The sequence below is a fragment of the Lytechinus variegatus genome, chromosome 3, assembly GCF_018143015.1.
Source record: "Lytechinus variegatus isolate NC3 chromosome 3, Lvar_3.0, whole genome shotgun sequence".
NCBI classification, from domain to species: Eukaryota; Metazoa; Echinodermata; class Echinoidea; order Temnopleuroida; family Toxopneustidae; genus Lytechinus; species Lytechinus variegatus.
Window position 1 is genome coordinate 27855282 of NC_054742.1, and position 72089 is coordinate 27927370.

General features: G+C 36.0%; 2 protein-coding genes across 5 annotated transcripts in view; both read left to right on the top strand.

Moving 5' to 3' along the window:
• Window positions 1–15524: 15524 nt before the first annotated feature.
• LOC121410680 lies at window positions 15525–57064 on the top strand. 4 transcript variants are annotated; one of them, XM_041602922.1, is made up of 53 exons: window positions 15525–15740; window positions 26425–26856; window positions 27661–28083; window positions 28566–28991; window positions 29322–29759; window positions 30132–30977; window positions 31248–32090; window positions 32418–32840; window positions 33025–33453; window positions 33775–34206; window positions 34429–34836; window positions 35023–35457; window positions 35723–36148; window positions 36314–36745; window positions 37063–37482; window positions 37906–37919; window positions 38211–38276; window positions 38537–38584; window positions 38803–38856; window positions 39129–39287; window positions 39818–39862; window positions 40270–40323; window positions 40697–40750; window positions 40963–41016; window positions 41366–41419; window positions 41943–42041; window positions 42362–42514; window positions 42872–42970; window positions 43320–43418; window positions 43807–43905; window positions 44425–44478; window positions 44938–44991; window positions 45353–45919; window positions 46159–46257; window positions 46576–46629; window positions 47004–47057; window positions 47575–47628; window positions 47996–48049; window positions 48582–48635; window positions 49046–49099; window positions 49281–49388; window positions 49651–49758; window positions 49977–50138; window positions 50614–50721; window positions 50987–51094; window positions 51532–51639; window positions 52132–52239; window positions 52730–52891; window positions 53295–53528; window positions 54293–54467; window positions 54604–54707; window positions 55367–55627; window positions 55902–57064. In XM_041602922.1, exons 1-53 carry the CDS (start codon window positions 15644–15646, stop codon window positions 56043–56045), a joined length of 11049 nt encoding a protein of 3682 aa, XP_041458856.1. In that variant the 5' UTR covers window positions 15525–15643; the 3' UTR covers window positions 56046–57064. The 4 variants fall into 4 exon arrangements, with proteins under 4 accessions (XP_041458856.1, XP_041458858.1, XP_041458855.1 ...); XM_041602921.1 differs by lacking the exon at window positions 15525–15740 and adding an exon at window positions 24841–25075; XM_041602924.1 differs by lacking the exon at window positions 26425–26856.
• Window positions 57065–71197: 14133 nt separating this feature from the next.
• Window positions 71198–72089, top strand: part of LOC121410681 — an 81481-nt gene continuing 80589 nt past the window's right edge. The window contains 1 exon segment of the mRNA XM_041602926.1: window positions 71198–71403. Coding sequence (XP_041458860.1) covers window positions 71307–71403 — 97 coding nt within the window. The 5' untranslated portion in view covers window positions 71198–71306.

The window sequence follows — 72089 nt, forward strand, 5'->3', positions numbered from 1 at the left end:
AAACATCGGGATTTTCATAAAAATCAAATCAAATGAACTGTGCAAGGAGTTGTGTGACAGATATCCATAGTTACAAATTGCAGTTTTTCCACTAACGTAAAAAAGAGCTAATCACATTCCACAAGTTCATTCAAGCGTAAATGTTTAATTTAACACCTTTGAATCATTGAAGCATGTTAATTGGTCATGAATATAACAAAAAAAGTTGAGAAAAGATCATTTTCAGTTAGAAAAATGAAGCAATACTTGCCTACGATATTTGAAAATCGCATTTTTTGTTTCCAATAAATGTTCATTGAACCGTGAAACGGTGAATATTGTTGGAGATAGTCTTCCCCAAAATAACTGTCATCATATTCTAGCATTTTTTATTGAAAGAAATGTGTAAAAATCCAATTATAGCAAATTTGGACTTGAGTTTATTCAACCGTGAAATTTAGCTCAAAAAGTTGTATCGTCTTTTAGAAAGTACCCTTTCCAAGCCTTCTGACTAGTTTTCATGATGAGAATGTGGAATTAGTTCCAATACAATGGAATCAAAGTCGTGATATTTTGCTTGTGACTTTTGAAAAGTGACATTTTTGCCTTCTGACGGTGCTCACTGAAGCATGACGTAAGATACATCCACAACATTTACTCATAGGGTAGCTTATAAAATTACCTACATGCTCATGTAAAAATTTATCAAAAACTCACATTGGTTCGGAAATTATTGATGTTTGTTTAGGGGGGGACTTACTTTTTTTGTTGTGTATATATATCAACTCCAAACAATGTGCAAGGGAGAAATTTACAGGTGCTATGAAAGGCTACATTTTCCATTCATAAGTTGCTGACGGTACATATGGTTTAGATTACTCAGCATAAACCTCCATCTAAATTGAATCAGACAAGTGGTAGAAAGTCCAAAGAGTTTCCACCAGTAGGCGGTTTCAAACTGCCTCGATCACAAGAATCCCCGTTAAATTACGAGAACTTTTTAAGGCTAAAAAATACCCGTTAATTATTCCTGCATTCACACCGCCCCGAAACACATCCTTCGGGATAAGTTCCCGAAGTTACGAGCATGCGCAGTGTGGTCTGATAAGCAGGCAAGGCGGGAGATTCAAAATCTCTAGCCCAGCAGCCACCCACGCCGCCGCGCCCAACGACACGCTGGGATAAAAGTTCCCGTAATTTGCTTTCACATCGCCAAAATACTTGCGACCTTGGAAAAATCCCCACAAAAGTTCTCGTAATTTCGCCAAGTACCTACTATTTAGCGGGTATTTTCTTTCGGGGAGATTACGCGTAGTTTGCTTTCACATTACCAAAATACCTGGTATTTTCTGATCGGGGTAAATTTCCCGATCAGAGAATACCTGGAACTGGCGAACTTCGAGGCGGTCTGAAACCACCTAGTGGCACATGTTTAGTAAACAGGATGATGAATGCCATGAATGCTGGCTTTGAAGGATATGGTGGGGTGGAAGATGTGCCCAGAAGGTGGTTTCAGACCGCCTCGAAGTTCGCCAGTTCCAGGTATTCTCTGATCGGGAAATTTACCCCGATCAGAAAATACCAGGTATTTTGGTAATGTGAAAGCAAACTACGCGTAATTTCCCCGAAAGAAAATACCCGCTAAATAGTAGGTACTTGGCGAAATTACGAGAACTTTCGTGGGGATTTTTCCAAGGTCGTAGGTATTTTGGCGATGTGAAAGCAAATTACGGGAACTTTTAGCCCAGCGTGTCGTTGGGCGCGGCGGCGTGGGTGGCTGCTGGGCTAATGATTTTGAATCTCCCGCCTTGCCTGCTTATCAGACCACACTGCGCATGCTCGTAACTTCGGGAACTTATCCCGAAGGATGTGTTTTGGGGCGGTCTGAATGCAGGAATAATTAACGGGTATTTTTTAGCCTTAAAAAGTTCTCGTAATTTAACGGGGATTCTTGTGATCGAGGCGGTTTGAAACCGCCTAGAGAAACACCATTATGATCTAAAATTGTTTTTAAAAATTGTTTTAACGAGGCAAAGCGATCTTGAAAACTACATTTGCATGGTGGTTTTCTGAACGGGTTTTCAAGAGCGCTATCGTTCTCATTAGCCTACACCTTAAACCTTAAACTCCTTTTCACTATTCTGTTTTCCAATAAACTAGTTTTAGGACGGTAATGAGAATGGGGTCTTAGTAGACCTGAAATCAAGGACCAGATAGAATCCTTACACTGAAAGATGTTTCATGATTATGAGTGATGCGAATGGTTACAACATAGGCCCATTATTTACAACTTTCCACAAAATATATAATTATTTTACTACACTTGTATTATTGCAGACTTATATTCTCCAGTAAAATTATATTCTGTCCTTGAGATGAAGCAGTAAGGCCTACTCTCTATACAAGGCCAGCATTCCTGATGATATTCCTTTTCATTAAAAGCAAATATTCCAGACATTCCAGACAGGGGGGAGGCACAATTAAAATTTGTATTGTAAAGATGCCATTAAAACAGAAGTGTGCCCCCCCCCTTTTAAAGTGAAGACCTTAGAGTACAATTCACAGAGCAAAAAAGCTGAAAATTTAATCAAAGTCTGATAAAAACTGACCATCAAAGTTTAGTAATATTGTGAAAACAGTTATAGGGCCTATGCATCTCGTCATGAGTAGTCAATAAGTGGGCTCATGATTCATGTCCTAAATTTCCTTTTTCTATGTTATCACATGAAATCATAATTATTCCAAATTTTCATACATGGGTGTATGATGTGTTTCCCTTGTAATGAAATAAGTTGCAGCAATGAACATTTTACAAATTAAATCAATTATGGATCCATCTTTTTTATTCAAGGAGGACAAAATTGCATAAATATAATTTCATACAATAAGATACAAAAGAAAATGTGTGGATAATAGCTAGCTTGTTGCATATTAATGAAGACGTACACAAAATTGTTTTTTCCTTCTGATTTTACCTTTAATCTTTCCAATCATTTTACATTCCACCCGGAGTAATATATTGATATTTTCCACAATTATTTTTGAAATAAGTAGCAAATGCTCTATCTTACACATAGACACCCACACATAAAACACACACTTTTGAAAATGTGTAAACCAAAAATGATTAAAGAAATGCACCAGAAATTTGGAGAGAAAATCACAAATATTTTTATGATAAAAATTTTCACTATTTTCTTTAAATGACATAAAGAATAATTGTGATGTCTAATCCCGGGGGGCCACTTACATTGACGAGTGGATACCATGCGCGACCAAAAAACACGTAAAAAGGATGTCTTTTTCAAGATAGGGCACGTTACATACATAACGTGATAAGGGAGTAAAAAACACAAAAATAATGAAAAAATGGGATCTATTTCGCTAGGAAAGATACTTGTGTAGGGTCAACTTTGAGGGGATGATAAAACAAAATAAAAATGTTTTATAAAGGATGTCCTTTTTGCCCCAACACTACGTGTTTAGCACTTATACTTGTTAAGGGTAGGGTTTCACATGCCAATACTTGTTAAGGGGTGCATTTTCAGAATATGGAAAATACGTGTTTAGGGTGCTTTTCGAGACCCGATGGTCGCGCATGGTATCCACTCGTCAATGGAAGTGGCCCCCTGGGTATCTAATTGAGCGCACACAACGTCCAGAGACGCTCATGGCACTAGCCCAGCAACAGTTCCTTTGGATAAATATATATATATATATATATATATATATATATATATATATATATATAAAATAATAACAAATGGTTTAGAAAATGATTTTAAAGGGAGCATAGCTCTCAAAAATAAAAGGTAAAGTCACACTCTTCGTCAGTGCCCATGATGTGACAAAAAAGAAAATTCAAAATCCGTTTCTGCATGAATATGCCAATACTTATATATATATATATATATATATATATATATATAGACAAACAACATCAACAAATACTACCAGGTACATAATTTCAAAAGTTAAAAAGTTTTGCATCACTAGAAATTCCTAGCTACATTCTGGTGGGGGCTGGTGCCCTCTTGCTGCTCCATTCGCCAACAAGCCCGGTCAGCTCAGTACCTCAGCAGCTCCAGCATAAAAGGGCACCAGCCCCCACAGGAAGCCCCACTCAGACCAGTAAGTAATGTCAAAACAAAATTTAGAGTGTACATGTATTTAAAATAAATTTCTAATGTGTATTAAGTTGTTGAGGCATTAAAGGTTGAACAAATAGTTCTTAAGATGCACTTTAATGCAGTGGAGTTACTGAGAAAGTTGATTCCACGACTTAGCTGCAAAAGGACCTATCCCCCAATAGAGTATTTCTTAAAGACGTTTGTATGCAAAATAATGGTTCCTACATCTTTATATTTAATTTTTTTTATAGAAAAGTTGTCAAAGCTGTGATTTCTTATCTGAATTAGCAAAAATAATGTTATGAAGAAATATCTGAATAAATCAGCCAGAGACATATTAATTACATCATTCTATGGACAAATGTGATTAAGAGGATCCATGCTGAGATTTTAGAAGGACCTAAAAGCCCTTCTTTTTATGTTACTAAAACAACTGTTTTAATTTTTACATAAAAAATAAATTGTCAAACCTTTATGAAATCTCTGTACAGGGCAAAATGAGGGAGACTTTTAACATACAGTACATCACAGAGCTGCAAAATTGTTTATTGTTTAGTGCAGCAACCTAACAAATTTCATAATTCTGATCAATATTTCAATTGACTTTTTACCCCTTATGAAAACAATTTTAAAGGACAAGTCCACCCCAACAAAAACTTGATTTGAATAAAAAGAGAAAAATTCAACAAGCATAACACTGAAAATTTCACCAAAATCGGATGTAAAATAAGAAAGTTATGGCATTTTAAAGTTTCGCTTCATTTCACAAAACAGTTATATGCACATCTCGGTCAGTATGCAAATGGGGAACTGATGACATCACTCCCTCACTATTTCTTTTACATTTTATTTCATGAATATGAAATATTTTTTTTTTCTCGTCATTGTAATGTGAAATGAAGTTTCATTCCTCCCTGAACACGTGGAATTCCATTATTTTAACATTTTGTGCTTCAGGCAAGGAGGTCCCAATCGTCAAATTCGTAAAAATTAAAATATTGTATAATTCAAACAATAAAATACAAAAGAAATTGTGAGTGAGTGACATCATCGACTCTCTCATTTGGATGTAACTGGCTCGTTCATATAACTATTTGGTTGAAAATATGCAAAAATTTGAAATGTCATAACTTTCCTATTTTACATCCGATTTTGATGAAATTTTCAGCATTGTGCTTGTCTGATTTTTCTCTATTGATTCAAATCAACATTTTTCTGAAGTGGACTTGAAGAGAAATTCCAGTAGTTGCAGTAAACACTGATTTTATGAGAAAGTTTGTAAAACAAGGCTTAATTGTCAGTATATCATTGAGGATCTAGATCTGGTACAGTTACAAAAACTGAACTTTGTGAAATCTTGAAATCTACGCGGAAAATGTTCAGACTGAAGACACCCAACACAGATAAGCGCACATGGGACAGTGTATTATTATTGCTTCGAATGTTGGGCCTGACGCTCTACCCGAATCCTGTGCTTATTTGCTGATTTCTCAGCAATTTCTTCCAGAATCCTTTGGCACATACATTTTATTTATACAAACAGACACTTTGGTGGAAATTTCATTGGATTCTGTATGAACTCATTTTGATATGGTTACCAAAACTAGCATTTACCTTTGACCTTTAACATCAAGGTCAATTTCTACTTTAAATGTGTGCTTTGGAATTGTATTCAAAGTGTATATAATGCATGAGTAAGCAGGAAATATGAAGTATTTTGAGGGTTTGTCATGCACTTAGGAGAAAGAAAGGTATATATATATATATATATATATATATATATATATATATATATATATATATATATATATACATACATATATAATATATACATAATTAGCTAAATTTATAGTGCTCAAAGTTGATCTTATACTATGTTTACATGATTCCTATATGAATAAGGATTTGTGAGAAATGTGAAAATGTTTCTACCGAAAAAAAAGAAAATCAGAAAAATTATGTAAATTATACATTGTATTTTCATAAAGTTGTTTTATACAAAATGTTTTTCTTTTTTCTCTCGTAATTCCTTTCTCTATTTGACCATATCTCAAATTTTTGCTCCGGCCTTCTGTTTGTTTAAAAATGGCCTATAGGTTTGCTTGAACTAATTTACCTTTGTGTAAATAATGCCAGATAGGTTTGATTAATCTTTCATTTCATTTCTTCTATCTGGCACTTGGTCTAATTACCTTTTAATTTTATTCAAAGTAAAAAATAATCTCAGTATGTTACACTATGCTGTAGTATTAACCAGACTGGATGGAAATAAACATGGACATTTCATTGATTTGTGAATGCACCCTTAGAAAGAGACTTTCCAACACATCCAATATTATGATTTACGTGGCCTAAAAAGATTTAGAACTAGTACATTGTGAAAAATTTGTCAAAGAGAATTGTTTCTATTTTTGGAGAGAGTTTGTCGTAATAATGTAACATAAGTGCAATATTCTCCAAATAAGAAAAATGTCTTGCTCCTAATTCATTCCAAATCAAAAGTTATCTTTATCATTAAACCTCTTTGTTTTTCAGCTTGAAAGATAACTTTGCCATCAAGGTTTGATATTCCTTTAGTTGTTTGCTAAAAATAAAAAATAGATATCTTATAAAATACCTGATGTTTTATTTAACATGTATGCTGAGATGGAATAAAGCCCAAGTCCATTTTTTTTTCGAAGTTATGTTTTAGTTAAGTCACATGTACAAATTCAATTTGATACTCTTACCTCTCTTGGCAATATAACTGTTCAAAAATGGGAAGGGGTAGACTTGATCTTGCATGTTTTATCAGACTCGGGATGTTTTTTTTTTTTTAATTCCAATTAGCTGAATTATATTTGATAATTCTTAATGATAGCAGGCATCTGAATGAAGTTTGCTATTTATCAAACTTTAATCATGGATATGTACATGTAAATTCAGTTCTACTCTGTTGAAACGCTTTACAAGTTTTCATAACCACAAGATCAAATTACCGCTCATACATTACTTCTGAAAAGCTTCATGCAACACCCCCACTCTGTCAACATTGGGAGAACACATTATAATATACCAACAACATGTTAAATGTACATGTAGCTGTGTATTGGCACTTTGACAGCAACATTATTTGATCCTTGGCAAGATTCATCTAATCATCACTTGCTGTCTTCAGTAGATAACCAAAACTCAAAGAGATAAAGATCTACCAGTTGTTCCACTAAGTCCAGATATTTGTGTTTTCTTTCAGCAATGTAACTAAAGATAGACAGCCTGTCACTAGACAATGTCAATCAGTAAGAGGTAATGAGATTAGGAGAGTGTCTAGACCACAAGGGTATACAATCAAGGTAAGTATTGTTTACATTTTCTGCTTCACTGATCATAGGAGTACAACCTTAAAATAACAGAATAGTCTTTCTGAAGACTCATCTCATTTTTCTTTTGGCATATGACAACATTTTTATTCCAATTTGAAGCCCTGGTTTTACTTTTTTTCAAATCCTAAAACCATTAGTTTTCTTCTATGTCCTTCCTCTCTGTATATCTTTGGAAATATAAAGCATTTCATTGCTGTTGTTAAAGAATACAATTGAAAACAAATTTTGAAATGGAGAAAGATCATATTATGTTATGCATTTTTGGCTGTTTTCTTCACATGGTTTTTACACTATAAACATTTAGTATTTTTAGCCTTTGGTATCTTACAGAGAAATCATATGTTTGTACCTTTTTAAGGAATAATTACTTTATTAATTTTGAAAAATGCTGACCCATCACTGCTTTTTAATAATAATTGGCATTAATAATCTACGACTGTTCAAAGCACTTCACAATTATTATTACCCGGTCACTGGATTCATAGCATTCCAAGCAGCCTGTTAGGCCCAAACTTGCTAAACCAGTACCCAATTAGCACCTGGGTGAGAGTGGCAAAGTGTGGATTGACGCCTTGCCAAAGGGCGCTAGGCCATGGTGGGATTCGAACACACGACCCTCTGATTAGAACCGCAACACCATGGCACTTTTTACATGTTTTCGTGTAATAATATCAATATTTAACTTAAATTGCCCTGTCCTGAATACAAATGTCAATAATGTACAAGATCATCTGGTATTTTATTCCCCCCCCCCCCCACTTTACGATGGGATAGTTTTCCAAATTATATGAAAATGATACAGATTTGAAACAACTTTAAAACTTGACATTTATATTTTTTGTTATATGTTCCAATTATTCTGTCTGATTGTCAGATCCTTTGGACGGTGTTATCATGTCTTGGCCTCCATGGTTTGATGTAAAGGTTTGATTTAGGTCTCCCACTAGAGGATGTACTGGCATTGCTAAGGAGGGCACATTTCCCACAGTCAATGCCAGAAAACATGAAATGGGAAAGGAGAGAGAGGGAAATCCACAATGAAATGAAATAATTATACGAATTATGTTTTATGATAAATCAAAAAACATGTAGCTAGAGAGTGATTAGAATGTGCTTTTAAAGCACCCTTCATAGTTATACCCTGAGCATGAGATTGTTGCTTACGACATTGATGAAGAAACACCCATATGCGATGCATCTGACTTTAAGAATTCGTAATTGAAAATATAAATCTGTGAAACTCTAGAAATTGATATTTTTAGCATCATCTTAAATCAGACTCTACTCAAATAGTTACCGTTCTATTCATTTTTGTCTCACCTGCATAGCAGAGTGAGACTATAGGCGCCGCTTTTCCGACAGCGGCAGCGGCGTCAACATCAAATCTTAACCTAAGGTTAAGTTTTTGAAATGACATCATAACTTAGAAAGTATATGGACCTAGTTCATAAAACTTGGCCATAAGGTTAATCAAGTATTACTGAACATCCTAATAGAGTTTCATATCACATGACCATGGTTCAAAGGTCATGTAGGGTCAATGAGCTTAGACCATGTTGGAGGAATCAACATCAATATCTTAACCTGAGGTTAAGTTTTTGAAATGTCATCATAACTTAGAAAATATATAGACCTAGTTCATGAAACTTGGACATCAGGTTAATCAAGTATCACTGAACATCCTGCATGAGTTTTATGTCACATGACCAAGGTCAAAGGTCATTTAGGGTCAATGAACTTTGGCCGAATTGGAGGTATCTGTTGAATTCCCATCATAACTTTGAAAGTTTATGGATCTGATTAATGAAACTTGGACATAATAGTAATCAAGCATCACTGAACATTTTGTGCAAGTTTCAGGTCTCATGATTAAGGTCAAAGGTCATTTAGGGTCAATGAACTTTGGCCGAATTGGGGGTATCTGTTGAATTACCATCTTAACTTTGAAAGTTTATTGGTCTAGTTCGTTAAACTTGGACATTAGAGTAATCAAGTATCACTGAACATCCTGTGCGCATTTCAGGTCACATGATTAAGGTCAAAGGTCAATGAACTTTTGCCGCATTGGGTGTATCTGTTGAATTACCATCATAACTTTGAAAGTTTATGGATCTGATTCATGAAACTTGGACATAAGAGTAATCAAGTATCACTGAACATCCTGCGTGAGTTTCATGTCCATGATTAAGGTCAAAGGTCATGTGAGGTCAATGAACTTTGGCCATGTTGGGTTTTTTTGTTGAATAACCATCATATCTCTGTAAGTTTATTGGTCTAGTTCATAAAAAGTGGACATAAGAGTAACCATGTATCACTGAACATTTTGTGCGAGTTAGAGTAGTTTTCAAAGTCAGCACTGCTGCTATATTGAACCTTTTGATGCAGGTGAGATGGCCAGAGGCATTCCACTTTGTTTTTTTCTAAAATGCCCCTGCAGAAAACTTCTGGAGGGGCATGGCGTGTTGGAGATATCAGTCTATCCACCCCATAATTGTGACTTTCGTGTGATTAAATGATTGACAGATTTAATATTTTCTATGTTTCTTCTTTACAATGATAACAAAATCATGAAATTCTATAGATACTTAGAGCAGCAGTGACTGTATTAAAAGAGGTGCTTTGGTCTGCACCGAGCTCATTAAATATGCGAACCCTCTCTAGTCATGAATATCACATGGATGAATGAGGCTACTTTTTGAGGACTAGACTACTGACTGATAATGAGGAGGAATAGTTTTAAGTATTTCTCATTCCTTATTGACATGTGTCATAGTTCAATCCATGGTTACATTGTTTCTCAATTCTCTATATGTCATTTTTAAACTCACAAAAATTTACTTTACCAAAGAAAACATCTGATACAATGACTGATAAATCATGACTCATTTGAATGAATATTACATAATGCACTAAATGATTAAAGAGGCAATGAAGACAAACAATATTGTGGCTTTTCTTAATTTGTTAAATGAATCTAGTGGACTGAGAAAATCTCAGCCACATGCAAATTCTTCAATTTCACTATTAGATACATCTCTAGATATCTGGCTTAAAGTGTGAAGATAGATTCCTTTCCTGAAAAAAATTGAATTTCTAAAAAGTTAAAGGTCATTGAATGCTAACAAATAGTTTTTAATGATATGCATGTTTTTTTATACATTATAAAAGTACACTACAAACAAATGTTAAGATGAAAATATTGTTTAATTCAATTTGAATTTATTTGCCCACAAAATCCATAAAAAAAATTATGTACTAAGGGTTATATTCACAAAGAAGAAAAAAAGTTATCCACATTGGAGTGTATATGAGTAGGACAGCAACAACAAGCCTTGTGATTAGCTGACCCTATATCAGAATAATTAGACAGACTTCATAACAATAATAAAAACAAAATAACTAAATTACAATATATAGGGGAGGGGTGGTTTCTATAATTAATGCCTGAATAAAATTTAAACAAACTTGATGAATAAATAAATGTTTTAAATGAATTTCCAATATTATGACTTAAAACTGATTGCTTGATATCTACAGAAAGAAAATTCGGTAGGTGAGGTCCTTGAAATCAAAATGAGTTTTTAAAAGATGGGAGTCTTGGCTTGGTAGATGAAAATCTTTTTTTAAGGACACATAATTCTTATTGCACAAAATATTTGATCTATTGATGTGAATGCTACTTGCACATCCTTTATACCTGATAATAAAACATTTCAATTTATACACTACGGCAAAATGGCAAATTGCATAGAGATGTTAGGAATTAATTGAATATTATAAAGTTGTCTATAAAAACAGCAATATGAAAGTTTCCCAGGTCAATTACATTTACTATTTTCATTTCATCAATAAAGGCAAGGAATGGGCATAATAATGTGAATGATTAATATATTGCCTTCTTTTGAAGTCTAAATAATCTGTCTCTATCTCTTTGTCTCAAATTTACTATGCAATAATACAATGATTAAAATGCCATGTTATTAGAGTATGATATAATTCATATTTTGACATATTGTCAGCCTTCATATAAACCTTCTAATTAGTCTGCCTTGGGTTGAATTATAAAATTTAAAGTTTTTTGCAGAGAATTAAAGTGAAGGTCATATGGGGTTATCATTTTTAAATATGATGTAATTTATTATTATGTTTGTTGTTATAGTATGCAGAACCCCCTTGGAGAACAGTTTATGTGACCTAAAGTGGCTGCATTCGGTAAATAAATCAATATTATATATTCTAATGATTGCAGACGATATATCACCATTTACCATTTTTATTTTTAATGTCTGAGTGCTTTGGTAAAATTTTATGGGTTTCTTGGTTTAGGTTCACTATGCATTTGGGTCAATCTACAAATCTCATATTCAGCAAAATGATCTTTAAAGTGTAATCATATAGCCTAGATTTTGTATCATGCACCATTTTGTAAAGAATGTGTCAACATTCATTCCCATATTCAGTTTTGAATTTTCCCTAGGTAAGTAAATGTGCATTGCTGCCATCTGTTGATAAGAAGGAGATATGGCAAAAAGATCTTTATTGCTGAGTACAAGAAAGAACCCAAACCTTTGAGTACTGAAACATAAAATAGATAATCAAGTTGATAATCATGATAACTTAATACTCATACAATCATTGAATTGTAGGTCTGTGAATGCTTTGATTATTCATTAGGTTAAATTGTTCTTTTTTTTTCCACTTCTAGTAAAGGTGGCATTTGGTGCACATGCCCCTTGCCCACTTGATATGCTACTGTAATACAAAAGGCTGGTAAAAGGTTTGTTGCTTTAATAAAGTTATTTACATAATGCTGTGCAGGTCTTCTTGAACTCCTCCCCTCCCCCAGGTAGTTAGTAATTACTTTCTGTTCATGATAAAATAATTGTACCACACTACAAAGACTTTATTAAAGTGTTAAATCATTATGCATTTTACAAATAAATATGTCATTTTTGGTGGGTGTGATTGAACGAAATCAGACCCTCAGTGTATTTGTCTCATAAATTAGGTCATTTATCAATTGTAGGCCAAATATGGTCTGTAAAGTAAGAAAGGTATGGCATTTTAAAGTTTTGGTAATATTGTGGTAAAACTTTGGTTTAAATGTATATTCACAAACAGTGATGTATAAACACCGGTCATTATGTAAATGAGGGAGCTGATGATGTCACAATCATTTCCTTTGTATTTTGTTATATGAAATACATAAACTCATTATTCATTTTTCCTCATTTTAATGTAAACAATGTTTTAATTTTCAAAACAAAAAATGAAAATGAGATATTGTATATAAGAACATGGGGAGTGCAACATCTCTTATACCCCTTTCATATTGCGCTTTTCACCGGCGAACTTCACCGGCGAAGTTCGCCAGCGAAGGGGAAAGTGTCCAGTATGAAAGGTACACAGGAGAACTTCACCGGTGAAGTTCGCCGGTGAAACAGCCAGTATGAAAGCAAACCGGAGAACTTCTCCTCTTTAATGACGTCAGAGGTCAATTTTTTTTCTCTCCCAAAGACCCCTGTACGCTGTACCGAGATTCCGCGTGCAATAAGTTGCAAGCGCAGCTGAATGCTATGGCCAAGAATACCCTCGAAAATATTTTTTTTTACTAACAATATTTATTTAAAAGCACTTTTTACATGTATAAAATGCGCTAAAATATAAAAACAAGGTGATATTGTTTGTTTTTCTCGTAATACTTCCAAAATATGTTGTAATTAACTTTTTGATACCTTTTTGTCAAGGGTAAGAAGTAATGTTTACAATTTTCTTTCGTTTTGTCTGCAATCGCCCGTTGACTTTCGCCGGAGAAGAAATGTCAGTGCGAAAGGGTACATTTTTTTCTTCGCCGGTGAAGTGAGGAATGCGAGGTGGAGAAGTTCACTGGCGAAGTTCGCCGGTGAAAAATGAAAAGGGCAATATGAAAGGGGCATCAATTTGCTTAACCTCTGTTGTGCATAACCCAGTGCTTTGTGAAAATAGGTGAAACTTTGAAAAGTCATAATTTTCTATTTTACATCCTGTTTTACATCCAGCTTTTTTCTCAAAAAATACAGTAATTTTCTTATTTTTCTCTAGTTTCATAGAAATCAACTTGTTTTGGGTGACTTGACCAGTACTTACCTTTTCAAATTCGAATGAGACCAGCATGTTTTTTTTTAAATAGTTAAACGTGGTGTAAAGATACTTAAAGGGTTGGTTTAGCCCACCCCAACTTTGATTGGAATCAATAAAGAAAAATCAAACAAGCACAATACTTCAAATTTCATCAAAATTGGATGTAAAATATAAAAGTTATGACATTGAATGATGCCACTTACTAACGATTTTCCAAGCTTTGAAGATTTTACAAAAGGTGAGCTCTTCATAAAATCTCATTAGATTTTAAAACAAAATGCAATTACACATGATCAGGGGAGAAGTTATATCGTTTTCACTTTATTTTGAGTTAAAAATTTCATATTTCATATTAAAATATGCAAAAAAGGAACAGTGAGTGTGTGACATTGTTTTTCTGTTGGCATAATGACCAGAATGTTGATATAGGCCTTAATTGTTTTCTAAAACTAAGTGAAACTTTGGAATTTCATTTTTTAGTAAGTTTTTCTATGCTTATTCAACTTAAAACTGTGTTATGGTGGACTCAGCCTTTTGGATGTGCTGTTGAATTTGCTACAATCATGACAGGAGTTGATCCTATTTTGAAGCCTCTGTACAGGTAAAGTCTGGATTGACCGATTGACCTGTTTGTGTCGTTCCTCAAATTTTGCCTCCAAATTTATAAATCAAAAGGTAATAGGGCCTATATGGATTTTTCATATTATTGGTTGATAGGTAGAACCCTCCTATATAAACACACCAAGGTAGAATTTTGAGACCATATTTATATGATTATGAATATGAAATTTTTATTGTGAAATTTCACTATTGATAAGTAATAATTATAAAACCTTGATATCGTCAAGTAAAATTTGATGAAAATTTAAAATGAGCTTGAATGTTTCAAGTTGTTTATAGCAATCCTTGATATATTCAAGGTTGAATTAAGTCTCAATAGTTTTTATGTTGACTATAATGAAAATACAGCAATATGGCTATCTTTGAAAAGTCTTGAAAATATTTTCTAGTATTATGTTTCAGTGGAATTGAGCTCAGATCATCTGTTTTACACTTTGGCAGACTTCATAATGTTATTTTATCTTTTATTCTACCACAAATTTTTTTAAATTTCTTTAAAAAAACAGTAATGATAATCTGATTGAAAAAAATATATAAAAAGAAATGAGTGATATTTCCCTATTCTGTGTATATGGGCCTTAGACTTCACAACACACAACCTAACAGATTTTTCAAGAAAGAATTTTGTTTAGGTTATACTGCTGAATATAAGATGCTCCTGATTGTAATAGGTCTACTTTTAAAAAACAATTTTTGATTAGGCTGTAGGCCTACTACCTAAAGTTTCAATATTAAGAACTAGCAGTTATTAATTAAGTAATTGTTAAAGTTAATTTTAATAAATTATGTTTTCTTGTAATCAATCAATTTATTATCATAATTAGGCAATACGTATATGTTTGTAAATGTCATCAAGTTGTTTAGTTATAAAGTATTTTGACCATTCTTTCTTGAGGTAGGGTGAAAGAATTGGAACAATTCTTGTTTTCTTACAACTTGCTGAGTAAGAAAAGTTGAAAAGGTTAATTCATGTGCACAGATTTTGTTTGTCCAATATATCATTGGAGCTTACAAATTTCTGCAACAATAAGCATAGAAACTCAACAACTTTATGTGCACAAGCAGTTTTTTTTCTCTGACTGATAAATCAGCTGAGAAAAGAATAAAAAAGTTTGATAAAAACTCCTTGATATAGCAGAAATGTTATCTCAACATATACTGTGTATGCATTGAGGTGTCTGATTTCTTGGTTGGAGTCTGTAGTAGTAGGAGAGAAACACATGGGCTAGCTGCCTCAACCAGCTGGACTGCTCAACTTCCACTGTGATTGGCTGAATGAGTGACCCTGTGTCATATATCCCATAATAAGGGGATATAAGGCTCTCCTGCCATTCAGTGCAAAGTGAGAACCCTGAGCCAGGAAAAGTTAGTTTGGCAGTAGTCTCCACTTTACTAGTACTGAATTTGGGGTCCCACAAAGATTGTACCACAATGTATAGCTTTGTGGACCTCGCTATCTGCCACAGGCGGAGAATCCTTCTGACGTTATTTGTATTATTTGCTGTACAGTCATTTTCAAATGGACAAGGTAAGTAGGGAATACATTTCCTACTGCTAGTTTTTGAATGTTTTCTTTTTTTAATTTGCTCACCTTGTTTTTTACTTCTCATTCTTTAAAAAAAAGTGATATGTTTTTTGTGTTTACATGTCTTGTACAGTGAAGTGGGACCACTCATGCATGATGGTCTTGCAGGCTTGCTTGTGTTTTAAAACATTGACCGTCTTCTTCTCTCATCTCATAATACCTGAGAAAGAAGCTTCTCCATAAGCTTTTTCTATCTAAATTTGTAGGAAGGATGTTTCTTTTAATGAATTATTTGAGCTCTATTACTGGCTCTGTTCTCAGTCAATATTTATCTTTAGACTTTTTAAAATAGTTATGGTGCTGTCCAGCATTGCACCACTACCCTCAGGCCTCAATGATAATAAATATTATTTTATTACTATATTTTTTGTCTTTCCAGTTGAGAAGTTGTATGTTAGTTTAGTCAGCCTTGGCAAAGCTATCTTTGAATTTGATCAGTTGAATTGAGCCCCCTAAATTAGAAATACTTTGTTTATCAATGGGTATGAGTTTACACAACAACTGTTTTATTTATATTGCTTCTTTTGGTTCCTTTTGTTTTAAGTTTTATATGTTTATATTCCAACAATCAACAACATTAGGTTTGGGATAAATCCATTAGTCTCAAATAGTTCCAGACAACAATTTTCAAATGTTTTACCTTGGAATTTGACAGGGGTGAACATATTACGAGTGGATACTGATACCCCAGGATAGCTAGCTCTGATATGTTTGTATTCAATGCCAGTGTGTCCCATTTGGCATCCTACTCCTTGCTGCGTCTAGGCTGGGCTGTGACCCTTTCCTAGCGTTGTATATCACGTATTCCATGATAATGGATGAATCAATCTACAATCCAGACGTTGCTGACAGTCATGACATTTTTGGAAAAAAAAATATCACACCCCCTAAACCTGATTGTGCTGGTTGTAATTAAATGTGTCTCTCCATTGTTTAAGGTTTTTCTTGGTGTTTTTAAAGAAACTAACTTAATTTTCGAAAGGAAGTTGCATTATGTTCTCCGACTTCTCTTGTTCCATGCATCTAAAAATTTTAGATGATAAATTCTTCATTTGATGGTCTGCATCATGTGAATCTATAAGAATTTTATTCTCCATATTTGCAGGGATTGTCAAATTACTGTGGATGATGCATCACTTCATCTGTACATAATTATTAAGGCCTATGTCCAAATAAAAGGATATTATAAACACAATATCATGCTGAGCTTACCAACCAGACATATTTTGTATGGGGAAATTTTTCTTCTGATAAAAAACAATGAAATTGGTCCAGACAATAATTTGATAAGTTATGATCCATATCAGGTAGCTTCCTGAAATCGGTATAAAATTGTACATTCACAATTATTCATATTCTTTGAAGTATGACAAGAAAAAAGTGAACACCTGTATAAAAGAGATATTGATTACTAGTACTAATTACCCGCAGGATACAGTAAACTTATCTACTTCCTTTTGGTATAAATTTATCAGTTCAGTGAGTAATATACTTCCTGAGTAGGACCTGTGCTAGGAAAAAAATGATTGGAAAGTTTTGTAAAGCTTGATTTCAAACATCACAATGAAAATCAAAATGACATTAGAATGATGGGGAAGTATAAAATTGTCAAAACATCTTTAACTTAAGGATAGGCCTATGAGATGATTCTTTTGAAAGGTTGGATTCTTCCCAAAATTAAGTCTGTCCTTTAATCACAAATTTACATTCAGCAACATTAGTAGTCTACAGGATAAGATTCAGGAAATGGTCACCTGATAAAATTTGTGCCTGCGTGTGTCTTTTGTCTTTTATCTCGTTATGCCTAGACCAGCAATATTTCCACCTCCACAAAAAAGTAATCCCTTCAGCTTTTCAGCCCTTGGGAGCCACTGGGTCATACATATTGCTGCAGTTGCAGTTTCGTGGAGGAGGGGCGGTCCTATTCTCTCTCATTTCCTGCCTGTATCACTGGCCATGTCTATGCCCTTGGCGCAGCCAGACAATCGGCCTCATAGGGAAATGATATCTGCACATGTGCAGTTTGTGTATTCTCACCATCAACAGTTTTCTATCCTCCCCTTTTTTTATGCTAAGGTAGGCTAGTTCATATTGTTGCATCTTTCAACCCAGCACAAACTCAGCATCATCGTGGTGCACCCCAACCGATTTGCTGACTGAGTTATTTCTCAGTGGTGGGATGCAGGGCTGTGGTTGGTCGATTGCTAACCCACTTTTATTGTCAGCCGACTGTATCTGACCTTGCCTTGAATTCTCAACTTGATTTCCGCGAGGAGGCATAATTTTTACTTTCTCACTGAAATATTATTTTAGTGTCCTTTATATCATTGAGTGTTTCAGATATATGGGATGCTATCCGTGATTTCATTGACAACTAGATACAATTTTTTTTAAGTTATTGATTTAGACAAAGAAAAATCATTTGGGCTATTTTTTTGCTTATAGTTGCCATTATCATAGACCTTCATTGATTTTTTGAAACTTGAATGGAAGCAAATATTTCCTCAACAATCATTCGCACCTGTTATTTTTTGGAATCATAAAAGCTCCCTTGATACAAGAATTTTATTCTTTACTTGGCTAATCCTGACATAAATCAAAATATTTTAGCATCAAAGCAGAAATGCATGTAGGGCCTATATGAACTTACTCTCAAAATAGTAAACAGTGGAGACAAGTACAGGTGGGTCAAATACTATTCAATCCCTGTATGAGATAAATAATCCCATTTGATTATTTGAATGGGCACTCATAATAAAAGCATTAACACTTTTTCAGCATGAAGTTAGTAGCCCCATGATTTCAGGTAGGCCTACGCACTTAGCAGATACATGATCTATCTTGTCTACATTTTTACACTTTGGAAGAATGCCTCATTCCACCACCCCCCTCACTATTCTGCATGTAGGCCTGGGTCAAATTTAACTTCCTCTTGAGTTGTAGATTCAGATGGTTGTAATTAGTTCATGTGTCATATAGCGGTTCTTACCTGTTTTCCGTGCCACTAGTTGTAGGTGCAATATGTCACTGTAACTTTGCAATTTAGAAACATCAGTATCTCTTCAAAGAAGTTAGTCTGAATTATTATTACATTTCCCCATTTGCGATACTTCGAGTCAATTTTTTTTATCAGTATATTTCAGTTTGAATGAAGATTTTATAGATAAGCTCTCAAGGAAATTATGTTATGTCCATCAGTTTCTTTTAAGATATAATTTCTGTAGTGGAAAACCCAGGGTCATTAGGCATGTACAACACGAAAGTGCTACGGATACCTATTCAGGGGGTTCTCACTGTCTGGCGATTGCTTGTGTTAATGTAGGAAATTTGATTTCACCAAGAGGCCACAGAAGTATAGACAAAGTTGCACAAAATTGTTTTGAAGAAATATTGGGTATGTGAAAAATCTTTCTTCAACAGAGAATTCTACATAATCATTAAATTACAATACATGCCATTATTTTCATACTGATTGGCCAATTCAGTGGTTGTTTTGTAGAGATAGCTAGCCCCCTCCCCAAGAAAATTATACGCCCTATATGATTTAATTCTGAGCAGATAACATTTTTGATATGCCTCTGTCCATATTAGACATCAATTTGGAATACTATTTTCTCTAACATACTTCTGTCATTATACAACAGGCATTTACTTACTGTAGAAAGACCTTTTATGTCTAGAAAAGCTGTTTTATCCCTAAATTTGCCTTAATTTTTTTTATTAGATTTTATGCAGAAATGATAAGTATATTGGGCAATACATGTGATAAATATTGTTCCAAAGCATCTTATTGTGATATTATGAAAATATAGGAAGTAAAATCCTTAATTTTGATAGATATTTTTTTTGTTTAATACTCTGAGTGACATTTACATAGACCGTGTGTAAGAAATCCATGCAAGTCTGCAGAAAAAGGATTTTGAATTAATCATTGCTGTAGAGTGAAAAGAATAATTATATTCCCCAAAACATACTTTCCATAATGGCTGATTTTGCCAAATATATATAATAGATAACACTGTTTAAATGACAGAAACATTGAAATCAAAACATATCTTCCCTATGGTGATGTTAAAAAATGTAAGAAATAAAAATGTAGGTCTACCTGTTCGTTATTGTGTTTTTGGTGGCTAAGTTATTACACTGACATGCCATGAGGAATATATGTCTTAATAACAGGATGAATGTTTTTATAAGATCATTTTGCCCAGCAAAGGGGTGTAGTCTTAATTTGTAAATTCAATAACACAATTGGTTTTGACTTTCTTAATTGCCATCATTTTCACTAATACAGATAACTTTACTTTGTTTACTTGTTTGGCATTGAGAATTTCATCTTTTGGAAGATCCAAATCAAATCAAAAGTTTTATCAAATTAAAGCCATTGTGTACTCCATGAATTTGAGGAACTTCTTACTTAAAACAACATCATTATCCTAAACATTACTGATCAGATATTGCTGGTTGAGGCAGCTAGTCCATGTGCTTCCTCCTCAATATTTTACTAGCTCTCGATATTTTATTTCAACCATATCTTTTTAAATTTCTTAATTCCTTCCCTGCTTGCCAAGGCTGAATTAGTTGAGTTATAAAATATTTTTTTATTCATTATATTGCCTGATGAGTATGATAAAAAAATATGAATTATTACTCCCATGCAAGCTTGCATTCTTTTTCCATCAAAATTTTGTTTGATGTATTTTTTCATATGCCTTAAGAGATATAGATATGTAGTCCATGCATGATATCGCATGATTGAATTATGTCTCTGGAATCCAGTCATTCAGTATTAGTATTTATTCAATTCATCTGCAATTGCTTTATCCATCATGCATGAGTGGTCCCAATATTTTTGGAGTGGAGATTTCCCTCAAATAAATGTGTTGAATTATTTTTTGGGCATGACTGTATTCATGACGAATGTTATTTTATTTTGCACGAGGTAAATTTCACTGAGAAATAATTTTGCATGTATTATTTATGGATGAGCATGTTATTATGTTACATTTTTTAATGTGATATGTTTTCTTCCTTTGCATGAATGATTTTATTATAGCATGATTATCATCATGTAGGAACTAAGGTTCAAAATATTTATGAATGAAACTAATGACTGTGAAATGAATTCAGCAAGAAAAGGCCCTCAAAATCAGTGATTATTTTGTCTTTCCAAATAATTCAACAAATCTATTTGATTTGGTCATTATCATTTGAATTCTAGGCCCTATTATTCATGTGCTGAATTCAATTTTATTCAGTCTGATAAAGTAATAGTTTGCTTGTTAAATTTGTGTGCATGTTATGGAATGTGCTCTTGCTACTAATGCATTGTATTAATCTTTTTCACTCCTTGATTATTTTTTTTTCATTTCCCTGTTATGTTATTCCCCAATATTATTTCCCCTTGCCATACAAAAATATAGTCCGAATTCCAAATTCGATCAATGAAACTATTTTTTTTTCTTGTGAAGTAATTCTCAAGGATTTATTATTTAAGGAGTATTTCCATAGTGCGTCCAAAGTATTTAGGGGATGGTTTTTACAAAAAGATATTGGTATCTTCCCATTTCCTTTAAACAAGCTTCTATGAGCCAATTGAGCCAGCTGTGTTAATCTTACTTTTCCTCACACACTAATAAAATTGAAAACACAGGACATTTGATTTTTTCCATTAGATTTTGCACCTTAATTCTTTGACAAAGACACACACTCATGAAACAGTAAGAATGTCTAATATTTAGTGCATGAAAATTAGATTTGATAATATATAGTGAAAATAGTGATCTAGATCTTGAAGTAACTCGTAGATGCATGGAGTAGGATCTTCAATACACTGATTGAAATGCTGATCTTTCAAGGTGTCAGCATTTCTCAATAGCAAACCTAAATTATGGGTGAAATATATTTTTTGAAACCTAACTGATTAGATCAGCATATATTAATGAATGTTGATCCTATTGGGGGTGGGGAAGTTTTATTTTCTGCAATTTCCAAAATGAACTTGTAAAAAAAACGAGAGGAGATATTTGATCATTATAATTCCCAATTTTTAACTTGATTTTTCAATGAGTTTTTTTTTTGGTAAATCAATATCTTTTAAGAATCAACTTTCTGAATTGATTTTTGTTTATACACCAATCTCTGAAATCTATTTATTCTTTGATATATCTAAAGAAGGGATTTGAAATGACTGAAACAAGTATGCCCTCCAGTTTATTACAAAATCATGAAATGGTTTTTTGCTTTGATTTGTATTAAACATACTGTGATACATCCTTTTTTTTTAATCTTGGAAAACATTTTCAAAGTGGAAACCCTGAGTAAGAGGCTCATATATACTCTTGTATATGCCTTTGAATTCCATTTTTTGTGTGGGAGTAGAAAGGTGGAGGGCTTAGTTTTTAAAAGTAAAAACTAACCATTTAGATGTTGCTTGTTTGCATAAAGGTGTTTCTTGTCTTTGTGTGTTGTTTTGTGATGTTGTACCGTAATGTAGTTTAGAGTTGTAGCATGTATATGTCAGTATAACTCCTACACTGTAGGAATATAGGATTCAAAGAGCTAATAAACTAATTAAGGCCTTGTAGGCCCAGGAATGAGAATGCTCTGTGGCTCACAGAGATGGAGGGAGTTCTTCTCAGTAGAGTCTGCATGAAGTTTATCAATAGTGAATGTTGAACTGCATGTCAACCACAAAACAAAGATGCCAGGAATGCTAACTTGCATGGAGAGAGTGCATGCAGATGAAGTAGATGGACTTCACAAAAAGTTGTATATGTGTATGACATTTGTTTTTGAAAAGTAGTTAAAAGTGATATATTGGCTTAATTTGTTCTCGATATTACCTGTTTGCCTCAAATATTTCTTTCTCCATCGAAGTTATGCATTGAACAGTGTTCTTTACATGAAAAAATGTTTTAAAAGCAATGATTTGAATCAAGATATTTGATACTTTTGAACCTGATAAAATATGGCACTTTTTCCCTTCTCATTCGCACCCATCATGATGACATTTTCTCTCATGACCCTTAGATGTGCTTCACATTCAGAAACAAGTATGAGTGTTATTGCGTGCGTACATTTCTTTTCACTCGTCAACATTTTTACCACTTTTTACTTGATGTTTTTGTTTGGATTTTCATTCATTTCTAATTATCTTTCTGATTTCATTTTGTTTAATATTTTTTAGTTACAGTTTGTAATATGATTTCTTTTGTTTTCATTATCTGTGTAAATCAATGTTGTGTAAACTTCACTCATAAGCACCTTCAGTAATTCTACATGAATTTCATAGCACCTTCTTTTTCAAATTCAATTTCTTATCTGACTCGATTTTGAGGAGTTGGTTATGTGAGATACTTGCCATTCTGCAACCATTTCACTGACCACCACTCCATCATGATATCGCCATTCCAATTTGAATCCAACACACCTAACACATGCAGGCTTGCTTGGCCTTTTCTCCACCCCACAGTTCACTGTCATTCATGTGTGCTGTCATAGTTTGAATGAGAGAAATTTAATAACTTGAAAAATTAAACCGTTTGTTATCTTGTGTCTTCACTTTTTGAAACCATGGAAATTGTTGACAATGTTTCTTAGAGTTGGAATCTTTTTATCAGCTGGGTTATGAACGCCCTTTGAGAATCATGCATTTTGTAACATTGAGGTGAGTACCTGATTGAATTACCATGTGTTATTTTGTATGTTCTGCATCTAGGTATTTTTCTGCATGATGCACTTATGTCATGTTATATGAGCATCCAATTCTTTCCCTTGGAATATCAATTATTTAAACTGTCAAAAAAAGTAACCAATACCATAATAATGAAAATTAATGTTATATTTTACCATCTCATGTTTATTTTAAAAAGGGTTGTGGTTCTAGTATGTGATTACAGATTTTGGGGAAAAACTAAGATCATCTAGTCACTGAAGATTAATGTGCTTCAAATTTTCAATATTGAAAGAATTGGATGCTCAATCATTATTTCTCTAAATTATAAGTCTGTTGTTTGTCAATGAAGTGACAAAGAAAATTACTTTGCCCCAAAAGTGATATCTGAAAATCACATTTAGTAAAAAGAAACGCAATTATTTAAGCTTGAACAAATCTGTTTTTCATGCCATCTGGAGAATTTTGAAGGTCTTGAACCTTTAACACGAGTTCCATTTAAAATTTCAGTTCATTAATAAATATGAAGAACTAAGGAAATTGATATTTATTGATTTCTCATATGAAAAGAATTCCTTGCAACCAAAAAGTTAATTCACAGAAGCCAATAGCTCAAATAAAACTCTTTGGTTAGTCAGCTCTGCTGTACTATTTATTGATTTGAACTTAAGTATTTCCAGAGTCAAAGTGCATTTCTGAACCATCTTGGCAAATACAGACTGATCTTTAATGCTTTATTATCTCTGCATAATTTTCTCTTTATTCCTCAGGCAACCCTTCTGATGTTGAAATATATGCAACTTGTTAATCTAAGCTTTTAACAGAAGTTGATAGTAAACTTAATCTAATGAGTTGATTTATACAGACTTAATGAAAGTAATAGCAGAGTAAAAATTGTCTAAACATTTATGCGAATTTGAATAAATGTTTTGTTAACTTAAATTAAGAAGAAAAAAGTAATTTTTCATCTGATATGATGTTGGGTTAATCAACATTTAGTCAACAATCATCATTAATTGCTGATAAGAAGAGTCAATAGAATGTTAAGTATTCAAATAACATTAATTTGATTTAATAGGGATAAAATATTTACTGAATGTTAACCTGCTTTACTAAAGATATACCTGCATCTCTGTCCTTTTCCTGAGCAACTTCTTGTTGCGACCCCTCCTTTATCCTCTTAATCTCCCTTTTAAGGAATCAATAAAAGTGAATGGTTTGTGATTAATATTCATATTATAAGATAGTACTGTGTTTTGATATGACATACTGCATGACTCTATTCTCTCAATGATATTCAATGCTCTTGACCTCTGCTTGATGTTCCCCTCCCCCTACCCTCTGGATGCATGAATTTGTGCATGGGCACCAACCCTGACAGGCATGCTCAATGTTGATGATTTCAACAACGCCCAGGCCGACAACCTACCCTGTGTGTACCGTGGTTTGTTGCAACCCCATGGCAAAAAGTGGAAGGCTAATGAATGCACCACTTGCACTTGCAACAATGCAACCACCACATGCCAGATTGACACATGTAAAGTGCCCAAATGCCCCAACCCTAAAGTTGTTCCTGGAGAGTGTTGCCCCCGCTGCCCGATTGGTGAGTCTGGATCGGATTGAGATCCTTGCCTGATAGAAGTAGCCAGAACCCTTCATCACCTGTGACCAGCCTTGGACCTCTCATTGTCCCTCCTTCATCTTAATTCCATCCCATTTTCTAGCCCACTGGACCTTCCTGTCCATTCATATTCTCTGATCTCCCTGTAGAATGGAGTTGTAGTAACCAGATGATCCTTCAATCAGCCCATCATCACCCCTCACACCTTTCATTTTCTTCCCCTGGCTTTCACTCCTGATGTACAGTAGGTCTATTGGTTTCTTTTAAGAACCTGACATATTGCTTTGTCTCAGAACTTACTCATGAATCTTTTCTTTTTCTTTCACCATACTACAATTTTTCGATCATTTGTATGCTTTAAGCACTATTCTCTCTATTTTTGTGAACTTTCTTCATATCTTTTCCTTTTACCAATTCCTCTCATATTTATATCCGCCCTTATTATTTCAGTTTATTTTATATTACCTGCCCTACAACTTCAACATTCCTTTCTTCTTTTCTTCATAAATAGTTGATAGGCATCCACATTTCTTCTACCAACCTTTTCTCTCCTGCTTATAGATGTAGCGAGGTGTAGCCTTGTTTCAGGAGCTCCACCTTTGAAGACAGCCATTCCTTTGTCTATCATTTTGGTTGCTTCTTTGATTTTGCTCTTTATATCCTTCATTTATACAAAGAATCTGGATATATTTCTCGGCCTTTTACCGTATGGTATTTATTGTATCATTTCTCCAGACTCTTGTTAAATCATATACGCCACTAGATAGTTGAGGCTTTAGAAGTTTCTCATCTATTTTCCATCTTCAATGCCTATCCCGACATATTCACCTCCTATTCCCTTCTCCCTTTCCACTTCCCGATCCCCCACTTCCTTCCCTTAATTAAACTAATTTGGTTTTGCATGCTAATTGCATTTGTAAGTTAGTATGGCGATAAGTTGGCAGGTTACAGAGTAAGTTATTGTTGAGCTTGGGCTCCAAATGCAATTTTCTTAGTTCTTGTTAGGGTAGTTGAATTTTATATTTTGATTCCTGTAATTGGGTGGGTTCATCATACTGTTGCGGGTTGTCAGTTTTCAGTAGGCAAAGAAATGCAAATGAAACTTATATGCTTATTATTATTCTTCTTATAAATCTAATGTATCCATATGTGGATCATATGCTCGTTTTTGTAGGTTACTTAATGGTAGAGTGAAAGGGGAGTATAATGGAAAGGGTGTAGCATAGGAGAGTAAGGTGGTGTAGAGTAGTGACATGTAGGTAGTTTGGTAGGTAGGGAAAAGCACTTGGGTTTGGATGTTGACTGAATGGACATACCTATTTATCTCACAGCTGTGACCATAACAAATGTGGATGTGATGCTGAGCAATCCAGCTCCAATATCGGAGGGCATGGTCAACAGAGTGCCCATCGATGTGAACATAGACTTGAATAACAGAAAGACTCAAGATGTGTCTGGCACGGGGCTGTGGAAGCTCAATGTATGGGGATCACTACGTGCCGATGGTGCCGGGAACCAGATCTCCTTCTCAGAGCAGGCCCTCTCATTGAACCAACAAAATTCACCCGTTGAGCGGGGGGCACCATTCTTCTTTCGCAATGTCCCGTATAACCTGGACATGAGGGGGGTCAGTTGCTCTGAGATCAATTACGTTTGTGCACGCATTAGAAAGGGGAACGATCCGGATCCACAGTTCACCTTCAAAGGGAAGCCCAACCAAGCTGCTACATTTGCAGACTGTGCACCTATCACTGAATGTTCAGGTGAGAAACTAAGTAGATTAAGCTTTTTTTCAAGGAATATGTATAAATGGTTTTTTTTAACATTGTGTGGATGAGAGTTGTGGTGTTTTCTTTCATTGATATCATTCCAGGCTCATTTCACAATGTAAGCAATGCTGTAAATCAGGTCATGTCTGATTTTTAACTCAAATTCATTTCCAGAGAGTTCACCAAGTATATTTCATAAGGACATCTCCATGCACACGAAAAAGGGGCACATTAACATGTATCACTGAACATGCTCATGTCATGAGGGAAATTGTAACCCATTGATTCAGCGTTCATTTGCTTCAGAGAGGATCCCTAAATACCCCAATAAAGAATGGATGTTAAAGTTCTTTAAATAGGATAATACTGTTATATTTGCTGTCTTGTGATTCAAATAAAAAAAAGGTTTTGACAAAATTTTGTATGCCAAGAACAAGTATATGTACCTATTCTTCATGGAATAGTGTCTGGTGATGTGTTGTACAGATTTCATTTTCCTACTGTCAAATATCAAGGAAAACTTGTCTGATCAAGACAGCCTCCATCAACCTCGGCCCTGTCCTTTGAAAGAGGAAGTAGTTCATAACCTGCTTCAGAGTGCTCATTCATATAGCAGTTGAATTATTCATCCATGTATTATGATTCTGGTTTCCTAGCAGTCTGCGCAATTTTGTTTGTGGTCAATCTTAAGTAGCTTAAAAATACATTTCTTCACCTCTGGTTCAGGCATCATCCTGAATAATACTCTTGTGGTCTTGCCAAAGTTAACCTGATTGATTGCTGATATTGGTGTTACAGGTGTTCAATTGCGAGGACTTACCTGGTGGGTCCAAGCCAGCAATGTGATCGCTGGCATTCCCAATCCTCTCAACATCACCGCAGAGGTGAATTTTGTGGAAGGCGCTGGTGATGTTTCTGGAGAGAATCTCTGGCGGCTTGGAATGTTTGGAAGCCGCAACTCAGATGGATCGGGACCCAGGTTCAATTATGTGAGACAGACTCTGAATGAGTTTGAAGCCTCCTATCCATTGACGAACTCAAGGGATATTAATTTCCAGTTTGCTAGGGCCAACTTTGACATTGCTGCCATAGGATGTACTGAGTATGAATACATTTGTGGAGAGTTCACCAAATCAGATAATCCCAATCCAGACTTCAGCTTCTCTGTCTACCCACGAGGAGATACCAAGATAACCTGTGAAAGGTGGCCTTGTAGAGCTGGTGAGAAACAACTTTTTTCTGTATTTTGATTGGAGTTTAAGCCGATAAAGTGTCAATAAATGTGTAATATACTCTCTATATATTCTAACTTTACAATGTTAAGGAAGTGAAATGGCTGTTGAATCTTTGTTCACTTTGTGTGAAAACAAAATTTAAACTTTTTTTGCAATACCCTTGTTCAGCACTAGTTTTGTTTTCAAAGTACCTTTTAAACACTTCTCTTACAAATTTAGTGATTGGGTATACAAAATCTAGACTAAGATAACATCCTGAATTTCATTCCCTAGTTGATGTGTTTTTATAAAAAATACACATGTATTTTATTTGGTCTAGCTCGATCTTTATCAACTAAACCTTCTTTTAAAATTGTAAAATATACCCATTAAATTTAGTAGATTCGATGTCTTTGCTGATGGATATGTTGTTTCTTAACCTTCTAAATACTGCCTATATATTCAACTGTGTTTTTCTGTTCTTTTCAGTTACAAACATTGAGGCTGTTAGTGCCATCCCAGTACGAGGCAGCCTGGTAGCTGGTCGAGCAGACAATCCTATTGAGATGTATGTCAAAGTGAATGCATCTGAAGCTGGTAGTGTAGGTGTAGCAGGAGAGGGCCTGTGGACACTCTCATCTTTTGGAAGTCAGAATAGCAGAGGAACGGGCCAGAAATACTCTCAGACCAGACAGATCCTTACCCAAGATCAACAGAATACCATGCTTGTTCTGGGTTCCCCAATGGAGCTTGGTAGGGTGTCCATGAACATTGATATGACTAACTATGACTGCAGTCAGATTACCCATGTCTGTTTAACCCTCAGTAAAGGGCAATCTCCAACCACTGTCTTCACGCTTGTTCCTGTTCCCAACTCAAATGTTCTCACCAAGTGCATCCCATACCAATGTGCAGGTAGGTGTTCAAAGAACTTTATTCCATTTTGTTGGCAACTAGAAAAGCTTAAACCTTCAGTGAAGTATATGACTAATTCCACATTTACTTAGAGAGATGAAGCATTCATTAAAATAAATGGCTTGATTGGAGGAGCATGTTTAAACATTATTTTAGCTGTGCTTTGTAAAAAACAAAATCTTTACATGATAACCTTGTAAATAATGAAATCCAGTGTTCATCTACTCACAATTGGAGAATTAAGATATTGTATTTTAAGTATAAAATATTTGATATGTTTAAAATACTTCATGGAATTTTAAATGTCTTGTGCCTCTCATTTGTTTGCAGTGGCAACTGCCAGATCACTATCTTGGGAATACAATGCCCCCTCAGTAGTGATAGGTCAGCAGAGTGAGCTGACCATTGACACCGAGGTATCATTTGTGGACAACGAGGCTTCTGTGGTTGGATCAAATCTCTGGCAGTTGGGAATATTTGGTAGTCGAAACCCGAACGGCAGAGGACAAAGAATTGGAGAAAGGAGACAGATTCTCAGATCAACAGAAGCATCTACATCCCTTGATCCTAGTACAGCAGATGGCTTACATCGACTCAACATCAACAACATAAGAACAATGTTTGACATGAGTTCTATTGGATGTGGTAATTTCCCATACCTTTGTTTGGAATTTGGACAAGCTGATAGGCCAAGACCTCCATTTGAGTTTGCTACTGAAGATGGGACAGACACAGTCGTCAACTGTAAACTGCTGCAATGCGAAAATGGTAAGTAGATTACTGGAACACCTAATTTATCTGATTAGCCCGAGGGGGGGATGTTTCACAATGAGTTGAATGCACAATATTATTGATTAATACGCAGTAGCATGTATCCTATAAGCATGAATTGACCAATGCGCTGATGCCTTTTATTCAGCAAGCAACCGGACTTCTCAGGGCAACTCGATATAAAGTCATACTACACTCGTTGTGAAACACCCCCTGGTATTGCATTTATTTTCACGAAAGCATTTATTTATTGCATAAAAGTGTTTATTTAGATGGCTTTCCTTACAGTATGTAGTAGAAAACAGTATAGATTGTAGATGCTACCCTGTTTATTCATTATACCTTTGCTCTGTGTTTTCTTATTTATAGATGTTATGCTGAATGAATTACATTTGACACTGGAGGATGGTAGAATTCTTGATGCAAGACCAGAGAATCCGCTCATATTTTCTTTGGAGGGAGTACTAACAGGTCCAGGTGTGCAAGGAAGGGACTTGTGGACAGTCTCATTGTTTGGAAGTGGTGAACCTGATGGACTTGGACCTCGTTTTGGCCAAATGGACCAAATCCTTGATACCCGTCAGAGGAACAAGCCCTACGTGCCAAATGAAAATTTAGACTTTGGAAATATTGACCTTAATTTTGACATGAGTTCTTATGAATGTGCCAGGATCAAATACATGTGTGTTGAATTTTCGAAAAATGATCAAACGTCGGTGTCATTCACACTGACCGCAATTAGTGGAGATACATGGATATCTTGTGTTCCCATGCCATGTGAAGGAGTCATAGCCTCAGAACTGAGATGGAATTACCAAGCGCCCGAAGGTATCACCCTTGGTGCTCCCATTCCTATCTTACTGGATGCTGAAGTTGACTTTAGTTCAGTATCAGCTGATGTTACTGGAAGGAACTTATGGGCTTTGACACTCTACGGTAATACCCTGGAGAGTGGACGAGGAGATATTATTGGTATCTTGGAAGGCAACATCCTAAGCAATAAGGCAGCTAGCCGTAACCTTCTTGTTGGAGATGACAGTTTGACATTTAGTAATGTAAGAAGCGAGAAAGATCTTAGCAGAATTGGATGTCTGCATGAAGGATACCTGTGCCTCACCTTTGGACGAGGAGCAAATCCCAAGCCACCCTTCAAGCTACTTACAACAAGTGGAGATGATGATATAGTTAGCTGCAAGAAGGTACCTTGCCCAAGAAGTAAGTAGTCTTAAATCACTTAAAAAGTGTGCCTGCCAGAAAAAAAAATCATAACAAGTCTGTATTAGCTTCTAAGACATTTCATATTTAAAAAACTATTTCATTATGATTTTATATCAAGCATTTCATTTAACCTCCAAACAGACTAATTGAGAGGAATTAGATTCAATTCTTTTTACCATGTTATCGAACTAAATACAGTTCAAAAGCATTTCGGACTAAGTATAGCAAGACATGAATTCCTTTTTTCATCTCTTTTTATGTTTACAGATGTTGAACTGACAAATATTGATACTGCCTTTGTGAGTGGTTCTTTGATAGAGGGCACTCCTAGCAATGAAATTGTTCTTTCAATGACTGCAAGCAGCGCACCAAACTCCAATGGCATCAATGGGATCAGTCTTTGGTCAGTGAATGCCTGGGGCAGCCAAAATGCTGATGGAAGTGGGAAGCGCATCAACCCAGTGGAAGGGGAGGTCCTGAGTGGTGCACAAACCAGCATCAACCTGACTCCTGGAGGCATGATTGACTTCAGAGATGTTGCCATTGACTATAGCATGGAAGATGTTACATGCAGGGATATAAGTTATATATGTGTAGAGTTGGATAAAAACTCTGGTGCCAACGTGGAGTTTACTCTTGTTGCAGAGAGAGAAAACATGAGGAGATGTGAACCAGTCTCCTGCTCTGGTGTTCTTGCAAGATCTTTGAGTTGGGATTTCCGGGCTGACGAAGTGCTGCCCAATCAGCGCAGCCCGATCACCGTCCAAGCAAGTGTTCGCTTTGATGAAAACAGCTCTCCTCTTACTGGAAGCCGTCTCTGGAGGATGTCCCTCTTTGGGAGTGACAGTCCTGAAGGTGATGGCAGAATCTTTGATCCAATTCATCAGGTCCTTGATGCTCAAAATCAACGCAAGCCTCTCAACCCACAGTTTCCCCTTACATTCAACACCGTACCCACCGAGTACAACATTGGTGCAATTGGTTGCGGTGAATACCAATTTTTCTGTATGGAGTTTACAAGGGCAGATAATTCTGATCCAGCTTTTGTGTTTGACGTTGTTGGTGGAGGAAACAGACTTGTGAACTGCAAGCAGCTGCTTTGCAATGCAGGTGAATTGATTAGTTACATACTTAAGTACTTTTCCAACAGTACTGATTCATGAGAGGAATAGTACTGGAGGTTCAGAGTAGACAATACTGTCTTAAACTGATTTTGGTGTGTGTTTAGAACAGTGCTGAATTAATTCATATCTCATGACATATGTATACTATGATTGACTACTGTATTTCAAATAAATAATTGCCAGCTCCCATGTGCAAACATATCTGAATTGAATCTGACATTTGTCTTCAGTATTGTTCTATCATTGTTTATGTCTTAAGCTATGCAGTGCTTTGTTAATGTTTACATTTTTCATTTTCTATAAATTTTCACAGATGTTATACTTCAGGGTATGACCACCAATATTGTTGGGAGCCCTGTAGTCACTGAAGGAGTAAGAAATACTGTTGACATCGACACCTCTGTCTTCTCTAGCCCTGAATCTCGTCCCCTAGACAATAGTCCCGGCTTGTGGCGGTTGTCTGCCTACCTGACACCCACTCCTGACTCTCCTCTGCAGTATAACATCCAGAGCCAGGTACTGTCAAGGCAACAGGCCAGTAGTGCACTCAACCCTGGAAGCCCCATTGACTTTGGTCCTGTCTCTGTGGATGTGGACCTTAGCCAGACCACTTGTGAGCAGGCTGGTTACATTTGCACAAGACTCAGCAAAGGTCCATCTCCTAGAGTGGATTTCAATCTGCAGGTGGTACCAGACCAAAGTGCTGTGAAGTCATGTGAAAGAATTGAATGCAATGGTTAGTATTGTTTTCTTATGAAGAAAAACTTGGATGAAACTTCAGTATAAGAGCTCAATGATTTTTTTTTTCAAAATCAGAATTTTTAAAGTTGAGATATCTATTTTTACCTAATATGCTTTGATTCTCTTTTCTGAATTTAATTTGTCATTACATTTGTTTTTTTTTTTTGCTTCATTTGCAGGGGTTCATCTTCAAAACAACATTGACTGGACATTCAATGCTGAAGACTCTATACCAGGAAGGCAGACACCCTTGTCCATTACAACCAACCTCATGCCATTCCCAAACAGTCGTGATATTACTGGTGACAACCTGTGGGAAATGGGTCTGTATGGCAGCAAGAACCCAGATGGTTCAGGAGAAAAGTTCAACTATGATAACCAGATTCTCAGTCCAGAACAGGCAGGCACATCTCTTGATGGTGACAGCCCATTCTTCCTTGACAATATTGACACTACCTTTGATGTTGGTTCTGTGGGATGCACAGACTTCAGATACCTGTGTATTGATTTCAGAAGGGGCAGGAACCCATCCACTGACTTCACGTTCCAGATAGGAGACACAGGAGATGACACTATCACATCCTGTAAACGAATGGCTTGTGACTCAAGTAAGTAAATAATTTCAACTAGTTTCAGTTTCTGTTTGTAAAGATTTGTAGGGAGTTGGAAGAAAATATTCTCTTGGTTTGGTTTTGCCTTGATGATTTGTTAAGGCTACTAGTTCTTGTTTAACGGTGTTTTTAGTCCTTCACTTCATGCATGCTCTCAATGATTTGTATTACATGCCAAATTGGATAAATTTGTCAACCCTCTGTGTGAATTATGCTGATTAAATCACATGTGTGTGAATTATTCTGATTAAATCACATTTTGTACATCATGGAGGTGAAAGTTAATTTATCTTTGTTGTGATTTTCATTTTTTTACAGATGCAATTGTGTCTGACCTAGTACCAACTCTTGGTAGTGATGTTGTTTTGATTGAGGGTAACCCACGCAATGGTCTTGCTGTTGATTTGCGTGCTGTCACTAGTCCAGAATCCACACCAATCCTGGGAGACCGTCTCTGGCAGGTTGATTCTTTCCTGAGCCGAAATCCAGATGGTTCTGGTCCAGAAGAGGCACTGAACACAAATATCCTCAATCCATTGCAGAGTGCTTGGCCTTTGAGACCAGGTATAGACATTGATTATGGCCAAGTGTTTGTGGACGTGAACATGCAGGATGTGTCCTGTGCTGAGGCACGCTACTTGTGCTTCAGAATGCACAGGAATGCAGATGCAACAGTCAGCTTTAACCTCCAGGGCAGTCCAGATGATTCAGTGCTTACCAGCTGTCAGGACATGACACAGCAATGCCAAGGTATGTCACTTTCCTTTCAGTGTTGTTCTGATGTTAATCATTTTGTAGAAATCTAAAACTGAAATAGGAGACAGAATTAAATGCATCCAAATGAAAAGCATCACATTCTTTCTGTAAATATAAATATTGTGAAAACTCATTTTCCTTTTCTTGTAAATTGAATGACCACTGTACATCATCCTTAATTTTGCCATAACAAACAGATTGTTATTTTCATTTCAGGTGTGATTCTCACTGGTATTGATTGGAGCTATGATGAGTCTGTGCCAAGGAGACTCTCTATTGCAGCTTCTGCAGATGTGACATTGAACAGCAGAAACCTTGATGGGTCAGGCTTGTGGAAAATGGGCATATTTGGTAGTACCAATGCACGAGGACTTGGAAACCGCTTGGGCCACCAGGAGCAGATCTTGAATTTATACAATCAGGGGCGAACTGTGAGGCCACCCAGTGCTATCACTTTTAGGAATATTGAAAGCAGGTTCAATATTGACCAGTTGGGTTGTAACAGCGAATATCAGTTCCTCTGTCTTGAGCTCTCTAGAGGTGATGACCCAAATCCAGATTTCTCTTTCCGAACCATAGATGGTGACGATTCTCTGATCTCCTGTAAACAGAGAGAATGTAGAGGTAAGTTTCAAATCTAGCCATCTATTTATTCCTTGTAGAGAAAGATTCAGTTTGGACACTGTTCTCAATGTTATTGGATTTGATGACCATAATAAGGGTTGCTTTAATGTCTGACATAAAAGAGAAACAGTTAGTGATTTAATAGTTGTGATATCTGACCATTCAATTCACCTTTTATTTCAACAGCTGTCATAATTACAAACCAAGAAACTACACCATCTTCCTTTAGGCTACGAGAGGGAGAACCAGTCAATGAAATCAACTTGAACACTGTAGTTTCTACATCAAGAGAAGGTGGTACTGTCACCGGGGATCAGCTGTGGCGTCTCGGCTTCTACGGCAGCACAAACTCTGATGGCACAGGGCAAAGAGTTGGTTACCAGGAGCAGATCCTTCCCTTTTATGATGCTGATCAAGATTTGAGGACTCCAGGAGACACCTTGGATTTCTCCAACCTGAATGCAAACTTTGACATGACTGGAATTGCTTGCTCGGAGGTCAGGCACCTCTGTACTGTTCTCTCCAAGAATCCTGCAGCATCTGATGATTTCACCCTTAGCACACGACCGAATGATGATGTTTTGACGAGTTGTTTCCCAGTCTCGGATAACGCTTGTAGAGGTGAGCTATGATGATAATCTAGTATTTTGTGAATATTCATTAGACAAGTGTTTGGCTCATGTGATATAAGAGGTCTACTTAACAATGTAGGTAATGATACCTTCCTTCCTGAATTACATAGGATAATGTCATTACAAAAAAAAATTGTGCCAAACAATTGTGGGTTCAGATTTATGATTTCATACCATTTACTACACAATAAAAATTGTTGCAAGATTTGTTCTGAATAACATTTTTTTTTAAATTTTCATTTATCTTTAATCAGGTGTAATTATTACAGACATGGAGTGGTCTTACACAGCAACTAAGCCCAACCCTACTCAACCCGATAATTTGGACATCACAATGTCTGTGGACTCTCTTGAAACTGCTTCAAGTATAGAAGGGAGAAGGCTGTGGCGTGTGGGCATCTTTGCCAGCAAGCGCAGTGATGGAACTGGTCCAAGGCAGAACGCAAAATATCAGATCCTGAACACCAACCAAGCACGGAAGCCACTGGTTGCAGGCCAGAGATTTGAGCTTGACAGCATCTCCACCAGGTTCGAGCTAGATGAAATCAACTGCGACAGTGGTTACAGATACCTGTGCTTGGAGTTTGCTAAGAGCATGAGACCACTACCAAATTTTGAGTATACGACAACAACAGGAGGGAATACCATCATTCGATGTAAAGAACATGAATGTGATAGAGGTGAGTCACAAATTATTTAATTTCTTTTTAAATGGCTCTTGCAGTGTAATGATGTAACCATAAGCACTGAAACGATAGAAATTTGAACATTTATATTAAACATAACTAAATCGTGGCTACCTTTTAACATAGCTCTACATTTTTCTTCTTCCAATTCTTTCCCAGGTGTGAAGCTTATGGATCTGGAGACAATACCAGACAGCAACTACCAAACAGTGATAAGCCAGAAGAGGGAGAATATCCTTCAATTTGATATGATGGCAGCTCCTGCCCCTGACACTTCACCCCTTCGTGGTGTTAACCTATGGGAACTTGCCCTTTGGGGCAGTGACAATCCTATTGGCGAAGGACCACGCCACAATGAACGCACCGCCTACAACCTCAACAACTATCAGAGGAATGTTGCTGTTAATCCTGGGGATGTTCTTCGCTTTGGAACTGTTGAGACAACTTTCGATATGACAGGATTGGGCTGTGATGAGGTCAGGTATATCTGTGCACGTCTGCAAAAGTCTAGTGAAGCTGTGCCAAATTTCCAGCTGTCTGGGGTGCCCAACAATAGAGTTCTCACTCATTGCTTCAATGTCAGGTGTGCAGGTTAGTGAAAATTATTATTCCCATCTAGTGAAGATAAAAAAGGAAGTCAATATTTTTCACGAGATAAATATTCATTTTCAGATTAAGGGAAATCTGAAGTACTTGCCATATTTGAAAGTGAATATCTAGCATGTTCTGGTTAAGTGTCATCTCATTTCAGGAATTAGAAAGGGTCAAATTTGAATAAATATAGCTGTACCAGAAACTAAAAGAAAAGAGTTCTTTGAATGATTTTGATATTGTCTATTTAAGAAGATTTAATACACTTTTGGTAATTTGTTTTTGTTTCTTTTTTTCTTCTTCAAATGCAACTGCAGGAGTGGTAGTAGACAATACAGACCTTTCAGTGTCTAGTAACAGCCTTGCAGATGGTAGTGAGGAAGTCTATTTCTCTGTCACCATGGGTTCCCAAGACCAGAGTGCAGATGCCAGGGAAGAAAATATGTGGCAGTTGTCAGCATACTTGACCAGCACCCCCGACGGATCCGGCAAGAGGGTTACTCTCGGCGAGGATATCCTCACTGCCAGGGAGTCCAGTCAAGCCCTTTTCTCAGGCTCCCGTACCGGCTTCTATGATCTCCGTGCACGGGTAGATCGAAACACCCTGGATTGCACTGCCAGCAATTACCTATGCGTAGAGGTGACCCGTGCACCGAACGCCCCTAACACATTCTCTTTCACAGGCTCACGGTCAGACTCACTTTCTTCTTGTGAGCGACTGGAATGTGCCAAAAAGCGTAAGTGGTGTTATAGTGGTGTGGCACCAGAAATGTGAAGCAGAGACTGGGCATAAGTTCCAGATAGAGACCCCTATCATTTTAGATCAGTTCACCCTTGCATGTCATTTCATAGGGGACCAATTTGCATGTTGAATCAGCCATAAGGAGCAACTTGTTCAACCAAGTTATGCTCAGAGTTCTTCCTCTGCCATATTTTATCCAGGTTCAAATGGAAATACATCAGGTTGCATGCTTATGTGTGTTTTGCATGTGTGAAGAATACTGTTCTAATTATACTTTGGAGAAAGTATACTTTGAGGCAATGGGATAGAATATTGACTGTTTTGGTATGGTGGAGAAAAAGTTTAATATTTGTTTTCTTTGCTATTTTTCTCTCCATGATTTGTCATCCCTCTGCTCGCTATTCTTCATATTCATCAGCTGCCGGGCAGTATGTAAGTGTAACTTTCATTGAACTATACTTCTAAAATACATTGTAATCTATTTTTGTGCAAGATCAATATATAAACAAATTCATTGAGAAAAAAAATTGGCAATGATGTGAAGATGATGACTTTTATTGCTTAATATAATGAATATTATTCTCAGATATTATAACAATAAGGGCAATATCAAATTGACTTTGAAACTGATAAAGATTCCATGCAACATACTTACACTGTAGGTGCGTTATTCAATTCCATCCCATATTGAAGATGTGATAATTTTTTTTTACAACTCAACAGTCAGAAGGCCCTCGTGGAGACAAGGGACAGAAAGGAGAACCTGGTGATGCCGATATAAATAGTGCTGTAAGTTAGCAACACTGCTTTCATATTGTTTTGTAAAGACAGGATGAGGAAACTGGCTATATAAAGACCAAAATGCTGATGCGTGCCTGTACTTCCACATTAACATTTCATTCCTGTTTCAACATTCTTATTCAAAATGCATGAATTTGAAGATGACTGGAAAATAGATAACATTTAATTTGAAGGTCCATGTACATAAACCTTTTTTTATTTGATGGCTAAGTTGAGTATCTTCTTTCTTTTACCATTTCTCCCTGCAGAATTTCCCCCCTGGTATCCCAGGACCAGTTGGACCCCCTGGACCCACTGTAAGTTGGTCTCCTTTCTCTTGTTACAAATTTATTTTGTTCTTTCTAGATGTTTGTGTATTTAAAAAAAAAAGAAATATAATTTGTATGTGTATAAATTACTTATTTTGTGAAAGATTTATGAAAGGTAATTACTATTTGTTTATAAAGGTGTGAGACAGATGTTTCATTGACAAGATATTTCCATAATTTTTTTTTTACTTCTTATTTCCAAACAGGGACCTGCTGGACCCGCTGGTAACAATGGACCTCCAGGACCCCCTGGACCCCGTGTAAGTTTTCCAATCATTCTTAATGGATTCATAAACATACACAAGATAACCTGGTACTCTCTGTAAAATCTAGTGAAATTTGAATCACTTGTGAATCAAACTGTTCATAGAAAAAGAAGTAATGAACTAAACCACAAATTAAAAAGTAATATATCCAGTTCATTCTTATATATTTTTCTATGCATTTTGTTGTCAGATTTTGAAGGTAATGAATGTATTTTCATTATGATTGTCATATATATTCATATTCTCTTATTAATATTATATTGTAGGGAAACCCTGGTATGGATGGATTGACTGGTTTACCTGGTATCCCTGGACCTCCTGGACCCCCAGGCAAGTCAGGATCATTGGTTGCATCCGCTCAGACTACCTCCTTCAACAAGGGACCCAGCCTTGCTGGATACCAATACCCACAGGCACAAGCTGCTGTAAGTCTTTACACAAGGTTTTTTGTGCATAGTCGTTTAATTACGTTTTCCCAATGTGAGACAAAATTTATGGCATTCCCAATGTAGGTTTTGTACTCGAATTTGATACAGTAATATACTGACAGTACTTATGATTTGATTCAGTCTAACAAAATGATGATTGACTGTTCATTTGAAAAGATATCAGAATAAAAAAAGTCAGAATTCATTTTTTACCTAACCCTAACCCTATGTTCTAATAAAAAAAAAGAATAAAGGGGCTTACTGCATGAAATGCAATGGCTTGTTGAAAATAGGAAAATGCTGTAGTGTAAGCTTGATCTCTCTTTTTTAATAAATACCATCATTTGAGAGAGATGAAAATCACTTCTTTTTCAGCAACATTTGATTGTACATTCAAGTTTATTCCTAATTATGTATATTAATTTGAATTTATGATAAAAAAAATCATGTTCAGAAAAGCTTTTCTTTTGTGAGACTTTTTGTAAGTGTATTGTGGTAAACATCTAAGTACCCTTCTTGTCATACAGGGCACCCCCGGACCACGTGGACCCCCAGGACCCCCAGGATCAAGGGTAAGTTTTTTCAGATTTTTTTTTTCCCTGCTAAGCAAGAAAGTTAAAAAGTTTTCGGACAATTGTCGATGCTGCGTTGAATGAAGTAATAATGACTTTTGTATGTAGTAGCCCTAGGCCATTCCTAAATGAAAGAAATTAATTTTTTACATATGATGTAGTGAATCTGGATGGGGGAGGTTGAATAACTGATATCATAAGCAAAAACAGGTCTTGTTTTCTTTTAAAAAACAACAAAAAATGGAATATATTGCTTGATTTCTATCTGATGTTTTATATTTAAAGATTTTTGTATTTGCAATTCTATGTTCATATGTATATTTTTTTTAACATTAAATAAATGTATTTTGCAAGTACACAGTTGGATATGAAAATACATTTAATTGCTTTGTAATTTCACCCTCCAGGGACCCCAAGGTTTGACTGGACCTGCTGGACCATCTGGAGAGACTGGACCTGCTGTAAGTCATCTTCATTTTTCTTTCTTTTGTATGTTTTGCATGTGGTATGATGTGCTCGACTCCCTAGTGATGATAACATGGGAGTCTCAGAGCACAATCATGAAAACGATTGGTGAGAATTATTTATGATAAATGTTAGATCGTAGTGTTGATGTTGATAACAATGATGGTGGTTATGATAGTATTGGTTTCTTTTATTTTATTTAGTTTTCCTACACTGTTGCAGAAAGATATCCCATAATCTTTTAGTTCCCATAATTTAAAAAAATATATTGATATTGAATATCTATTAGCACAGGCTTGCAAAATGCATAAATGATGAAAGATGGTTTTTATATGATTGAAATTTTCTTCCTTTCCATTTATATATCAGGGCAACTCTGGACCACCTGGACCCCCTGGACTCCCAGGACGCCCTGGATCTGATGTAAGTAAAAATTCCATTGAATTCACTCATTATTCTATGAGAGGAATTATATTAGCAATATTTTAAAAGACAAGCTCTTGCTCCAACTTAACAATTTATATTAATTCTATTCTTATTTGGATAATGAAAGATCTCTTATTTGTTTAAAGGTATTTTGACACTGTACTGCCCCTATTTCAGATGTAAAATGTATTTCTCCTCTTTCATTTTAGGGAGATGATGGTGCCCCAGGATCTCAGGGACAACGTGGACCTGCTGGTACTCCTGTAAGTAGAAATCCTTTACCTAAATTCCAACATTTGACACTCTGCTCTGGTTTTAATACTAGGTTTTTGCAGACTACTGGATTAGATTTCAGAGTAACTTTTAATCCTATTCGGATAATAATACTACTATTTCTGTTTTGAAATACATAACTCCTTATCAATCACTCATGATGAAGATAATGATAGGAGTATGAGCAATGTAAATTATGTAGCACAAGCGGTTGTCCAAACTAAAATAGTACATATACATTGAAACATTTGGAGAAGAGTAACAATGATTTACAAATCAACATAAAGTTGGAGAAATTGATGAGTAATATCTAACTATGTGTTTTCCTTTCAACACTAGGGATCCCGTGGAACCCCCGGAATGCCTGGAGCCCCCGGAATGAAGGGACATCAGGTCAGTAAACCTTTATCACTTATTGGTGTGAAAAAAGATCAGTATAATGCTCAAGGAAAACTCCTTTAATAGTTCAAGTATACTTTTATTTGCCTTCGCCACCTGAAGGTAGACATCATAGATCATTTCTTTGGAGGATGGTATGAAGGGGTGAAGACATACATAAAGTGTAACATGGAATGGAAAATCATGTGATATCCTAATGAATAGTAACTGCTTTTAAATGCTCAAAATAACCATTTGAAGATTATTTATGGTTCTTTTTTGTGGGGTAGGAAAGTGAGTGGTAAGTAAAAGACAAAATCACCCTTTTTAGGTCAAGTGTATATTGCATTAAAATATTGGAATGGTTCATATTCACCAATCATGTCAAATAAGAATCTGGTTGCAAAAGTTGTTCCTTTGTTAGTTATGCTGAGATCACCACCATTGGTGTATCTACTCGATCAAGTGTATATCATAGAGAGATAGTTATTTCTCCAGGCAGCATTGAGTATCAAGATTTCTTTTCTATACCTCTCAGGGTCTACCTGGTCTATCAGGAAGCAAGGGAGAGCGTGGAGAGACTGGAGAGCGTGGAAGTGATGGAAACCCAGGACCTGTTGGTGCTCCAGGACCTGCTGTAAGTACTTCATGTTGGTACCCCAAAAAAAATCAAATAAAAAAAAACATTCAATTGTCATGACTTCATATTTTCTTCATCTACCACATTTCTGCTAACAATTCCTGTTGTTTTCTCCTTGAATGTTGTAATGTGTAATTAGTAATAACATTTTCATAAAGACCACCTGCCTTTTAATAAATGGCTGTTCTTCAAGATAGAGTGACATTTCTTTGGAGACTGCATTATTTGTATATGTTGTATTTCTCCATGAGAGCTGAGTCTATCTTACCTTTTATTGTGATCTGTCATGATGCATTGGTCTCATTATTTTCCTTCAGGGACCATCTGGACAACCTGGTGAACGTGGCCGAACTGGACCCGCTGGACCTCAGGGAGACCGTGGAGCAGATGGAGCCACTGGATCTCAGGGACCTCCAGGATCAACTGGACCTGCTGGAGCACCAGGAATGCCTGGAATTGCTGGAGCTAAGGTGATACAATAAAACCATTTCTTCTATTTATATTCCTGACACAAAATACTTTGAATGTGAGGGCTGGTAGACATTCTAACAACAACAAAAAAGAAGGGAAAGTTTATTTAGTGGACACCTCCTGCTGCATCTACAGTAATAATGCCATATTTCATTAATAGTGTCAAATGTTGAAAGATATGTGACTTATTCATCACAAGACTACTAATTTATTATTAGTGATGAAGATATTTATTCTATGATTGGAACCAATCTGGTTTTATGCTTGGTTATTTTTTTTTACTATTGAAAGATTTTTGTTGTTTTCCCATAAATGTTCAGGAAATTTTAATGTAATGGATTGTTGTTTATATATAGGGAGATGCTGGATCACCAGGAGCCCGTGGACCACCTGGACTCCAGGGAGCCCGTGGAGAGCGTGGATCTGAGGGATCACAAGGACAGACTGGACCTCCAGTAAGTAGCCCTTGATGCTTTAATTGTGTAATTTTTTTATTCAATTCTGATATTTGTTGTTTTGCTTGTTTAATTTTAATCTTCCTTGCAATCAACTTGATGTTTAGCTTTAAAAGAGAAAAGTAAATGGTTCATTTTAATACGTATATAGCCTACCGTCTTTGATCAATAGTGTTAGAGCAGTGCAATGGAAAGCAAATGACTGACCATTTTCAAATAATGCTTCTCATACAACATAGAGTATTGATGTTTGTTTTTCAGCAAATGATTTAAATGAAAAAAAAAACATTATGATTAGTATATTTCAGCTGTCATTAATTGCAAAATATTTTCAACTTTTTTCATGTAGGGTGTCCCCGGACGTGATGGATCAAATGGAGCCAAGGGATCTGCTGGACCCCCAGGTGCTCAGGGAACTCCAGGATTCCCAGGAGCCCGTGGACCCCCAGTAAGTTGATTAAGTTCCTTTCATGAATTGTTCTGGATTTAGGGGAGGGGAATAATGCATGGGATTATAAGACCTAATTGGTAAGAAACCACTTAAGGCTTGATTCAATATTGAAAATTCTATGCCATTTCTAATTGCAATGACCCTTGATGTGAACATTATTACTATCATTGATTTTCAAATTTGATTTTGTTGGCCCTTGAATTGTGACATGCTGTATGTGAAATACAGATCTCTATTTTAAAAGATTAAACTGATTTTCACTTTTCTGACCTATATCATGAAAACTGATTTCAACGTTACCTAGAGAAGCTCTAGATTTTAAATACATGCAAGGTACTGCTTTTTGTACTGGATAATAATATATTTCATTCTGTGTTTTGTTTAGGGACCTGCTGGTAGCCCAGGACCTGCTGGTTCAAAGGGAGACCAAGGAAACCCAGGACAGCCTGGAGCTCAAGGAGAGACTGGACCTACTGGACCTCGTGTAAGTTGATTTATTCTGGTGTTGTGTTGTTTTGTGCTGTTTGGAATGGTTAACATGTTGTAGATGAACATTGTTTTATCTGCATGAATAGTAATTTACAATCATGATGAATTGTGTCTGAAATATATATGTATAGAATCTGAATAGCTTTCAAAGCATGAAATAGAGCTAAAATAATTGTCCCTTTTTGGTCAGTATTATTCTCTTCCTTTTTTTTTTAAATGAATATACTGAAGCTTTTATTAGGATGACTCATGCTAATCTTGTAGAAATGTCTATTCGAGAAAAAATGAAAAAAGATATATCCACATTCATTATTCATCCCTCAAAATACTGCAGTTCCTCTCATTGGAGTAGCACCCTTGTTTTATTGAAATGGATTATTATGCCATGTACACTTGTAGAAAAGTGTCACTCTATGAGAGAAATGACTTACATGAATTCGGGTCTATCATCTGCAATCATCAGTGTTTGCCTTGATTTTCTTATTATGATTCCTTTCTCATTTTACTATTACAGGGAGAGACTGGACCTGCTGGACCCCCAGGAGCACAGGGAGAGAGCGGAGAGAGGGTCAGTCTCTTCATAATTATTTGAATTAGATCTCCCTTTATGACTTAAGTATATCGATCCCATTGCATCACAGGGATGATTGACATACAAATATCTAATGTAAACATATATGCTAATCAGAGTAGAAAAAAAAATACCTCACATGAAATATTCATCCATTATTGTATAAGAAATACACAAAATTAGAGACAAGTAGAAAAACAAGTAAGATTAATGCATCTTCAGTTGAGTTCTTAAATAGAGAGTTGGTCAACAGTGGGGAAATAATTCTGACAAATTTGACATTTAGATATGATATGTAGAATTTTGTTTGCTGATGTTATATGAATTTTGGATTGATTGTTTGATCTATTTCTTTATTATCTTACCCTAAGGTTTGATAGTGTAATATGTTGATGAATTATCTTCAAAAGTTACAATCAATTTAAGATGAACATATTTGTTTGCCTTACTTTGTAGGGACCCCGTGGAAGTGTTGGACCTGCTGGACCACCAGGTGGTGTCGGAGAGCGTGTAAGTAGCCATTCATGATCAGTTCCAGAACTTTAATTGCAAAGAGGTCTTCTTTTCATGGGTTTTTAATGATATATTTGGTACAACGATCAGTTGACATGATGAGAGACACTGAAAGGGATTCCTTTATTTTCTTTGTTTCATTTTTTCAACCTTTTTTTTCTTTAGGATTTTAAATCAAGATTTGTATTGTGCTAATAGGAGACGTTTATGAACCAAATATACATGTCTTATTTGATAGACGAAATACCCCCCAGAAAAAAAAAAAATGTATATATACAAAAAATGTGCAAATTGTTTGAAAATTAAAATGTTTTCGAATGCTTAACGTAAAATAATTTCTTTGATTTGTCTTTGACAGGGACCCATGGGACCTCCAGGTATGTCTGGAGCCCCAGGAGCACCAGGAGCAAAGGGAGACCGTGGATTGCCTGGTGAACGTGGATCTGCTGGTGCTAAGGGATCTGCTGGAGAGTCTGGCCGTCCCGGTGAACCAGGTATGCCAGGACAGAGGGGACTTACTGGACCCCCAGGCAAGCAAGGACGTGATGGAAAGCCCGGACCTGCTGGTGCACCCGGAGAACCTGGAAACCCTGGACCTGCTGGAGCTTCTGGCCAGCGTGGTCTTCCTGGTCTTGTTGGTCTGCCAGGACCTCAAGGACAACGTGGAATACGTGGAGAAGATGGAGGACAAGGAGCTCCTGGTGCCCCTGGTTTGACTGGTGAGCCTGGAAAGCGTGGAGAACCTGGTATTGCTGGACCTCCTGGACCTCAGGGAGCCGCTGGAGAGAGAGGTAACCAGGGACCTCAAGGAGCTGCTGGATCTATGGGACCCCCAGGACCTCCTGGAGCAACTGGTGATGCTGGAGCACAAGGAGATGTTGGATCCCCTGGAGAGTCTGGACCTCAGGGACCTCCTGGAGCCCGTGTAAGTAAATGTAGTAGTCAGAAGTCTTGTTTTCTAACATTTAATTTGTTTATCATTCTCTACTGTACACAGAAACATATGCCAAATTAATAGGAATTTAAAGCGGCTATTATATTTATTTCATTTGATAATGGATATTGTCATTTCTATAAGGATGAACATCATATGTATTTGATTCTTTTGAGTGATTTTTCCTGTAGTTTATGAACTTTTTTTTCCTCTTAATCTTGTGTTATTAGGGAGAGCGTGGTGCCCCTGGTGAACGTGGACCACAGGGACTTACTGGACCTCAGGGACGACGTGGAATCAGTGGACGCGCTGGAAATGATGGTGCTACTGTAAGTATAGTCTGAAAGGAGTTGTATCAGAAATTTGAGATCACTTTTTTGACCAATTTCACTAAAAAGAGAAAAAAGACAAATTTTTGTTGCAAATTGGACAGTTCTTGAAAAATCTATTGTCTCTTCAGAGCAAGAGGAACGTAAGATTTGTGATGAAGCGTGTGATATGGCTCTCCTAGATTTCACCATATTCTTATACAAACAATGTAGGGAAAATGATGACATCATGGGAGATAGTTGAACATCCCCACCCCATCCCCGTTGAAGAGATGATTTGTATAATTTTGCAAGATTTTGTAATCTTTTCTATTTCAGGGACCCCCAGGACAGAAGGGAGAGATGGGACCTCCTGGTAATGTTGGACTTCAGGTAAGGAAATTTCCATATCATCCCTAGTGTGTAAACGCAATCTCTCACAACTATTTTGTGTGTAATGTAATGGATCATGTAATGTTTACTCTAAAGTAGATTTGCTTAGTAATAGTATTGATTAATGCTTTTACTTTACAAGTGTACAAAAGGCAGAATAGTTAAATGAGAATTCAATATTAAAACTTCATGGTTGTTGCATTTAAATGGTTAGCATGTAAAAAAAATCAGAATTTGTTTTGAAGTAGATGACCGTATACCTACAAAATTTTTAATAAAAATTGATTACCTTTTGTATTATATTGATCACAATCTACACATTTTACTTTTATGAAACTTGAATTCTAAAAAGAAATTAATTGTTCTGTTAACAGGGACCTCCTGGAGAACTTGGACCCTCCGGACCACCTGGCGCCCGTGGACCACCTGTAAGTCTAACCCTCCTTACTTCATCTTTTCATTTTCATTAGTATTATATGGGTATCACCAGGGTCATGTTATGTAGAGATGGACAAACTACATGCATGCAACAATAATGTTAATGCCCCTTGGCTATTTGAAAGAGATTATAATAACAGGCATTTATATAGCGCCATCTATCTAGAAATATTCTATTCCAAGGTGCACAAGAAAAGAAAGAATGAGAAAGTTTAGATGAGTGCCAATAACTAATACTGTTAGAAAAGATAAGTCTAACCCTGTATGGGGTCTTAGTAATGAGAATGGTCACCAAAACTGTTCATGGTTGCCATTGGAATGAGTTTCATATATAAAGTGTGAAGTCATTGAAGAATACTGGTAAATGCAGTATCAAAATGAAGATGTAAAAAATTCAGATAAGACAAGCAGTGTGTATACTTGTAGTTATGTGATGTGGATTACACCCTTGTTCAATGTGGCAACTACGGAGCTAATGACTTGATATTTGATTTTGCTATCTTTCAGGGACCAAGTGGAAGCCCTGGACCTGATGGACCTGCTGGAGCTGAGGGAGATAGGGTAAGTTTTATCAAGAATAGAAATATCAAGCTTAATATATCTAAGAATAGAAATATCAAGCTAAATATATCTTTTTTTATGAAGGATCAGTTCTTGCACAGATTATTTCAGGCACCATTTAATCAAATTTATTTTATAGACCGAGCAGCTGCCTATTTTATTTAAGGGAAATTTGAGAAAAAAATTAAATATACGAACAAATTTTATCAAAAACATATGTTCTACATGATTCAGACAATATACAACATTTCTCTCAACTGAAGTCTCGTATTAGGAAACAAATGAAACAAGTAATTTTGGATTCTAGCCATAAGTCTACTTTGCCTTGACTAAAATTAATTTTTGGTATTCTCTTTCCCCCTGACAGGGACCAGTTGGACCTATGGGACCCAGTGGACCTTCTGGACTACCCGGTGAAAGGGTAAGTGATAGTTTCAATCCCTCTATATTGAGTTAGCTCAGGAGTAACATTGTCTATACATTGATTTAGTTGGTAGTACTTTGTAGTCTTTTGACTGCAAACTTTTTCACGTCTTCCGCTTGACTTTTGTGTATTTTGCATCGCATGTACAAATAACATGCTTGATATATACAGTCAGCCTCTTACATATACGGAAAAGGTTAGCGTGGATTTTTTAAAATTTAGATGATGGCATTTAAGATATTAGATCAAAGAATCAAAATGGGTAAGTTTTCTAAAAGCAGAAAACTGTAACTTGCCTAGAGGTTGCAAAGCTTTGTGTGTAATGTTTATGGGGATAGACTTGAGTAACATATTTTGACTGATCATCCAGAACCCCTCATCTGGAAGACTAATGCATTATTTTTTTTTAGACTTAGAGGGGCAAATCCGTGACATGTAGGTGGTAATGAAGTTGTACACTTTCATTATTGCCTCTGGATATGTCATGTATTTCCATGAGATTTGATGAATGGTTTGGTTTCTTTAATAGGGAGACAATGGAGAGCCTGGACCTGCTGGAGCACCTGGACAGCGTGGAGATCCTGTAAGTTCATTTCCTGTATAAACAATGTGTATTTTGAAAAATATTCTTTTCTGTGCAGCAATTGTATGTTCAGTTAAGTTCATATTTCATTTTCATATGAAGACCACCATTCAGCTGTAGCTTATTTAGTTTAGAAATAGTTGTGCAAGTTTTTATACCTTCGTGGGGTATCAAAATATCAAATGAAACAGCTATGTTGGTAAAGTATAATAGCATATGTTTTAATCCTTGTGGTTGGGTCAATGTTGGTTTGACTATGCAGTGTGGAAAATGCTGATTTTATATGGCAATGCCTACTTATAAAAAATGAGATTGAAATGTCAATATATGCATGGGGGAATCTGCACATGTAATAAAACTATGAACTGTAAGGTATAACTTTTTCAATGTCCTGGTTTTTTTTTCTTTAGGGAGATCAAGGACCTCAGGGATCACCTGGATCACCCGGATTTGCTGGACCACCTGTAAGTTTTGCCATTATTATGAATACAAATACAAATTACCAAGTACTAAATCTTATCCAATATACTTGACATTTTCTGCCTTCTGAAAACCCATTCATCTGATTTAGTTTTTGTTTTTCCTTTATTTTGAGTGTCACATGATGTGGTATTTTCACATTTGTCCATTCTTCTAATTTTTTAGGGCCGCCCAGGAAACTCTGGACCTCAAGGAGAAGTTGGACCCACTGGAGCTAGAGGAGAGACTGGACCACCAGGACCTTCTGGACCTACTGGAGACCCAGGACCACAGGTAAACTTATTGTTTTCCCTTACAGAAAATAGACCAGAACAAACACACACATTTTGTAAAACTTGATTGATTTTTTAAAATGAAATTAAGCATAGGATAGTAAGATTTATTAGATACACAAATACCTCTGAATAGGATCCGAGATGTGACCACATGATTTTATGACAAAGTTTTAAGAGGAGGGGGTCTTGGATTATAGTGTATATAGGGTTTCCTTTACAAATAATAAGGAAACATCTTTGCCGTTCCTACTCATATTCAGGGACCTCTTGGAGCACCAGGAGCACAAGGAGAACGTGGAGAGACTGGACCTCAAGGATCATCTGGACCCCCAGGACCAATTGGAAGCCTTGGAGCACCTGGAGCACAGGTACACCATTGAAATTATTTGATTTTCTATTTGGGGTATGGTTTCTTTAAATCAGTCCATATTAAAGAAAAAAAAGATTTACTGACTGATGCATACCTGCATGTGCTTCATTATTTCAAATGTCAATTTGAATACTCTGCTGTGTTCTCAATTGCTGGTTTCTTTTTTGTTTGTTTTTTTGTATATGCTGTAATTTACTCTCTGATTACCTTTGACAGGGACCTCCTGGACCCCCTGGACCTTCTGGCAATGCTGGTAGCCCTGGCCAGCCTGGTGCTCGTGGAGAGCCAGGACAGACTGGACCTCCTGGACAACCTGGTCTTTCTGGAGCCACTGGACCACCTGGAGAGCGTGGAGACAAAGGAAATGATGGACAATCTGTAAGTTCTCCCAACTTTTAGAACTATGATTGATCTTCCTTGCATCTCTAGGTCTGAGACAGTACGTCGTTGGCAAACTCTCAGTTCTTGTGTGATAGCATGCAAACATCAAATTATACAATGTAGACTTTAAAACGCAAAGCAAGAAACTTCTTATCAATCGCAAGTCAATTTTATGTCCAAAATCATAGTGATTTCTGCTGACCTGTTTTTTTTTTTAACAACTGAAAGTATGGATTGATTTACTTTAGTTAACAATTTCCTACCAATCGTATGTTTGCAATTGATTGTAAATAATTTTCCCTGTGAGAAACTCCTTACTACCTACTGTAATTGAGCAGTATGTGCAGTTGAGCAGTCAACTTGAGACTTGCGAGTGTAGAAAAGTTAGTTGCGAAGTGTTGAGCCATCTTTGCCAGTTAAATGGTGTTATTAGATTTTCGAAACTGATTTTGTTTTCTTTTATTTCTAAAAGGGAGCTACTGGACCTGCTGGACCCCCTGGACCTCCCGGACAATCTGGAGTCCTTGGTCTTGCTGGAGGTGTTGGACCCCGTGGAGCTGCTGGACCCCCTGGAGCACCAGTAAGTACTAGAAATCAGTGAAAATTGTACCATTGCTCTGAGAGCTTTGTGGACATTCATCATTTGTTTGGAGTTGACATTGATTTGATTTGTACTATACCTCACAACATTTCATCATATTCCATTTTAAGAAGTTTGGATATAGTAAGCATTTTTTAGAAAAAAGGAAAGTTTGCAAAGATATAAACAATACCACCCATGCAGTTGCATAGATAAGCATTGGTGCTTGCACTTGTATTGATGGTTATTATCATTATATTGACAGGGAGAACCTGGAAGCCGTGGACCCGCTGGAAAGTCTGGAGATAGGGGATCACCTGGAGCCGTTGGACCCCCAGGAAACCCTGGACCTGCAGGAGAGAATGGAATCCCTGTAAGTAATTACAAACCTACAACTGGCACCTACAAACTTTGAATAACAAATATTTATTTTCTTTGTGTAAAATTCTCAATTTGAAAGCAGCTCTTCATTAACTGTTAGTGTTTTCATATTCAATCTTGATATGAGTTTAGTCTCCATCAATGTGACTAACATGTCTTCAGATACAATTATAATTCTTACAATCATAAAATCTGTGTAGAGAAAATGTTTGAAATGCCAGTGGAAAATAAAATCTTTCAGTATTCTTGCTTATATGCAAATTAAGCTATTCCTTAATGAATATAATACTTGTTACTGATACTAAAAATCTAAACGGACCTTCAGGTGACATTTGTGTAAGGTTATATCAGTGGTTTATCTCTATGTGATTTCTGAAGTCTGGTATTTAACTGGTAAAGCAGTAATATATTTATGTCTTTTCTTTGTAGGGAAGCGATGGAAATGATGGAGCACCTGGACCACAAGGATCTCGTGGAGAGAAGGGAGACACTGGTGCCGCTGGAGCCAATGGATCACCTGGAGCACCAGGACCAATCGTAAGACCCAATTTTCATTTCTCTGCTCTACTCTATTCATAGTGTACTAAGACCTACATAATATGAAACAAATTTTGATGCCAAGAGCCGTTTGCCATATTTATTTCCTATTTGCACATTGCTGTAAGATATCTCACTAAAGATAATCAAGGAGTTATGAATCTCAGAAATAGAATAGGTAAAATATAGGAATATTTATAGAATAAGTACATATTTTACCAATGAAAAAAGAAAAATGTCATAGAAAAATGTCATTTTTATTTTAAGATGAATAGGTGATAAAAGAATCATTATTTTGGAACTAAGGATAGTAATAATAATGATGATGTTGATTGTGATGAGGAGGAGGATGGATGATGATGGATGATGATACTGATAGTGATCTTTCCCATTCCTTGTTCCCTCTACAATGATATATCATGTTTGAAGTAGAACTCATATTACCCAGGGATGCAAATAATATAAGCCAACCCTTTCTTTCCTTTGTCCCAGGGTGCCCCTGGACCTGCTGGTTCTGCTGGACCACGTGGTGAGACTGGAGCTGCTGGTGCCCCAGGACCTCAGGGTCCCACTGGTGCCCGTGGATCAACTGGACCTGCTGTAAGCCTGCCTTACTTCTCATTTTCACATCTAGATTATTATAGTCCAGTACCATGTAAAATCTCATAACATGGATATTGATTGATAATTCACAGTTCTACTGCTGTAACCATGTAAAATGTAAATATTACATAGTAATAACATGCTATAATATTTCTACCATTTACAATCTAAAATGCATCACTAATGTAACCTATTATTAGTGATGCATATAACTACTTTGTTATCTTTTACTAAATAACATATGTCTACTTTCCTAGTTATTCATACTTAATATTTTAGAAGGATTTGGTCTCATTAACTGCTGCATATCTTATTGGTGATGCAATATCAAGTTAAGCTTTATGCAAGTATGCTATTGTAGTTTTTTTTCTTTTTAAAATTCACTGTCTGCTGTATTTTCCTGTAACATTTTTTTTCATTTTTCATTCTTGTATGTTATTTCTAGAGCTCTTTAATTAATACAATTTGTACATCTTACTGCTTTTAGGGACCTGCTGGACCATCTGGACCTGCTGGAGAGCGTGGAGAGACTGGACCTGCTGGACACAAGGGACACACTGGAGTTCCTGGACTTCCTGGTCTTCAGGGAACCCCTGGACCCATGGGAGAGCCTGGTGCACCCGGAGAACAAGGACAGCAAGGAACTAGGGTTAGTTCAGAATTCATTTCATTTGGACTATATTTGGCTTACCAACATTCTTTCATATCATAGGGAAAGGGAAGTAAAAAACACCAACACAATCATACTTATACATGTACCATACAAGCAAAAGGTAAATCATTTGTCCATGAGAGTTCTTCATAAAGGTCATTTTGATGTATGGAGATTGTCAGCAGTACATTGCAAACTCCAGTCCTATCAAGTCTAATATTTCTGTTATTCCATTCTTAGCTCTCCCAAAACCTGTAATGAACCTCCTTCATTTCATTCACATAGGGATATTTTAGACATGGTTTTTTTAGGGATATATTTCTACATTTGTATGTGTTCCCAAAAGTTGAGTTAAAATAGACAGTGTTAATCTTACTATTATTTGTGGTATTCCATTCAGGGATTGCCCGGTGCACGTGGATCCAATGGAAATGATGGACCCCCAGGACCCCGTGGATTTGACGGACCAGAAGGACCCCGTGGACCCCGTGGAGAGGGTGGATCATCTGGACCCCCAGGACCCCCTGGACCTCCTGGACCCCCTGGACCTCCTGGCCAAGTTCAGTCATCCTACGGAATCAGATACCCATCCTTCCAATCTGGTGGCAAGGGACCTTCTCCTTATGGTTATGCTGTAAGTTTCTAGTCAATACATCTTAACATCACCATCATTCCAGCTCTTTCATCGGGGACTGGATTTTTACATAAATGGTCTGCATTATTCTTGCATTGCAATGTTCAGTTTGGTTTCCTTACCTTCACCGTGCTGTAGAAAATGCAAACAAAATATATAAAGTACTAAGAACTCCACTAGAAATTTTGATATATATTAACTTGGATCTGATGAGTAATTGCCACAGAATTAAGACATTGTTTTTCAATGGGAATGTTCTCCTTTTAACAAAATGACATACATTGAGGAGCTTTGCATCCACTCAAATAATTTCATCGTGCTGGTATCACATCACGCAAGACATCTTGGCTCGTAATTTGAAGTCCAATTTAAGCTTAGACCATGTTCTTACTCTGGGTTCTTTCATGGAATTTATACGGTGAAGACAACTATTTTATTTATTACGCTTATTAATGAATTGCATGTCAAATGAGCTGATTCTAATTAAACCTGTTATAAAACCTTTCACAATTTGTAAACCATGATATCCCAGATTTTAAAGTAAATCAGAGTCAGATATCACCCTAAGCCCTTGCAAGACTGATTGATTTGCAATATCCTCATTGAGCACTTTCACAAATTGAATTCTACCTAGTGGCCAAGTTCCGACGTGGGGTTGAGCCACACTCCCTCCTTTACTGTATTCTTGACATCTTGATATGTTTCTTGAATGTGGGATGCAGTATTATGATATTTTCTTTTCCAATTACCATTTTGGCTTACAGTACAGAGATGACAGCAAGAATGATGCCATCAAGATCAGTGATCAGGAACTCGTTGGTGTGATCAGTTCTCTCAGCCAGCAAGTCGACCAGATCAAATCACCACAGGGCAAGACCCAGACCAACCCTGCCAGGTCCTGCAAAGACATCTTCCTCAACAATGCTGAAGCCACTGATGGTGAGTAATAACCCCCTCCTTACCCCTCTGAAGTCACAGCATGAATTAAAGAGGTCTTAATTCTCTTTAGGTAAAAAGTTGTATAGGTTTCAATATCTATAAAAAATGAACTGTGTTTTCTGTTTTTTTTTGATAGGCTATTACTGGGTTGATCCTAACCTTGGATGTCAGAAGGATGCTATCCGGGTATTCTGTGAGGCAGAAACCAAGGCTACCTGTGTACCTGCATTAACAGATACGGTAAGCACTAATTGCAACTTGTCAATTTGTCAAACAAACTATACCCTTTCTGTAAAGGACAAGTCCACCCAAACAGAAAGTTGATTTGAATAAAAAGAGAAAAATCCAACAAGCATATCATGAAAATTTCATCAAAATCGGATGTAAAATAATAAAGTTGATATTGGTTCAGTCAAGTTGGTCCTTAATTTCAAATCTGTAAAAACATGAAATATTGTTTAATTCAAACAATAAAAAAAAACATAAGAAATAGCGAGCAAGGGACATCATCGACTGTCTCATCTGCATGTCATTGAGTTTGTGCATATTGCTTATTTTGTTCAATTTTGTTGAAATTTTCAGCTTTGTGCTAGTTTGATTTTTCTCTATTTATTCAAATCAACATTTTTTCTGGGGTGTACTTGACCTTTAACTGTGAAAATATAAAAATCTTTATATTTGTAGCACTGGGTTACTTACAACTGTTACATACTGATTGCAATTTCTTGAGGTTTTGTGCTTGGCAGTTGATTTGATTAATTGGAAATATGTGTTCCTATTAATTTCTTTGAGAAAAAAGAAACAAAATAGAACAAAGCCTCTTAAGGTATTTCTGACATATGACTTTATGAAGTTGATATACGAAACTTTTAAATATGATTAATTATTTGAACTTACAGATAACCACCTATTCATGGTATGTTGGTCCTGAAAAGCGAGCTTACTTCTCCAGCATGGACTCTGGACATAAATTCTCTTACGTTGAGGAAGCCACACAGCTCACCTTCCTTCGTCTCCTCTCTACCACTGCCCGCCAAAATGTTACTTACCACTGCCATAACGTCCAAGGCAACCCTACCTTCCGTACAAGCTCTGAGGTAGAACTTGCTTCTGCTGGTGACAGCAAATACACCTACACTGTACTTGAGGATGGCTGCTCAGTAAGTCCATTGCATTTGCTTTTATGTGATGAATTTAGAAGATAGAAATGTAATTGAGTTTTCAATTATAAGACTGAAAATTAAAAGCTAAGGTGGTATAAATTATGTTGATTATGACATTTATTTTTCAAAGAAAAAAATTACCATTTATAGGGTGGGGTTTGATTTTTATATCAGTAAAAAAAAATGGATACTTGTACCTTATTCCATTCTCTTAATGTGGGACCACTATGATGATTTTCTCATGTCACTTTATTTCCTTTTCATCTTGCAGCAAGCAACACCAAATGGAAGGGCTGTCTACTCATATGAGACCAAGAAGACAACACGCCTACCAATTGTTGATTTTGCCCCTGGTGTAGTTGGCAATGAAGGACAGGAGTTTGGCCTAGAGATGGGACCTGTGTGCTTTTCATAAAAATCCTAGTTTTTAAACTTATTAAGTCGTAGCTAATTGACTTATGCCAGGAACGACTCCAACGCAGCTCTTCCCGAACGTCTCTCCTCTTCTCACTCTTTTATTGTGTCCTATTTGTGCCAGTATTACAATGATTCCCGTCGACATCTGGTCTAGTTTTGTGTGAATGTTTCCAGGTTGTCATTCGATCCCGTAGCTACCATCTTACTTTTTTCATATTTAATGAGGGATGAAAATGTTAAATATATTTTTGGACTGGAGAAATGACAAGCTGCTGCGGAGTCCGAGCTGGCCAAATTCTTTTATGGAAAATGTAATGAAACAAGTCTCTCCACGATATTCTTGTCCAGAGATTTGTTTTATTATTGTGCATTTGATACTTCATGGGAAAGTCATGTACTTTTGATGTCGGTATTCCAAAATAGGGTCTTAAAAAAGAAAACAAATCGATGTTGATTACCAGTGTGTTAATTTTCTTGTGTTTGGATGATTATAGAAGATTGATTGTTGTAAGTACAGATTAGTACACAACTAGCTAGACCTAATTATGTAGCTATAGTTGTGTCTAGTATCTATTTTCTCTTCTAATTTCTCAACCAGTTGTCAGCTGCCATAATTTGCCTTCAGTAGCATTTCCTAGATAGTTAGCTCTGTGTTTTATATTTTTATAAGCTTAGCAATTCATCAGTGATATGGGTGACACTAAAATTGTGTTACTACACCAATAAACCAATATGTATATTAGTGTTTTACTGCATGCCCTTTTCACATGGTGCTCTTAACTATAAATATTCTATATCAAAGTTTGTGAATAGTAGGGAAAGTTTTGGTGTAATCTTGTGATTCCTCAGGAATATTTTCAATCATGTCTTGCCAACACCTTTTTTTAATGGAACAAAAATTAAAAGTCCATGAACATATGACCGTGAAGGAGCCTTATATTTTTATAGAAATTGTAAGGTGAGAAGTTTTTATTGCAAATTAAAGAAAACACCACATGTGTGCTACGGGAAATTTTACTTTTCTGTATGTCTTCTTTTTATTGTAAACATTTTGTCTTCTGAAAATTGTTACAGGCCAAGTCTTTCCTGACTACCAGTAGATTTGAAGAATAGTGTAGCAGTCCTGAAAGAAACATCATATTTGAATGGAAATATGAAAGAAATAGCAATTCAAAATTTCATCTTATTTATAAAATTTAGATGTTTGGAAATAAGCGAGCTGATGCTGTTGACCACTTTCATTTGAATGAAATATTGACACTATTTAATTTGTAAGAAATGTTGCCTCTATCATTTGTCTGAATATTTTTTCGTATGAATCCCACAAAATGTTAAAAAAATTTTGGTTTGATTCATGCAAATAATGATAGAACAGAGAGCTCAAATTGTCATTTGCAGACCACCTGTGTTTTGCATATGACCATTATATAAAACTTCCAAACATAACTTTTTATGTATCACACAATTTTCATGAAATTTTCAGTGCTGTTTTAGGGGGGCGTGGCCTGTATTTTTTCCTCCTATTCTCAAGATATGTGGTGGTGTGAGCTTGAAGTTTGTTTGGTTAGAATATCTGAATGTTGTCTTGTGATGTACTTGTGTGTTGATTTTTTTTTTCCTACACAAATAACATTACAATTATTTGTATTTGGTATATTTTGAAAATAAAAAACATATGATAGAATGGAACTACCAATGGCAAACTAAATGACACTCTTCCTAGATAGCAGGTGTTTTTCTTTCATTTCATCCATTTAATGACAGCAGAGACTGTTATCTCTGACTGGTAGAGATTTCATCCATGAAGAGGTAGAAATATATATTTTATCAGGAAAATGCTACAAAATTTAATTCAAAAGGGAAGTAATTTCACATATTTTTGGATAAAGGAAAGTAAAGAAACAAGGAAAATATATTTTTGTAAGACATTAGTAAAAAATAAAATGAACGGGTTACAGGTCACATCCACCCAAAGAAAAGTTGAATAAAATATAGCAACACAAAAAGTCAAATTTAGAGTAAAAAAATTAATAGAATTTGGATGTTAAGAAAGTCATGACACTTCACAATAATTCAACATCTTCACTGGTAGGCAAATGAAACCGATGTCATGCTCTATGGGAGTCACCCTTTATTCAAAATATATCAATATTCATTTTTCTTCCAATAAGTAGGAGGAACGTGGTTGGGTTCTTAAAGAAAACAAATAATTCACATAATTTTATTAAACAATGCCATAACTTTCTAATTTGATATCCACTTTTCATGGAATTTTCATTCTCTTGCTTCCCTCTCCAAAATTAAATAAAATTCATTTTGACTAGGCTTGACCTGAAAACATCAAAGAGGGTAACTGTGACAGGAAAATAGGCATTGGTGATGGGGATAATGATGATGGTGGTGGTGGTGATGATGATGAAGATGATGGTGGTTATGGTGATGTTGGTGTTGGTGTCGTTTAAGGTGGTGGTGGTGGTGATGATGATGTTAGTGGTGTGGTGTCGTTGGAGGTGGTGGTGATGATGATGGTGGTGTTGGTGTCATTGGAGGTGGTGGTGAAGATGATGTTGGTGGTGTTTGTGTTGTTGTTGGAGGTGGTGGTGATGATGATGAAGATGGTGGTGGTGGTGGTGATGATGGTGGTTATGGTGATGGTGTTGGTGTCATTGTTGAAGGTGGTGGTGGTGATGATGGTGGTTATGGTGATGGTGTTGGTGTCATTGTTGAAGGTGGTGGTGGTGATGATGATGAAGATGGTGGTGGTTATGGTGAAGATGGTGGTGGTTATGGTGGTGATAATGATGGTGATGTTGGTGTTGTTGCAGATGGTGATGATGATGGTGGTGGTGTTTGTGTCGTTGTTGGAGGTGGCGGTGATGATGATGATGAAGATGGTTGTGGTGGTGGTGGTGATGATGATGTTGGTGGTGTTGGTGTCATTAGAGGTGGTGGTGGTGATGATGATGTTGGTGGTGGTTTATGTGTTGTTGCTGGAGGTGGTGGTGATGATGATGATGAAGATGATGGTGGTGGTGGTGGTGATGGTGGTGTGATGATGATGATAATGATGGTGGTTATGGTGATGGTAGTGGTGTTGTCGTTGTTGAAGGTGGTGGTGATGATGATAATGAAGATGGTGGTGGTGGTGGTGATGATGATGTTGGTGTCGTTGGAAGTGGTGGTGATGATGATGCTGGTGGTGGTGTTTGTGTCGTTGGAGGTGGTGGTAATGATGATGGTGGTGGTGGTGATGATGATGAAGATGATGGTGGTTATGGTGATGTTGGTGTTGGTGTCGTTTAAGGTGGTGGTGGTGGTGATGATGATGAAGGTGATGATGGTGGTGATGATGACGATGATGATTAGGACCCTCCTTTTTACAATAATCCTGCTCCAAGGCCCCCGTTTTTTGTCTCGCCCGCGGCACAACCCCACCACTTTTTTTGGTCGAGTGCCCCCGGGGCAAGATCAGCAAGAATGGATTGAGAGAAAATGGCGAAAATGGTCAAGTCATTTATTTTAATAAGATGAACTGTGGAAAATGGAAGGGGCTTTAATTGTAATAGTGTTAAGCCCCTCTACTATTAATTAAGTATTAAACAATGTCATAAAGTTATTCGTACTCACTTGTTGGAAAATATGAATAGATTTTCAATATTAAAAGGTCAAGTCCAACCCAGAAAAAATGTTGATTTGAATAAATGAAGAAATTAAAGTAGCATAATGCTGAAAATTTCAACAAAATTGGATGTAAAATAATAAAGTTATGACATTTTTAGGTTTCCCTTATTTAAAAAAGAAAACAGTGAAATGCACAACTCAGTGACACGAAAATGAGACAGTCGATGATGTCCCTCGATCACTATTTCTTTTGTTCTTTATTGTTTGAATTATACAATATTTCCTTTTTTACAGTTTTGACAATAAGGACGAACTTGACTGAACCATTATAGTATTAAACAATGCTAATTCCACATGTTCAGGAAGGAATTGATCGTTTTTTCACTTGACAATGAGGATAAAATTATAATATTTCATATCTCATATAATGAAATAGTGAGTGGATGACGTCATTAGTCTCCTCATTTGCATACTGACCATGATGTGAATATAGCTGTTTGTGAAATTAAGCGAAACTTTAAAATGTCATAACTTTCTTATTTTACATCCGATTTTGATGACATTTTTAGTGTTATTTTTGTTAGAGTCTGTTCTTTTTATTCCAATCAAATTTTGTTGGGGTTGACTTGTCCTTCAATTATACAATTCTGAACAAGACTGTTAACTTTGAGGTGAAAATTACGTGGATTTTGACTGATTAATAGAGGCTTAAACTTAAAATAGTGATCTTGTGAGGTCTTAAAACACCCAATTCTTTTGAATGCGCAATTCTTGAGAATTTCTAATTAGTCGAACTTCAAAGCTTGATAGCCAAAAAACAAACAAACAAATCAACCACATATTACCCATGCAAATTTTTTTGTGCATTATATAGAATATGTAGATGCTAAAGTAACTATGCAAAATTTGGGGAAAATGACATGAATTTTATGTTAACTGTGAAACGTCATAAAATGGGAATGTTGAACAAATTTAATAATAATAATTCAGGATAATATATGTAAGAGACAGAAGAGACAATCCGAACTATAAAACATACTCCCTGTATTCTAATTGAACCATTGGTTATACTCATATGCTTATGTTGGGAGGCGTTATTTCGATATTTGATTTAATTTGATTTCTTGTTTCACATTTTACCAAAATACATACATCTTGTTCAAACTAAGAGCATAATGAAAATGATTACATTCACTGTTTAATAAAGTCATTGAATTGAGTACCGTGAAATACGAGGAACCTAATAAAAAGCATAGCTTGTAATCACAGCCCCCCCCAATGATTAAAACTCCTAACGCAATGAAGAAAGATGGATATAATTAAGAAATATAAATGCATTATATAGAGTTCTACATGATAGTCACTCTAGTAAAGAGATTATCTTCATACAAGTATACGATTGTACCAGATTTTTTTTTTTCAGTCTCCGTTTAAAATACGATGAGGGCGGCTGAATCATATCGCTGTCTAAATTGTTCCAAAAAGAAGGGCAAGTATAAGGAAATGTTTTGAGAGTAAGAACAGTAGGCCTACGTACTGGGGAAATTAGAAAATCGTGAACTTGTCGAGTCGGGTAAGAAAGGATTTCTTGATTTTGAAGAAACTAATTAATAAATCATTTGTATTCAGTTAGTACATAAAATACCAACAAAGTAAAAATATAAATTGGTTACTTTTGATAACTAGTTTGAATAAAATAGTGGATTAGTATGAGCGAAAAAGTCATAAGAAGCAATTGTCCTCATTGCTCTTTTTTTAATTTAAGTATTGATTAAAGTTTTGTCTTAGAGGCATTTCCCATTATTTAGATTTGGTAATAATAAAGTAAAATACAATACTTTCAAGATATATGATGCAGAAAATGTGGTTTAAGATTATTAATGACTCGGAGATTTCTTGATAGCAATTTGCATAGGTGGACAATGTGAACTTTCCGGGACAGTTTACAATCAACAAAGATACCAAGGAATTTAGTAGATTCAATTTGTTCTAAATTCATACAAAATCAAGACCTGGAAAAGTGTTAATGAGCTGCTGAAACTATATAATGTGTCTTCTTAAAATTTAGCGATAATTTATTAGCTTGTGTCCAATCACACGCAGAGCATAATTCAAAAATAATATGGGGATTGTTGTGTGTAAAATTGCGATAGTATCACCTGCGAAAAGAAAAAAAAAATGATAAAAAAGAGGATGAGGTGAAAATAATTGATGTATAACATTAAGAGCAATTGACGTAAAAGGGAACCTTGAGGCACACCACAGACAGTGTGATGAATTTCATAATCAAAATTATTAATCACTACAAATTAAGTCCTGTTTATAAGGTAACTTCTGAAAAACTCCAAGGCCTTTTTACTAATCCCATAATGAGAAAGTTTGTATAAAAATATGTAATGGTTGATTGTGTCAAAGGATAGAGGGAGAGAGAGATGTGGAGGGCAAGATAATCTTAGGCGTTGTGATTATAACCGAATGAAAGAGGTAAAAGAGAGATGCAGGATCTAGACCAAGTAGACCTCTCTTTTTTCCAATCCTCTTTCTTTCGCCACCTTTCTTTTTCTCTTTTTCTTCTGCCCCCTTTTCTATATTATTTGAAAACATCATATATAGGGTTTCATTGTTTATGTTTTTCTTTATCAAATTCTATATTTGGTAAGATTTTCGTGTCATTATGTCCATCAATTTGTTTATTGATTGATTGACTTATTCCTTACTCTTAAAAAAAATCTTAACAAAATGTTGAGCTTATTTTCTGAGATTACTATTCCCCTATTTCTCTTTATACCAGCTGCCCTACGTGTATCCCTTCGATTGCTTCATGCAGCCTTCCTCAGTTCAAATGAATTTCACGGGGAATTGAAAATCGAAGACCAATCTCTGATACTTGAAGGTCACATGAGTGGTTGCCATAATTGGTTCATAAAGCAAACCACGGGATGTTGATTAAACCCAAGTATGTTAATTTATCCTCTGCCATTGTCTTCTTTTGTCATTTGGACACATGTACAGCCTCATGATTTATTCCGTTGAATTTGAAGAGCAGGTGGATTGCCATCAGATCCCGGGGGGTAGATTAGAAAATTCGTCTGATCCATTAGATGCAGTATATATAAAAGTCGGATACTGAATGATTTTTAAAGTTTTTTTTATTTTAGTTTCCATGCATTCAGAAAAAAGTTAAAAAAAAAAAATGTTAGTCTCGAGAGATAGGGAGAGAGAGAGAGAGAGAGAGAGAGAGAAAGAGTGGGGAGAGGATGGAGGGGGAGAAGGGGGGGGGGTCACTGAATGCAGCTTTAATTTCTGTGGTTTGGGCATACATATATACCAAATGAGTTGACAAATGTTTGCACCCATTCCAAATCGGAAATTTACTAGAAAATATACCATCAACACGAAATTATTGTTTGATATTGCCTGAAAGAGTATATCCTCACGAAGTATTTGATACTATTTTAAATCGTATCATATTTACCAGGGGTAGCGATCCTGGGGGGGGGGAATTGTGCCCCTGTTTACGCAAGAAAAATGCCCCCATACGAACGTGTACTGTGCCCTTTTTCACCTAAGGAGGACCCGTTTTAGATGTTACCAAGGGTTTTCAAATGCCCTATCTCTTATCAGTGCCCCCCACTATTGAAGCCCAGAAATTATGCCCCTTTTTACGCAAGAAAATGCCCCTCTCGAACATGTTCTGTACCCCTTTCACCGAGAAGGACCCGTTTTATGTGTGAACAAGTGCCCCTTAATTGCCTTCTTGTAAGTGCACTTTTTTTTCGAATCGGTTCCCTTTTTTACCTGAAGAAAAGTGCCCTTCACGAACATGTTCTGTACCCCTTTCACCGAGAAGGACCCGTTTTATGTGTTAACAAGTGCCCCTTTGAAACAGAAAAAAAACAACAACAATATTCTCATTTTTAGCTGTTACTACTAATGAAAGAATAATCCAAAGTGCCTTCAGGTTCATGAGTCATGTGAGTGGGTTAGATTAGCAGTGTCGTATAGATGGGAGGGGGGCTCTTGCCCCCAAAAAAATTTCACAAAAAAAGAAATGGAAAGAATGGAAAAAGAGAAGGGTGAAATATTATATATTTTTTCTGAATATTACGTCAAAATCTATATCACAAATTGGATTTTCATTTTAAAAATAATGAAATTTTTGCTCGCTCACTCTTAGCTTCTTTTCAATTTTATGTGATGCAACATATCTAGCTCCCTAAACAGTTTTGGCTCATTAGTCATTACACTACTGTAGATAAGTCTTTTTTTTATAAATAGTTCCCCCCACTTTCGACTTCTCCACCGCCCCTGAATTTACGCTTGGATAATCGAGATATCGATCCTTTGATGTGATATGAAATCTAATTTTGGCTAATCCAGTTGCCGATGAAATCATAATCCTATATGAGATATTACAGTCATCGTCGTACTGCAAACCCCCATTTCAAATAAATTAACTTGGGAGTTGATGATAAAAAGTGTTTGTTAAAGAATTCTCTTGTCAATTACTGAAAAGGTGTTTTTTTTAAGCGGAACTCTTCATCTATAGTATCAAGTCATTTGTTAGAAAAAAGTCTTGAGAAACATGTATTCATGTTTTATTTTTTTCATTAAGTTCATGTTATGCGAGGTGTAAGGTTTTAGTCTGATCCACTCGGTATTTTAACGCACAAATAGAATAAGCATTTTCGTCATACTTTTCGTCTTCTGAATGACGCTGAGCGTCTTCAAAAGCCGATCTTACGTACGGAACGAATCCAGCGCAGGTCAGGATACGTGCACTGCTGCAGTGCATGCAATCGATTACAGTTGGAAAGTGTGTCTCCAGCCGTAAGTTGCGTACAGTAATTAACGAAAATAAACATTTTTCTATATTGTACTTGAAGCTGTTTGTAATGATATTTAGGCCCATTATTCTTGTTTAATTTCTCCCTCGATATTTATGTAGAGCGAGAGTTATTTAGCCTTTTGAAAGTGTTTAACAAGGAATGAGTATGACTATGAGTATGACTTTCCCCTCGGGTATCGCACCCCCTCTCCGCAACCAGCCGGTGGATCTCAGCGGGCGAGATCGGCGTAAACGTATGGCAGTGTATCCGATTGCTGGACACCTTTATTTTAGTGATTTAAAAATGACACAGGAAAAGCAATCAAGAAAAATTCGCATTTGCTATTCCAAATATGAAAGTTATAAATAGGGTAATTATTTTATATTTACCAACCGTTTTCTTTGCATTGCACTTGCCCCATACCCTCTGCATTACGAAAATTTCCCGTTTGATTCTCGACCTCACTTCGGACTGCAAACTGCGGTCACATACCCCGTTTTGCGTTTGCAAATCTCAAACAACTTTTCCAACCCCGATAAACCCATCTTGGCCAGGTAATCCCCTTGTCTCGATTTCACCACCACGGGCCAGCTAAACGAGCATTGAGCCAAGGACGAAATGATAAACAACAGCTGTGCTATTACGTAAGACTTGTCTGCCTGTAGAAGGATCTTCGGAATGAAATTATTGTATTCGATATTAATCACGTTTTCAAAGGCATATTACATTCAGACATCCAATACTAGTCCATTTTCAATTTCGAACGAAGAAAATCGACCTCGAAATAAGGAAAGTATGCGGAATAAAAATTACGGTATGCTTAGCATGCAAGGACCGCGATGCATCCCATCTAGTTTCTGTCCGTACAGCAAGAAAATATGGGATGCATGCCGTTCACTCGCGCAACGATACAGTCTTAACGAAAGAAAGGAAGGAAGGAAGGAAGAGAGAGAGAAAGAAAGAAAGGAAGAAAAAAGTTTCTATCAACGCGTGTATACATGGAACTCCATGCACTCAACAGAATGCAATCCATCGTGTGTGGCCCCCTGCTGTGACCGTTGATGCTGGGGTGTATTATCTTCGGACCGAGGTCAAGAAACAGGTGTTTCTATACTTAAATTTCATGCTTGAGGGCAATAGGGTTTTGAGAAGAGATTTGATGATAAGGGAAACTTGGGGTATACTGCTCTTAAACGCAAAATTTTCGTCATGTGCTAAAAGCAATCATTTTCGTTTGTGACAAATTACGGTACCGTACATCATGATTTTGGACATGTGCCGGACAGGTGAAGATATTCTTGATTATAATTAATTTGGAAAATCAGGCCAATATTTCCGTCAAAATATTATTTCTTAATGCAAAACTATATGTTGTATGGTATTTTAAGCATTTTTTCTGTCAATTTTTAGATAAGGTAAAGAGAAAATTTTTTTTTACCTTGTTTTTACAATCTTGTTCTAACTTCTATTTATTTCTTACGGTACAAAATTGTTTTTGTACTCAGTAATATGCACATCAGGGGAGCGTTTCATCAACAATTTTGTCCGACAAGTTGTCAGGTCTGACAACTTTCCTTGATTATGATTGGCTTAGAGGCACTTTTACCATAGTAACCGTCGGATAAAACAGCACTTGTCGCATAAAACGTCTGACAAGTCCTTTCATGAAACGCGCATCTGGAATCATGGTAGTGTCCGGTAATACAGTACATGACTATATCTATACTAATATATGACGGGTATGGGGTGTCTGGGCACGTTACAATTTTGAAGCCTTCTTTTTTGGCTTTAGATTACACAAAAATATTAATTCAATACTAGATCTATGTAATCTTCTTCAGTTTTGTTCTGTATAATATTGAATAGGCCTAACGGTTCATACTAAAAATTGATGGAACTTTAATCCACTAACAACCGTAAGTCACTTTTCAACCAAACTTGGGTGTTAGATGGACTTGGGGGACCTGCATGTTAGGCTGCAGTCGGAGGTCACATGGTAAGATCAAAGGTCATTTTCAGGTCAACATTAAAGTTTACATGCAAGACTCTTATGACATCTAACTCCGCAACCGTAAGTCACTTTTCAACCAAACTTGGGTGGTACATGGACTTGGGGACCTGCATGTTATGCTGCAGTCGGAGGTCACATGGTAAGATCAAAGGTAATTTTCAGGTCAACATTAAAGTTTACCTGCAAGGCTTTTATGAAAAGTGTTATTCCATCTCAGTAATTTCACAATGAGGTTTCGATACAATTCTGTTGCATGCCCTCGCAAATCACGATATTTCTGGTTATTTTCATAGGTGGGCAGACACAAAATCGCTTTTGCCTTTCATTGATTTTCTTACTTTTCCCACTGACAGACACACTCGGTAATACGATACCATTTTTAAGTTACCAAAATATTTCACATGTGCAGAGGGGTATGATCGGAAGGTGATATTGTAAAAAAAGAAAATTGATCCCTGCAAAAATTGTGTTTATTTATTTTTTCTAGGTATTTAGTTAAAATTATTGTTTAAACTATGATAATGACATTATTTGGGGCTAACCTCGATTAGCATCATCTTAGCATTATTGGGAGCCTGCCTTATCGAGGAGGCTCCAAACATTAGAGAGTAAGAATCATTAGAGTGAATGATTAATGTTAATGTGAATGCTTTTTACACTTTAGTGTGCCTCCTGGCTAGCCTGCCCCATAAGTGTATGAAAAGGGCCCCCATGTCTGTGCACATTTCTGTGCATTTTCCTACCATTTTGAATAAAATTTTCTAATGATTTTATAAAAACATGTGTAGTTCATCACTTTGCCTGTTGACCTTTTCTTCTTAAAAGTGGACTGTAGTACGTATTGTCAGTTTTCACTAAGCTTTCGCAATATTGTAGGCTGAGACTATTAGCTTCCAGACGTGTTCAAGTGTCATTATTTCACTTGCAAAATTGGATTTGATATTCTCATTTTCTGTTTATATTCAATCTGGGGAACTTAATTGCTTTACAGAGGGTAATCAGTCGGATAGCATCACGTGACCAAATATATTCTAACTATGATGTTGAAACAAATTGCCCATGAAGAAAATTTACTATGTCGTGAAATCAATGATGGAATACATAGGCCTACTATTCCATCATTGATGTCTTAGATCTTGCAATCTCTTGGACGCGCCTGAAAGTGGGGTATCTCTACCGGGCAATTTGATAATATAATGGTGCAACATATAGAATGCATTAAGTGCGCACCTGTAAATACAGAACACTCTTTAATTATGCAGCCTGTAAAATGAATGATGACTCTAAAATTTTTTTTTTGCTTATCAGGGTTAGGGTTTAAGTGTCCACCATTTTGGAATGATAACTTTTTTTTTTTTGGGGGGGACTTCTTGTCAAACTTTTCAGGCAGAATAGAACCTAGTTAAACTCTGACTTTTGATCATTTTATTTTAATCATTTTACTTTTTTGATTACGTTCATCATCATTACAATCAGTCATGGTTAAACATCATCATTGTATCATTCTCATAATAATCATTATGAATAATTGGTTGCATACATTATTACATGAAATATTCCATAAAAAAACCATGACAGACTACCAAAGTTTGTTTTTATGATGATTTAAACTTCTAGTTTGTACTTATTTCCCTATTTCACAATATTGATATTGCATTCTGGCCCCTGTCACAGGCCAATATATGATGTAGGCCTACTGTCTTAGTTTATAATTGCACTATACTTGTACATGTATATATTCATGGTTTAATAAAAGAATCAATAAAAAAAAAATTAATTTGATAATATAAGGAACCAGAAATTGTGCAAGTCATCTTCACTATAAAAACTATTTGCTACTTTTCTTTAGGTGGCAGGTGTGATTCTGTCTTTTGTTTTATATATTCTCCAAGGGATTCAAAGAGTCAAAGTATTTGGTGTTCATGTAGGCCTATATTTGACCTAACATGACATGAGATGGTATGATGTGACATTGTGCATTGTTATTACATGTATTATTCCAATCAACCTCAACTTTGCAGGTTTTTTTCTTATTTATCTATGTCTGGATCAGTCAAGTGATACTTCCCATTTTTATGCGACATAAACTTGTTTTCATTGTTGTCAATCTGAACTTGAAATATTGATGTAAAACACATGGATGCTTGGTTGCAACTCCATTTCAACAGGGCATGCATTTTCTGAAGATTTGGCAGTTTGCTAATAATGCAAGTTGAATGCTTGGATTTCATTTGGATTAGTTATGTGGAGCAAGGCCCTCATGTTTGTACTACCATTTTGAACTTTCATATTATAAGTAGGGTTTCAATACATCTGTTGAAGGTATCAAGGTACATGATGATGCAAGCAATAATGAGATTTTTTTGGTGGGTTCTACCCAGTTTGAAAAGGATGCGGAAACAGGGTGCATTATGTAACAGTGGCTATGCTATCAAACAGTAGGATCAATATGGTGTAAATTATACTTTTGTCCACTTGTACACTGTCTGAAATTATGAAAGATTAAAAATATTACAAAGGTAATGTTTGTGACGTAAATATTAAAACATGATTAGTTGCAAGTTCTTTCTTTTCCATTAGCTAGCAATACAAAGGTAAAATTTCAATCTTGGTTTGCATTCACTGTTAAAAATCAACAAGAGATCTTCATTCACTCTTCATTGATTTTTACCATTTGCTATGTACATGTAGGAATGCTGCTCGCATATAACATATGGGGCTGCTGCTCGTTTATGACATCACAAATCAAATAAAATTCTAATAAATTTTTAATTTTTTTGGATTTTTCTCAAACCTTTGGCAATATCTGTTACTATTTTTTAGTTATTTTGACAATTAACTTTTTGTCATGGAGAACTTCCCCCTTAACACAATTGCTTTGATTCAGAAATAGACCGCAGTTCACTGGAAATCATCAATGAAATCTCACATGATTTTGGACAATCTAGTTTATTTGACAGAAAATTTAATCTGCTACATATCAATATTTTATTTCCTGTTGACACTTGATATAAGCTTGAATATCAAGCTTTTCTGTTCCTTGTATTTTAAAAAGTTCTTTCTTTTTTTCCTTTTATTTTAAAATTTAATATATGAGTGTTCATTTTAAAAGTTACTGGTTCCAAAATGATTCTGTTGTTACTTCTTCATCTATATGTTTAAAATAATATGCCTTTTTACCAAACAATTTTTGTGGGCATGGAGTTTAATCCTTTCTCCAGGATATTACAACCATCATAATATCCTTTCCATTTTATGCAACCTCCTTTTATTGCAGATTATGGAAAAGTTTGTCAATGTCATCAATTTGAATTATCTACATTATGTTCCGATCTTATGCATATGTGACAGTTTTTGCACAGACTGCAACTATTTATGCGCACCTTGGCTTTTTACCATAATGATATTCAAGGTTTATGTTGGAAGGGGGAGTGACCATTTGTGACAGACTGGTCCTATCTGACCTGTTCACAACACTTCTTCCATATGAATTTGTTGTGAGTTTTCCCCCCCAACAGCTGTTGAAGTGGGGTTAAATATTGCAGTTTTTTGCCACAGATGTTTATGTCAAAACTGTTCCCAGTAGAGATAGCAAAATTCTGCTGTGCTATGTCTTTTCCTGTTGCTTATCTTGATACCATTTGATAGAATATCCGACCTAAAGATTGACGAATCCGTAAATTTGCTTACCTGGCAAAGATCTTATTCTCCAGCCAATCAGATCATAACGATTAGATGTGTGGTTTCATAAGAATTAATATATGCATGAGCTTGGTCATTCTCCAAAGGCACCCATTTAGAATTGCCATGCAAAGCTACTTTTTAATTGTTCCTTGAATTTGAAGAAAAACTCCAACAAGGATCTTTCCAGTTTTCAAAATGATGATAGAGAAAAATGAATATGAACACAAGTTGTGATTGATATTTTGTTTCTTTTTCATAATGTCAGAGAATTGATATTATGAATTGATATTATCAAATTTTCCTTTCATCACATGTAAGCCTTTACACATGAATAAGTAATTTTATGCTAAGTGAACGTTTTTGTAGTTGAGTGGTGTCCATTTCCTATTCATACATTATTTGTCACCAATTGTTATTTTCAGGGAAGTAGAATTTCCTGATTGGAGAGTGTGAATCTAATATGTCAGACAATTCCAAACTGTTAATTTATACAGTGAGATATTAATGTTTGTTTTTAGGTACTTATTTTTGTAACATACACATTAATATTTTTCAGTTGGAGAGTAATTTTGATAGTGTATTTTCTTCTTCTGAATACATGTTTGATAGTAAATTCCCTGCGTGTGTCAAAATACTTATCATTTTAGGTAATTTTGTTGTACTTACAGACCTAAGAGGTGGTAGATAGAAGGAAATTGGATGGGTGTAGAGAGTTCAAGACCCTGGTCTCTCTTCCCCTATACTTTGAGGGGCTGGGAGACAAATCATAGCAGCAAAGGTTAATACAGTTAGCGGCAGGTTACCTTCACTGCTAGGAGAGCAGAGCCTGACTGGTAGTGGTAGGAAGTCTGCCCTACTCACAGTGCACATGCTGCTGTAAGCTTCCCATGCAGAGCCGGGTTGGGGCGGTCCCTGCTGAGGGAAGGCATCCTATTGGCTGGCAGGATGACCGCTGGTGTCATCCATCCCATAATAGTGGGATAAAACCCTCCCAGTAATAACAGTGAAGAGCCAGGAGCAAGCTGGCAGAGAGAAAAGTTTTATCAGCAGCACTCTTCAAACGAACTGTAGTCCTGATTGCTCGCTCACTGGTCCGCCACAAAGATTGTACACCATGTATAGCTTTGTGGACCAGATTCGCCAGCATAGGCAGACACTGCTATTCATTTTTGCGGCAATAACAGCTTTTGCTGTAGTATGTCAGGGACAAGGTAGGACACTGCTTTTCCTAAATTTATTTTTGATATAACCACCTATATATGATAAATACCTCATATTAAAATACATACATGTATTATTATATTAGATTACCTTGGCAGTTCTCATGCATGATTATATTGTTGGATAGGTTTAGGGATTTATCTTAGTTTAATGTGCACTAAGATGATGTGCTGAAGCTTGCTTGTGTGTCCATGCTCTCTCATATCTAAGAAATTTAAATATAACCTTTTGCTGTAATTCTTTATTAAGTAACAATTTTCAGTTATACTAATAAAGAAATTGGTACTAGTACTGTAGTGTAGAATCACTGTTACCATGGTTACTAAGATTGTTTGTTGAAGGATTGTATTGTATAACTGTAAGCTTTTACTTAGACATTCATTGATAAGCCTACATTACTGGTATTGTGGTGCAAATGTCAACAGACAGAAATTTTCTACATAATTTTTAGGGAGTAGAAAATGAAATGTATTTGCATATTATATTTTGGAATGATGGCCTGCAAAGTAAGCCTCTTTAACACAATCCATGTAACAATGTATTTCACCTGTCCAGTGTTGTCAAAGTTTTTGGATGATTCTGTGTAAAATAATGCTTTAAACTCATAGATGAATGTTTTATGTAGCAAGTCAATTCATTTTGAATACATTTAAATAAGTTAACATTGCGAATGGTC

What these genes read in the sequence shown, in the direction of transcription:
- LOC121410680 (XM_041602921.1), top strand. Translation starts at nt 24,856, where the DNA reads ATGCTCAATGTTGATGATTTCAACAACGCCCAGGCCGACAACCTACCC. An exon ending in ACTGCTGCAATGCGAAAATG is followed by an intron (nt 29,760 to 30,131) that starts GTAAGTAGATTA and finishes TCTTATTTATAG; the next exon opens with ATGTTATGCTGAATGAATTA. An exon ending in AAGGAAATGATGGACAATCT is followed by an intron (nt 50,139 to 50,613) that starts GTAAGTTCTCCC and finishes TATTTCTAAAAG; the next exon opens with GGAGCTACTGGACCTGCTGG.